The 72,089-nt window shown below is 46.0% G+C and overlaps 3 non-coding genes across 3 annotated transcripts; all 3 read right to left on the reverse strand.

The window, feature by feature from the left end:
- Positions 1-23,913: 23,913 nt before the first annotated feature.
- trnag-ccc (transfer RNA glycine (anticodon CCC)) lies at positions 23,914-23,984 on the reverse strand. Its single transcript has one exon. It is a non-coding gene; the product is annotated as a tRNA-Gly (tRNA).
- Positions 23,985-26,120: 2,136 nt separating this feature from the next.
- trnag-ccc (transfer RNA glycine (anticodon CCC)) lies at positions 26,121-26,191 on the reverse strand. The gene has a single exon. It is a non-coding gene; the product is annotated as a tRNA-Gly (tRNA).
- Positions 26,192-28,326: 2,135 nt separating this feature from the next.
- On the reverse strand, positions 28,327-28,397 carry trnag-ccc (transfer RNA glycine (anticodon CCC)). Its single transcript has one exon. It is a non-coding gene; the product is annotated as a tRNA-Gly (tRNA).
- Between the last annotated feature and the right edge of the window lie 43,692 nt (positions 28,398-72,089).

Here is a 72,089-nt window from a genome sequence, read left to right on the forward strand (position 1 = left end):
ATCCAGGCAAGTGGAGAGTATTCCATCACACTCCTTATTTGTGCCTTGTAGATGGCAGAAAGTCTTTGGAGAATCAGGAGATGAGACACCCGCCGCAGAATATCTAGCCTCTCACCTTCTCTTGTTGTCACAGTATTTATGGGGTTGGTCCCGTTATGTTTCTGGTCACTGGTAACCCCCAGGATGTTGATGGTCGGGGATCCGGCGATGGTAATGTCGTTGAATGTTAAGGGGAGGTGGTTAGACTCTCGTTTGTTCGAAATAGTCATTGCCGGGCACTTCTGTGGAACGAATGTTACCTGCCACTTATCAGCACAAGCCTGAATGTTGTCCAGGTTTTTTGTATACGGGCATGGATTGCTTCATTATCTGAGGAGTTCTTAATGGCACTGAACACTGCAATCATCAGCGAATATCCCCACGTTTGACCTTATGCTGGAGGGAAGGTCATTGATGAAGCAGCTGAAGATGGTTCGACCAGTGACACTGCCCTGAGTAAATCCTGCAGCGATGTCCTGGGGCTGTGATGACTGACCTTCAGTCACCACAACCATCTTCCTTTGTGCTAGGTAAGGCTCCAACCAATGGAGAGTTTCCACCCCACACCCCGATTCCCATTGACTTCAGATTTACTAGGGCTCCTTGATACCACACTCAGTCAAATGCTGCCTTGATGCCAAGGGCAGTCACTTGCACTTCTCCTCTGGAATTCAGCTCCTTATTTCATGTTTGGACCAAGGCTGTAATGAAGTCGGGAACCGAGAGGTTTTGGCAGAACCCAAGCTGGGCATCCATTAGCAGGTTATTGGTGAGTAAGTGCCACTTGATCGCACTATCGATGACAACTTCCATCACTTTGCTGATGATTGAGCGTAGATTGATGGGGCGGTATTTGGCTGGATTGGATTTGTCCTGCTTCTTGTGGACAGGAAATACCTGGGCACTCTTCCACATTGTTGGTTCGATGCCAGTGTTGTAGCCTCACTAGAACCGCTTGGCTAGATGCGCAACAAGTTCTGGATCACAAGTCTCCAGCATGATAGCCGGGATGTTGTCAGGGCCCATAGCCTTTGCTGTCGACAGTGTGCTCAGCCGTTTTTGATATCACGTGGCGTGAATCGAATTGGCTGAAGTCTGGCTTCTGTGGTGTTGGGGACCTTAGAAGGAGGCTGATATGGATCAGGACAGGTGATCCTCCCAGATTCATTTTTATTATTTTGTTTTATAGCGGTTTGTTACAACTGAGTGGCATGCTAGGCCAGTTCAGAGGGCAGTTCAGAGTCAACCACATTGCTGTGAGTCTGGAGTCACTCATCGGCCAGACCAGGTAAGGACGGCAGATTTCTTTCCCTGAAAGACATTAGTGAACCAGATGGGTTTTTACGACAATCCGATAGTTTCATGGTTACCATTACTGATCCTGGCGTTTTTTTGCTGAGTTGCAATACAGAAGGAGGAGCCTCGTGTGGAGACCAGTTTGTGCAAATGGACTGTTTCTGTGGTGCAGACTCTATGATAATATGTAACACCCGTTTTAAACAGACATAGAATGATCTGAGTCTGACAGAAGATCCCTTTTAAACAGACACAGAATGATCAGGGACTGCCAACACACCCTTTTAAAAAGTCAAAGAATGATCCGGGACTGACAGCACATCCCTTTTAAATAGACACAGAATGATCCGGGACTGAAAGCAGAACCATTTTACACAGGCATCTAAAGCTGCCTGACTTGCAGAGTGCTTCCAGCATTTTATCTGTTTATATTTCAGATTTCCAACATCAACAATATTTTGCTTTTGTAATACAAGTGCCTTTAGTTGGCTCTGTGGCGCAATGGAAGTGCATTGAACTTATAATTATCTATGTGACTAGATGAAGTCATTCAAAGGCTAGTGGGTTCGAATCCCACCAGAGTTGAATTTTGGATCAGGGTTCTGTGGTTCCTCCACTGACGGTGCATTTGGCAGTAAATCAGTAATTCAGTGAAGGGAAACTCCCCCCCCAACACTTCCTTTACACAAGTGGCTCCAGTCCCACCCCACTTTCCTTCTGAGTCCTCTCAACCCCTGAATCTGTTACACAGGAACAGGAGGATTCAATTGAACCCCTCGAGTCTGTTACACAGCAGCAGGAGGAGGCCATTCAGTCCAATGGCTCTTTTACATAGAAACAGGAGAAGGCCATTCAGTCCTATGGCCCTTTAACTTAGGAAAAGGAGGAGGCCTTTCAGTCCCATGGCCCTCTTACATAGGAGCAGGAGGAGGCCATTCTTTCGCATGATCCTTTGACATAGGATCAGGATGAGGCCATTCATGTCCATGACACATTAATAAAGGAGCAGAGGCATGCCATTCAGTCCCAAGGCCCTTTTACACAGGAACAGGCGGAGGCCATTTAATCCCATGACACTTTTACATAGGAACAGAATGCCATTCTGTCCCATGAGCCTTTCGCACAGGAACAGGAGGAGGCCATTCAGCCCCTGTAGCCTGTTATACAGGAACAGGAGGAGGCCATTCAGCCCCTCGAGCCTGTTACACAGGGACAAGAGGAGGCCTTTAACGCCTCGAGCCTGTTGCATTGGACTCGAGGAAGCCATTCAGCGATACAAGATCTGTATAAGAACAGTAGCAATCCATTCAGCCCCTTGAACCTGTTAGAGAGGATGACAAGGAGATAATTCAGAGCCACGATCCAGTTATACAGGAACAGGAGAAGGCAATTCATTCCAACAAGTCTGTTATACAGCAACAGGAGGAGACAATTCAGAACCACGAGCCTGTTTCACATGAACAGGAGGAGGCCATTCAGCCCCTCAATCCTGTTATACATGAATAGGAGGAGGCCATTCAGCCCCTCGACCCTGTTATGCATGCACAAGAGGAGGCCATACAGCCACTCGAGCCAGTTACATAAGAACAGGAGGAGGCCATTCAACCCCTCAAGCCTGTTACAATGGAACTGGAGGAGGCTATTCAGTTCTTCGAGTCTGTTATTCAGGAAGAGGAGGAGGACATTCATCCCCTTGAGCCTTTTACACAGGAACAGGAGGTGACCATTCAGCCGCTCGGGTCTGTTATACAGGAAAAGGAGAAGTCCATTCAACCACTCAAGCCTGTTACACAGTAACAGGATGAGGCGATTCAGCCACTAATGCCTGTTACACAGTGTCAGGAGGAGACCATTCACCCACTCGAGTCCGTTATCCAGGAACAGGAGGAGGCCATTCAGCCCCTCAAGCATGTTACACAGGAACAGGAGGAAGCAATTGAGCCACTCGAGTCTGTTATATAGGAAGAGGAGGAGGCGGTGAAAAATCCTCTCCGTCACGGAATTAAACCCCGGTCTCCAGCATGAGAGGCAATGATACTCACCACTATACTAAGAAAGAAGTGAGCGATGCAATGTCCGTCAGTGCTAGAATTGACCGAGGGACAAAGAGGCAGAAGGGAGAGAAAGAAGAATAAGAACAGAAGAAATAGGAGCAGGAGTGGGCCATTCGGCCCCTTGAGCCTGCCACGTCATTGAATAAGATCATGGCTGATCAGATCATCCACTCTACGCCAGATTCCCGCCAACTCCCCATAATCCTTGACTCCCCTGTAGCTCAAATATATGTCTATCTCTGCCAGACCTACAGAGCGAGAGCCTCAGTTTGACGTCTTACAGAGTGGCCCGAGGGATAAGGGACTTCAGTTATGTTGATAGTGTGGAGAACTGGGATTGCTTTCCTCAGAAGGTTAAGAGGAAATTTAATAGAGGCTTGCAAGATTACAAGGGGATTTGGTAGAGGAAATGAGGAGAAACGCTTTCCAGTGGCAGGAGGGTCGGTAACCAGAGAACACCGATTGGAGATAACCGGCAAAAGAACCAGCATGAGGAGAATTGTCTTACGCAGCAAGGGGTAAGGACTAATGAATGTCTTAATGCTCAGGATAAGTTATCACGGCGCAGGTACACTCTCATTCCAGTCTTGCACACGTTGCTAATGTGGCATTTTTCACACTGGCAATGAGGTGATTGATAGCCGTGCTGTGATCAGCTAAGTTTGTTCGGGAGATGCAGTCGGCAACAAAATACATGGATGACGGATAACAACCATGACGGTTCTGACACTGTGAGGTACAGTTAAATGTTTGCAAGTAAACATTTAAAGTATCTTGTTCCCAATGTCATTTCCTGCAAACATTGAAACAACAGGCTTTTCACAGAAGGCAATGAAGTGTATAACATAACATTACATAAGAACTCGGAGCAGGAGTAGACCATACGGCCCCTCGGGCCTGCTCCACCATTCAATAGGATAATGGCTGATCCGAACCTTGACTCACGTACAATTCCCTGCCCGCTCCCCATAACCCCTAATTCCCTTATCAGATAGGAAACTGTTTATCTCCTTTTTAAATGTATTTAATGTCGCAGCATCCACAGATCTCTGAGGTAGCAAACGCCATAGATTTACTACCCTCTGAGTGAAGAAGTGTCTCCTCAACTCAGTTTTGTAATGGCAGCCCCTTATTCTAAGACTAGCTGGAGTGCCCGGCGGTGCCGAGGCTTTTTCGAGGACATGTTGTTGGAAGAGAGAGAGAGAGAGCGACTGGGGGGGGGGAAAGAGAGCGAGTGACTGTGGGGGGGGGGAAGAGAGCGAGCGACTGTGGGGGGGGAAGAGAGCGAGCGATTGTGGGGGGGAAGAGAGCAAGGGAGAGAGGGGGGAAGAGAGCGAGGGAGAGAGGGGGGAGTGAGGGAGAGAGGGGGCGAGGGAGAGGGGGCGCGGGAGTGGGGGGCGAGGGAGAGGGGGGTGAGGGAGAGGGGGGGCGAGGGAGAGGGGGGGCGAGGGAGAGGGCGAGGGAGAGGGGCGGGTGAGGTGGGGGTGAGGGAGGGGGGGCGAGGGGCAGGGGGGCGAGGGGGGGAGGGAGAGGGGGGAGAGGGAGAGGGGGCGGGGCGAGGGAGAGGGGGCGAGGGAGAGGGCGAGGGAGAGGGGGGGCGAGGGAGAGGGGGGGCGCGAGGGAGAGGGGGGGCGCCGGGGGTGGAGAGAGAGAGAGAGAGAGAGAGAGAAGGGGGGGAGAGAGTGAGAAGGGGGGAGAGAGTGAGAAGGGGGAGGAGGTGGAGGAAGGAGAGTGGGAGGAGGGGAGGAGGGTTTTGAGGGAGTCAGCGAAAGAACAAAATTTTTTTTTTTTCAAAAACGGGTGTTAAGAAGATGGGAGGCCATCTTGAAAGGTTTTTAATGTTTTTAAAAAGCCGCCATGGAGAAGGAATGCGCAGTCTGAGAAACCAACAGAATTTTTTTTTTTTTTTTAACTGCTACGGAGAAGGAAACCAACAGAATTTTATTTTTTTTAAAGCTGCCACGGAGAAGGAACGCGCAGTCTGAAACGAACAGAATTTTTAAAGTTTTTTTTTAAAAAGCTGCCACGGAGAAGGAACGCGCAGTCTGTGAAACAAAAAGAATTTTTTTTTATTTTTTTATAAACGGGTGTTAAGAAGATGGGAGGCCATCTTGAAAGTTTTTCAGTGTTTTTAAAAAGCTGCCATGGAGAAGGAACGCGCAGTCTGTGAAACCAACAGAAATTGTTAAATTTTTTTTTTGAAAAGCTGCCACGGAGAAGGAACACGCATTCTTGCTGAAAACACCAAAAGTTATTTTTTTTAAAACGACTGTTAATAAGATGGGACACCATCTTCATTGTGTTTTAACGTTTTAGACATTGTGTTTTTACGTTTTACACATTTAAAAAAAAAAATCGCTCCTAACAAAACAACAGAAATTTCACTCACTTCTTAATCCTGCAAGTGACTCACGTGTACTCAGGCCAGTGTCCGTCTCTTTGTTGATGAAAGAAGGCTAAGCTAATGTATTTATAGTCTATGAAGGATTAGGCCCCACCCAGACAATAAACACACAGAAGGTGAGAATAAAGATGGCGGCCACTCACCTCAGTTCAGAACGATAAGGCCCGCCACAGTAGCACCGATTGGTCGATTTTCATGTCACCGAAGCATAGGATTGGTCAATTGCCCTGTCACTCGACTCTAGGAGGGCCCGGCTTCACATGCGACGAACCCGCCCCCGCCACGCATTGATTGGTCGACCATCGGGTTGGTCACTCTATGGTAATGAGTGGATAATGAGCGGAATGTTGAAGGTTTTTCGGATACCGCGGGCACAATTTTTGTCCGGCCGAAACGTAAATATGCTTACCATCATTTTGGAACGGTGAGCTTTCTTTTGATGCAACGCACGCATAGGTACGCTCTGTAACTTTCGAGCGCATAGCCGGACAGACGCACACCCGAGGACAGACAGATGGACAGACAGAATGACAGACAGAAGTACGGACAGAACGACAGACAGAAGGACAGACAGACAGAAAGAACGATCCGTTTATATATATAGATGATGTACCCTAGTTCTATTCTCACCCATCAGTGGAAACATCCTCCCCACATCCACCCGATCAAGCTACCTTTCAATCTTATATGTTTCGATAAGATCGCCACTCATTCTTCTGCATTCCAATGAGTAGAGGCCCAACCTACTCAACCTTTCCTCATAAGTCAACCCACTCATCTCCGGAATCAACCAAGTGAACCTTCTCTGAACTGCCTTGAGAGCAAGTATATCTTTTCTTAAATATGGAAACCAAAACTGTACGCAATATTCCAGGTGTGGCCTCACCAGTACCCTATATAACTGAAGCAAGACTTTGCTGCTTTTATACTCCATCCCCCTTGCAATAAAAGCCAAGATTCCATTGGCCTTCCTGATCACCTGCTGTACCTGCATACCAACATTCTCTGTTTCCTGTGCCAGGACCCCCAGATCCCTTTGTACTGTAGCACTTTACAGTTGCTCTCCATTTAGATAATAACCTCCTCTTTAATTTTTTTCTGCCAAAGTGCATAACCTCACAATTTCCAACATTATATTCCATCTGGCAAATGTCTGCCCACTTACTTAGCCTGTCTATGTCCTTTTTGCAGGATTTTTATGTCCTCCTCACTCACTGCTTGCCCTCGCATCTTTGTATCATCGGTAAACTTGGATATGTTGCAACTGGTCCCCTCCTCCAAATCGTTAATATAGATTGTAAAGAGTTGTGGTCCCAGGAATGATCCCCGCGAAACACCACTAGTTACTGATTGCCAACCTGAGAATGAAACATTTTCCCAACTCTCTGTTTTCTGTTAGATAGCCAATATTCGACCCATGCAGGATATAACCTCAAATCCCATGGTATTTTATCATGTGCAGTAACCTTTTGTGTGGCACCTTGTCAAATGCCTTTTGGAATTCCAAATACACCACAACGACTGGTTCCCCTTTATCCACACTGTTTGTTACACCTGAAAGAATTCAAGCAAATTTGACAAACATGACTTCCCCTTCATGAAACCATGCTGACTCTGTCCGATTAAATTATGCTTATCCAAATGTCCTGTTACTGCTTCCTTAATAATGGACTCCAACATTTTACCAACCACAGATGTTAGGCTAACTGCTCTATACTTTCCAGCCTTATGTCTACCTCCCTTTTAAATAAGGGCTTTACATTAGCAGTTTTCCAATCTGCTGGGACCTTTCCTGAATCCAGGGAGTTTTGGATATTACCTCCAATGCATCCGCAATCCCTACCGCTGCTTCTCTAAAGACCCGAGGATGTAAACCATCATGTCCAGGGGATTTGTCTGCCTTAAGTCCCATTATCTTACCGAGTACCATCTCCTTAGTGACTTTAATCGTGTTTAGCTCCTCCCCCCCTATAGCCCCCTGTTTGTCCAGTGTTGGGATAGTTTTAGTTTCCTCTACTGTAACGATTGATACAAAATATTTGATCAGCGTTTCTGCCATCTCCATGTTCCCCAGCAGTAATTTCCCGGTCTTGTCCTCTCAGGGGCCAACATTCACTTTAGCCACACTTTTTCTTTTTATATAACTGTAGAAACACTTGTAATCTATTATTTGCTAGTTTACTTTCATAATTTATCTTCCCTTTCTTAATTAATCTTTTAGTTATTCTTTGCTGGCTTTTAACTGCTTCCCAATCTTCTCTCCTCCCAGGAGATTTGGCTACTTTATATGCCCTTGTTTACAGTCGGATACTATCCTTTATTCCTTTCCTTAGCCATGGATGGCTGTCTTTTCTTTTATGCCCCTTTTTCCTCAATGGAATATATTTTTCTTGAAATTTGTGTAATATCTCCTTGAATGTACACCACTGCTCACGTACCGTCTTACACCTTAATCTATCTTCCCAGTCCACTTTAGTCAACTCTGCTTTCATACCTTCATAATCTCCTTTACTTAAGCATAGTACGTTGGTTTGAGCTCCAAATGTCTCACCCTCCAACTGAATTTGGAATTCAACCTTGTTATGGTCAGTCATTCCAAGGGGATCCTTTACTAGGACATTTTTTATTAATCCTGTCTCATTACACAAGACCAGATCTAAGATTGCCTGTCCCCTGGTTGGTTCAGTAACATACTGCTCAAGGAACCCGTCCCTAATACACTCTATGAAATTTTCCTCAGGGGTGCGCTGCCCAATTTCACTTGTCCAATCATTATGAAAGTTAAAATCTCCCATTATTATAGCTGTTCCCTTATTACAAGCCCAAACTATTTCCTGATTTATACTCCGACCAATAGAGTTCCCACTATTAGGAGGCCTATAGACTACGCCCACTAGTGACTTTTTCCCCTTATTATTCCTTATCTCCACCCAAACCGTTCCACTATCCTGAACATTTGACCGAATATAATTTCTCACTACTGCAGTGATTCCATCTTTATTAACACAGCCACCCAACCTCCCTTTCCTTCCTGTCTGTCCTTCCTAATACTCAAGTGCCCCTGGATGTTTAGTTCCCAGTCCTGGTCACCCTGCAGCCATGTCTCCGTAATGGCCAGCAGAACATACCCATGTGTAATATTTGTACCGTCAACTCGTCTATTTTATTACGAATGCTGCATGCATTCAGATAAAGAACGTTTAAATATGCTTTGTGACAATTAATTCCTGCTTTTACCCCCTTTACTACTTTACCTTTATTTTTATATATTCTGTCCCTTCCTGACACGATCTGGTTTTTAATTCCCCCACTGCTACCTTGGTTTTTAATTCCCCCACTGCTACCTTGCTCTATTGCCTTCTCCGTTGACATTTTTATTTTTCACTCTCTTGAAACCTCCCTCCCCCCACTAATTATTTTAAAGCCCTCTCTACAGCCCTAGTTTTTCGATTCGCCAGGATTCTAGTCCCAGCACTGGGCAAGTGAAGTCCTTCACAACGGAAAAGCTCTCTCCTGTCCCAGTACTGGTGCCAGTGTCCTAAGAAGCAAAACCCATTTCTCCCACACCAGTCTTGTAGCCACGCATTTAACTCTCTGATTTTATTTACCCAAGCCAAATTTGCTCGTGGCTCAGGTAGTAATCCAGAGATTATTACCCTTCTGGTTCTGCTTTTTAATCTGGCACCTAGCTGCTCATACTCCCTCAGAAGAACCTCTTTCCTTGTCCTATTTATGTCGTTTGTACCAACATGGACCACGACAACTGGATTCTCCCCCTCCCACTCCAGGTTTCTCTCCAGCCTAGAGGAGATGTCCTTAACCGTGGCACTGGGCAGGCAACACAGCCTTTGGGACTCTCACTCTCGGCTGCAAAGAACCCTATCTATCCTCCGAATGATGCTTCCCCCTACCACTACAACATTTCTATTTACTCCCCCAACTTGAATGGCCCCTCGTTCCACGGTGCTGTGGCCAGGTTGCTCATCATCCCTGCAGTCCCCGTTCCCGTCCTCACAGGGAGTAAGAACCTCGAGCCTGTTGGACAAGAGCAAGGACTGTGGCTCGTCCAGCACTACCTCCTGCTTCCCCGTCCCTGCCTCAATAATAGTCACACCATCCTGCCCTGATCACGGACTACATCTGAATTGGTGTGACTACTTCCAGAAACAGAGAGTCCAGGTAACTCTCCCCCTCCCTGATGTGTCACAGTGTTTGAAGCTCGGTCTCCAGCTCATCAACACGGAGCCAGAGTTCCTCGAGCAGCCAGCACTTACTGCAAATGTGATCACTGTGAACATCAATGCTGTCCACCAGCTCCCACATATTGCAGCAGTAACACATCACCTGCTCTCCCATTCTATGTAATTAATTACATTTATTAATAGTATTTTTAAATACCCTCTGCCCCGATTCTAGATGATGAATATCGCACCTCTATTTAATTGAACTTATCAACTTATAAAGGTTTCAAAGGGAAGGAAAAGTACTCACGAACCAGCCAATCACCTACCAGCTTTTCTGTGATGTCACTTTTAAATTCTGACGTCCCCTTGGTATGTTGACTTTGGAGCCTTTTTAGGCTGCTTCGCCTCGCTGCTCTGACTCGACTCAACACCCACTGTTGCTACCGGCAGCCTCGACTGGGCCTCGCCTCGCTGCTCCGCCTCCACGATGTCTGCTAATCCTGAGACTGGCAGGAAAACAAGGCCAGAAACAAAACAGAAACAGCACCTCACACCCCAATTACCCTAACTCTCTCACTTACCCAAACTCTCACAGCACGCTCTGCTACTCGCACTGATCTTTTTATACTGTTTGTTTGTAACCAATTGAATCACCCCTGCTGATTGGTTAGAGAACTGGTTTTTACTGCCTGCCAATTAACTCTGACTGCACTGTTACCTTGCATTACTCTTCTTAAATCAACAGAATCTCAAATATTTAACTTTTCCCCTTTACTTAAACTGTTTAAGTAATCTTATCAAGATACTACTGGCAAATGCCACTAACAATTTGCACCACTCCAAATGATTCAAAGAGAAATAACCATTAAAGAACTATGTCATTTACCCAAACTTTCACAGCACTCTCTGCTAATCGCACTCATTTTGTACCTCTGTACCGAATGATGCGCTGCTGATTGTTGAGGCAACAGCAGCGGTGTGGAAAGTTGAAAGGTTCAGAGGTGCACGCAATTTTTCTCGTGGCTGCTTTGAATGATGCTATTACAAACAGCCGAAAAATGCACTGTTCTCTGACTGCGAATGGAACCCATGCCGCGGCGGTTTAAGCGCCGAATCCTAACCACTAGACCAGGAAGCGTCCTACCAGCAAGCAGAACAATGCAGTCTTTCCTCCTTGCTGCTTTGAAATTTAGGTCACATTCATGCCAGGCAAACTTTTCGTACACGATGACATTTTTTAGGCGAGATCACAAAGGACATGTTCACGAAACCACAGCATCAAGTGCGGGGAGGCGTTCAACTGAAATCTATTTGCTTCTGTGCTTTTCTCAGAGACACACAGTCAGAGAAAACCCTTCGGGATATTGAATAATCAGGACTAAAATATCAAGGACAAAATAGAGGAAATAGTAATGCAGTGCTTGAGGCAAAGACTCAAACACATACACGAACACAGATGTGTGCCCACTTTGTGTGGGTATGTCTCAGATATCCTTATGATTCATGGAGGCTTGCAGCATAGTGTGAGGCCATTCGGCCAATCGTGCCAGTGCTGTCTCCTTATCTACATTTCCCTGTCCTCTCTCCTTCCGCAGTGCCCCGCACAAAAGACAAACAGAAAGAAAACACGAACGAGGAATTGATGCAGGAAGTTGTTATACAGTTCTCCACCGTTTAAAATTATTTTAGGTTCATTTTTTTTCTGTTATTCTTTTCGAAGGAGCACTTCAATGTGCTGCCCAAAGGTTTAAAATTGGGATCGAGCCAGTTACATAGCAACAGGATGCCATTCAGCCCCTCAAACCAGTTGCACAGGAACAGGAGCAGAACATTCATAACCTTGACCCAGTTGCACAGGTACAGCTAATATATTATTAATGCTTCATGTGATGTGTTTGCTATGATATAAATTGTTAAAAAATTACACTGCATTGACCAAGATTCGAACCCAGGTTCTGCTACGCTGGCAGGCGAGAATTCTACCCCTGCACCACCAATGCACACAGGATCAGCCGATTCCATTTTCTGGTAGCTACAATTTAATTTTGACTTTTGTTAATACAAGCGAGGACACTGCGTTAACATAAAAAGCAAAATGCAGCAGATGCTGGATCTGGAATTGTTGATTAAATGCTGGAAACACTCCGACGGTCCTGGAATATCTGTGGACAGAGAAACACAGTGTTAATCTTTCAGGACCATGAGCTCTCGGCAGAGATAACATGTTGCGGTTTTATAGTTACCGTGTGAGTTTCCATCCAAAGTTGTTAAGCTGCTCAAAAATTAGATAATTAAGAAACTAACCTTCCCCAAAATAATAAATAGGTGCAGGATTGGGCCATTCGGCCCCTCGAGCCTAACTCGCCATTTAATAATTTCATGGCTGATGAGATCTCCAACACAACGCCACTTTGCCACCCGCTCCCCATAAAGCTTGACTCCCCGGCAGCTGAAATATATATCTATCTCCGCCAGACATACAGAGCCCGTTTGACGTCTTACAGAGTGGCCCGAGGGATAAGCAACTTCAGTTATGTTGATAGTGTGGCGAAGCTGGGACTGCTTTCCTCTGAAGGCTAAGAGGAAATGTAATAGAGGCTTGCAAAATTACAAGGGGTTTTGATAGATGAAATAAAGGGAAACGCTTTCCAGTGGCAGGAGAGATGGTAAGCAGAGGGAGAATTGTCTTATGCAGCAAGTGTTAAGGCATAATAAATATCTGAATAAGTTATCACGGCCCAGGTATTCTCTCATTCCAGTCTTACACACGATGCTAATTTTTCACACTGGCAATGAGTTGACTGATAGCCGTGCTGTGATCAGCTAAGTTTGTTAGGGAGATGCAGTCGGTAAGATAAAACATGGAAGACGGATAATAACCGTGACTGTTCTGACACAGTTAAATGTGGACATTTAAAGTGTCTTGTTCCCAATGTCATTTCCTGCTAACTTTGAAACAACAGGCAAGGCAGGAAGTGAATGTTGCAGCTCTGCAGCGAATGATGCGCTGCTGTCGGTTGAGGCAACAGCAGCGGTGTGAAAGGTTGATGAGGTGCAAGCAGAACATTCATACCCTTAATCCAGTTGCACAGGTACAGCTAATATATTATTTAAGCTCATGTGATGTGTTTGCTATGAAATGAATTGTTAAAGGTATTAACCTGCATTAGCCGGGAATCAGAACCCAGGTATCTAGCGTGGCAGGCGAAAATTCTATCGCTGAACCACCAATGCACACCAAGTTAATAGTTCCCTTTTTCTGGTAGCTACAATTTATGTCTGACTTTTGTTAATACAAGCGGGGACACTGCGTTAGCAAATAAAGCAAAATGCAGCAGATATTGCATCTGGAATTGTTGATTAAATGCTGGAAACACTTCGAAGGTCCTGGAAGATCTGTGGACAGAGATACACAGGGTTAACCTCTCTGGTGCATGAGCTCTCGGCAGAGCTAAGATTTTGCACTTTTCTAGGTCCCGTGGGAGTTTCCTTCCAACGTTGCTTAGCTGCTCAAAAATTACATAATTAAGAAACAAATCTTCTCCAAAAGAATAAATAGGAGCAGGATTGTGCCATTCGGCCCCTCGAGCCCCGCCATTTATTAAGTTCGTGGCGGATGAGATCTTCGACACAACGGAACTTTGCCGCCCGTTCCCCATAACCCTTAACACCCCTGTAGCTGAAATATATGTCTATCATTCATACAGAACCCGTTTGACGTCTTACAGTGTGGCCCGAGGGACAAGCGACTTCAGTTATGTTGATAGTGTGGAGAAGCTGGGATTGCTTTCCTCTGGAGGCTAAGAGGAAATTTAATAGAGGCTTGCAAAATTACAATGGGTTTTGATGGAGGAAATAAAGACAAACGCTTTCCAATGGCAGGAGGGATGGTAACCAAAGGTAGAGTTGTCTTATGCAGCGAATGTTAAGGCCTCATGAATATCAGGATAAGTTATCACGGCTCAGGTACTGTGTCATTCGAGTCTTGCACACGTTGCTAATGTGGCATTTTCCACAATAGCAATGAGTTGACTGATAGCCGTGCTGTGATCAGCTAAGTTTGTTAGGGAGATGCAGTCGGCAAAATAAAACATGGAAGACGGATAATAACCGTGACTGTTCTGACACTGTGAGGTACACATAAATGTGGGCATTTAAACTGTCTTGCTCCCATTGTCATTTCCTGCTGACTTTGAAACATCAAGTATTTTACAGAGGGCAAGCAATTGAATGCTGCACCGCGGTACCGAATGATGCGTTGACTGACTGTTGAGGCAATAGCAGCGGTGTGGAAAGTTGATGAGGTGCAAGCATTATTTTGCGTGAGTGCTTTGATTACTGCCATTTCAAACAGCCGGAAAACGCACTGGCTTTACTGACCGGGCATCGAACCCGGGTCGCGGCAGTGAAAGCGCCGAATTCTAACCACCAGACCACCAGGGAAGCTGTGAAAAGCGCCCTGCCAGCAAGCAGAGCAAGGCAGTCTTTCCTCCTTGCTGCTTTGACATTCAGGTCAATTTCACGCCAGGCAAACTTCTCGTACAAGATGACATTTTTTAGGCGAGATCACAAAGGACATGTTCAGGAAACCACAGCATCAAGTGCGGGTAGGCGTCCACCTGAAATCTATATGCTTCTGTGCTTTTCTCAGAGATACACAGTCATAGAAAAGCCGTCGGGATATTGAATAATCAGCACCAAAATATCAAGGACAATACAGAGGAAATAGTAATGCACTGCTTGAGACATAGACTCAAACACATACACGAACACAGATGTGTGCTCACTTTGTGTGGGTATGTCTCAGATATCCATATGATTCATGGAGGATTGCAGTACAGTGTGAGGCCATTCGGCCAATCGTGCCAGTGCTGTCCCCTTGAAAGATCAGGCGTGCTTTCTCCCGCTGTTATCTGCATTTCCCTGTCCTCTCTCGTTCCGCAGTGCCCCGCACAAAAGACAAACAGAAGGAGAACACTATGCTAACGAGGAATTGATGCAGGAGGTTTTTCTACAGTCCCTCACCGTTTAAAATTATTTTAGGTTCAATTTTTCGCTTTTGATCTTTTCCAAGGAGCGCTTTATGGTGCTGCCCAAAGGTTTAAAATTGGGGATGTTAAAATTCCTCCCCGTCGGGGAATTTCACCCAGGTCTCCCGCGTGACAGGCGGGGATACTCACAACGAGACAGTAAGCAATGTAATGTCTGTCAGAGTAAGAATCGAGCCTGTTACACAGGAACAGGATGAGATTCAGCCCCATGACAGCTGTTGCACAGGAACAGGAGCAGAACATTCATACCCTTGATGCAGTTGCACAGATACAGCTAATATATTATATATGCTCAAGTGATGTGTTTGCTATGAAATGAATTGTTTAAAATGTTAACATGCATTGGCCGGGAATCGATCCCGGGTCCCCCGCGTGGCAGGCGAGAATTCTACCCCTGAACCACCAATGCACGCCGAGTTACCAAATTTCCTTTACTGGTAGCTACAATTTATTTTTGACTTTTGTTAATACAAGCGGGGACACTGCGTTAACTTAAAAAGCAAAATGCAGCAGATACTGCATCTGGAATTGTTGACTAAATGCTGGAAACACTTCGAAGGTCCTGGAAGATCTGTGGACAGAGAATCACAGGGTTAACCTCTCAGGTGCATGAGCTCACGGCAGAGCTAAGATTTTGCACTTGTCTAGGTGCCGTGGGAGTTTCCTTCCAACGTTGCTTAGCTGCTCAAAAATTACATAATTAAGAAACTAACCTTCCCCAAAAGAATAAATAGGAGCAGGATTGGGCCATTCGGCCCCTCGAGCCCCGCCATTTAATAAGTTCGTGGCTGATGAGATCTTCGACACAACGCAATGTTTCCACCCGCTCCCCATAACCCTTGACTCCCCGACATACAGAACTCGTTTGACGTCTTACAGTGTGGCCCGAGGGACAAGCGACTTCAGTTATGTTGATGGTGTGGAGAAGCTGGAATTGCTTTCCTCTGGACGCTAAGAGGAAATTTAATAAAGGCTTGCAAAATTACAATGGATTTGATAGAGGAAATAAAGACAAACGCTTTCCAATGGCAGAAGGGATGGTAACCAGAGGTAGAATTGTCTTATGCAGCGAATGTTAAGGCCTCATGAATATCAGGATAAGTTATCACGGCCCAGGTACTCTGTCATTCGATTCTTGCACACGTAGCTAATGTGGCATTTTTCACACTGGCAATGAGTTGACTGATAGCCGTGCAGTGATCAGCTAAGTTTGTTAGGGAGATGCAGTCGGCAAAATAATACATGGAAGGCGGATAATAACCGTGACTGTTCTGACACTGTGAGGTGCACATAAATGTGGGCATTTAAAGTGTCTTGTTCCAAACGTCATTTCCTGCTGACTTTGAAACAGCAGGCATTTTTTGAAGGCAAGGAAGCGAATGCTGCACCGCGGTACCGAATGATGCGCTGCTGACTGTTGAGGCAACAGCAGCGGTGTGGAAAATTGGAAGGTTGATGAGGTGCAAGCATTGTTTCGCGCGGGTGCTTTGATTGCTGGCATTTCAAACAGCCAGAACACACACTGCTTTCCTGACCGGGAATCGAACCCGGGCCGCGGTGGTGAAAGCGCCGAATCCTATCCACTAGACCACCAGGGAAGCTGCGAGAAGCGTCCTGCCAGCAAGCAGAACAAGGCAGTCTTTCCTCCTTGCTGCTTTGAAATTCAGGTCACTTTCACGCCAGGCAAACTTTTCGTACAAGATGACATTTTTTAGGCGAGATCACAAAGGACATGTTCAGGAAACCACAGCATCAAGTGCGTGTAGGTGTCCACCTGAAATCTATTTGCTTCTGTGCTTTTCTCAGAGATACACAGTCAGAGAAAAGTCGTCGGGATATTGAATAATCACCACCAAAATATCAAGGACAATACAGAGGAAACAGTAATGCACTGCTTGAGACAAAGACTCAAACATATGCACGAACACAGATGTGTGCTCACTTTGTGTGAGTATGTCTCAGATATCCATATGTTTCATGGAGGCGTGCAGTATAGTGTGAGGCCATTCCGCCAATCGTGCCAGTGCTGTCCACTTGAAAGATCAGACGTGCTTTCTCCCGCTGTTATCTGCATTTCCCTGTCCTCTCTCGTTCCGCAGTGCCCCGCATAAAAGACAAACAGAAGGAGAACACTATGCTAACGAGGAATTGATGCAGGAGGTTTTTATGCAGTTCCTCACCGTTTAAAATTGTTTTAGGTTCAATCTTTCGCTGTTGATCTTTTCCAAGGAGCGCTTTAAGGTGCTGCCAAAACGTTTACAAATGGGGATGTTAAAATTCCTTCCCGTCGGGGAATTTCACCCCGGTCTCCCGCGTGACAGGCGGGGATACTCACAACGAGACTAACGAGGAAGTGAGCAATGCAATGTCTGTCAGGGTAAGAATCGAGCCTGTTACACAGGAACAGGATGCCATTCAGCCCCTCAAAGCTGTTGCACAGGAACAGGAGCAGAACATTCATACCCTTGATCCACTTGCACAGGTACAGCTAATAAATTATTTATGCTCATGTGATGTGTTTGCTATGGAATGAATTGTTTAAAATGTTATCCTGCATTGGCCGGGAATCGAACCCGGGTCCCCCGCGTGGCAGGCGAGAATTCTACCCCTGAACCACCAATGCACGCCGACTTAATCGATTCTATTTTCTGGTAGCTACAATTTATTTTTGACTTTTGTTAATACAAGCGGGGACACTGCGTTAACATAAAAAGCAACATGCAGCAGATACTGCATCTGGAATTGTTGATTAAATGCTGGAAACACTTCGAAGGTCCTGGAAGATCTGTGGACAGAGAAACACAGGGTTAACCTCTCAGGTGCATGAGCTCTCGGTAGAGCTAAGATTTTGCACTTTTCTACGTCCCGTGGGAGTTTCCTTCCAACGTTGTTGAGCTGCTCAAAAATTACATAATTAAGAAACTAACCTTCCCCAAAAGAATAAATAGGAGCAGGATTGGGCCATTCGGCCCCTCGAGCCCGCCATTTAATAAGTTCGTGGCTGATGAGATCTTCGACACAACGCAACTTTGTCGCCCGTTCCCCATAAGAAAGGGAAGATAGATTATGAAAGTAAATTAGCAAAAAATATAAAAAAAACCAGTAAAAGTTTCTATCGTTATATAAAAAGAAAAAGGGTGGCTAAAGAAAATGTTGGTCCCTTAGAGGATGAGACCGGGAAATTAATGGTGGGAAACATGGAGATGGCAAAAACACTGAACAATTATTTTGTATCAGTCTTTACAGTAGAGGACACGAAGAATATCCCAACACTGGACAAACAGGGGGCTCTAGGGGGGGAGGAACTAAATACAATTAAAATCACTAAGGAAGTGGTACTTGGTAAAATAATGGGACTCAAGGCGGATAAATCCCCTGGACCTGATGGCTTGCATCCCAGGGTCTTGAGGGAAGTAGCGGTAGGGATTGTGGATGCATTGGTAATAATTTTCCAAAACTCACTGGACTCAGCAAAGGTCCCGGCAGATTGGAAAACTGCTAATGTAACACCCTTATTTAAAAAGGGTAGTAGGCAGAAGGCTGGAAACTATAGACCTGTTAGCCTAACATCTGTGGTTGGTAAAATGTTAGAGTCCATTATTAAGGAGACAGTAACGGGACATTTGGAAAAACATAATTTAATTGGGCAAACTCAGCATGGTTTCATGAAGGGGAAGTCATGTTTAACAAATTTGCTTGAGTTTTTTTAGGAAGTAACATACAGGGTGGATAAAGGGGAACCAGTGGACGTAGTGTATTTAGACTTCCAAAAGGCATTTGACAAGGTGCCACAAAAAAAATTATTGCTCAAGATAAAAAATCACGGGATTGGGGGTAATATTCTGGCGTGGGTGGAGGATTGGCTCTCTAACAGAAAGCAGAGAGTTGGGATAAATGGTTCGTTCTCAGATTGGCAACCAGTAACTAGTGGTGTTCCGCAGGGGTCAGTGCTGGGTCCCCAACTCTTTACAATCTATATTAACGATTTGGAGGAGGGGACCGAGTGTAACATATCAAAGTTTGCAGAAGATACAAAGATGGGATGGAAAGTAGTGAGTGAGGAGGACATAAAAAACCTGCAAAGGGACATAGACAGGCTAAGTAAGTGGGCAGAGATTTGGCAGATGGAATACAATACTGGAAAGTGTGAGGTTATGCACTTTGGCAGGAAAAATCACAGAGCAAGTTATTATCTTAATGGCAAGAAACTGGAAAGTACTGTAGTACAAAGGGATCTGGGGGTCCTGGTGCACGAAACTCAAAAAGTTAGTATGCAGGTGCAGCAAGTGATTAAGAAGGCCAATGGAATGTTGGCTTTTATTGCTAGGGGGTTGGAATATAAAAACAGGGAGGTATTGCTGCAGTTGTACAAGGTATTGGTGAGGCCGCACCTGGAATACTGCATGCAGTTTTGGTGTCTATACTTAAGATAAGACATACTTGCTCTCGAGTCAGTACAAAGAAGGTTCACTCGGTTAATCCCGGGGATGAGGGGGTGGTCATATGAGGAGAGGTTGAGTAGATTGGGACTCTACTCATTGGAGTTCAGAAGAATGAGAGGCGATCTTATTGAAACATATAAGCTTGTGAAGGGGCTTGATCGGGTGGATGCGGTGAGGATGTTCCCAATGATGGGTGAAACTAGAACTAGAGGGCATAATCTTAAAATAAGGGGCTGCTCATTCAAAACTGAGATGAGGAGAAACTTCTTCACTCAGAGGGTGGTAGGTTTGTGGAATTTGCTGCCCCAGAAAGCTGTGGAAGCTACATCATTAAATAAATTTAAAACAGAAATAGATAGTTTCCTAGAAGTAAAGGGAATTAAGGGTTACGGGGAGCGGGCAGGAAATTGGACATGAGTCTGGGTTCGGAATGGTCATGGCCCTGTGGGTAGTGGAGCGGGCCCAGGGGCCGTGTAGCCTTGTTCTGCTCCTACTGTGTTCTAATTCTGTTAGATTTCAGGAGATGGTTTTATTCCTGTTCCTGGCTGGGGTGGAGATCGCCTTTACAGAAGGTAAGTACTGTAGAAAATATAGGGACAGAGTGATCTGCTGGAAGAATTTCGTTCGCCTAGATGGGTCAGAGAGGAATTTCCCAGATTTTTTTCTCCCAAATTGGCCATTGGGTCTTTATCTGGTTTTTCGCCTCTCCCGGGAGATCACATGGGTTCGGGTCGATGCAGAGTGGTAGAAGATTTGAGGTTAGGATCAGATCAGCCATGATCTTATTGAATGGTGGAGCAGGCTCGAGGGGCCGATTGGCCTACTCCTGCTCCTATTTCTTATGTTCTTATGTTCTTAAAACCTTTGACTCCCCTGTAGCTGAAATATATGTCTATCAGACACACAGAACCCGTTTGACGTCTTACAGTGTGGCCCGAGGGATAGTGTGGAGAAGCTGGGATTGCTTTCCTCTGGAGGCTAAGAGGAAATTTAATAGAGGCTTGCAAAATTACAATGGGTTTTGATAGAGGAAATAAAGACAAACGCTTTCCAATGGCAGGAGCGATGGTAACCAGAGGTAGAATTGTCTTATGTAGCGAATGTTAAGGCCTCATGAATATCAGGATAAGTTATCACGGCCCAGTTACTCTGTCATTCGAGTCTTGCACACGTTGCTAATGTGGCATTTTTCACACTGGCAATGAGTTGACTGATAGCCGTGCTGTGATCAGCTAAGTTTGTTAGGGAGATGCAGTCGGCAAAATAATACATGGAAGACGGATAATAACCGTGACTGTTCTGACACTGTGAGGTACACATAAATGTGGGCATTTAAAGTGTCTTGTTCCCAACGTCATTTCCTGCTGACTTTGAAACAGCAGGCATTTTACAGAAGGAAAGGAAGCGAGATCACAAAGGACATGTTCAGGAAACCACAGCATCAAGTGCGTGTAGGCGTCCACCTGAAATCTATTTGCTTCTGTGCTTTTTTCAGAGATACACAGTCAGAGAAAAGCCGTCGGGATATTGAATAATCAGCACCAAAATATCAAGGACAACACAGAGGAAATAGTAATGCACTGCTTGAGACAAAGACTCAAACACATACACGAACACAGATGTGTGCGTATGTCTCAGATATCCATAGGATTCATGGAAGCTTGCAGTACAGTATGAGTCCATTCGGCCAATCGTGCCAGTGCTGTCCCCTTGAAAGATCAGACGTGCTTTCTCCAGCTGTTATCAGCATTTCCCTGTCCTCTCTCGTTCCGCAGTGCCCCGCACAAAAGACAAACAGAAGGAGAACACTATGCTAACGAGGAATTGATGCAAGAGGTTTTTATACAGTTCCTCACCGTTTAAAATTATTTTAGGTTCAATTTTTCGCTGTTGATCTTTTCCAAGGAGCACGTTAAAGTGCTGCCCAAAGGTTTAAAATTGGGGATGTTAAAATTCCTCCCCGTCGGGGAATTTCACCCCGGTCTCCCGCGTGACAGGTGGGGATACTCACAAGTATACAAACGAGGAAGTGAGCAATGTAATGGTCTGTCAGAGTAAGAATCGAGCCTGTTGCACAGGAACAGGATGCCATTCAGCCCCTGAAAGTTGTTGCACAAGAACAGGAGCAGAACATTCATACCCTTGATCCAGTTGCACAGATACAGCTAATATATTATTTATGCTCAAGTGATGTGTTTGCTATGAAATTAATTATTTAAAATGTTAACCTGCATTGGCCGGGAATCGAACACCGGGTCCTCTGCGTGACAGGCGAGAATTCTACCCCGGAACCACCAATGCACACCGAGTAAGCAAATTCCATTTTCTGGTAGCTACAATTTATTTTTGGCTTTTGTTAATACAAGCGGGGACACTGCGTAAACATAAATAGCAAAATGCAGCAGATACTGCATCTGGAATTGTTGACTAAATGCTGGAAACACTTCGAAGATCCTGGAAGATCTGTGGACAGAGAATCGTAGGGTTAACCTCTCAGTTGCATGAGCTCACGGCAGAACTAAGATTTTGCACTTTTCTAGGTGCCGTGGGAGTTTCCTTCCAAAGTTGTTTAGCTGCTCAAAAATTTCATAATTAATAAACTAACCTTCCCCAAAAGAATAAATAGGAGCAGGATTGGGCCATTCGGCCCCTCGAGCCCCGCCATTTAATAAGTTCGTGGCTGATGAGATCTTCGACACAACGCAACTTTTCCGCCCGCTCCCCATAACCCTTGACTTCCCGACATACAGAACTCGTTTGACATCTTACAGTGTGGCCCGAGGGACAAGCGACTTCAGTTATGTTGATGGTGTGGACAAGCTGGAATTGCTTTCCTCTGGAGGCTAAGAGGAAATTTAATAAAGGCTTGCGAAATTACAATGGGTTTTGATAGAGGAAATAAAGACAAACGCTTTCCAATGGCAGAAGGGATGGTAACCAGAGGTAGAATTGTCTTATGCAGCGAATGTTAAAGCCTCATGAATATCAGGATAAGTTATCACGGCCCAGGTACTCTGTCATTCGAGTCTTGCACACGAAGCTAATGTGGCATTCTTCACACTGGCAATGAGTTGACTGATAGCCGTGCTGTGATCAGCTAAGTTTGTTAGGGAGATGCAGTCGGCAAAATAATACAAGGAAGGCGGATAATAACCGTGGCTATTCTGACACTGTGAGGTACACATAAATGTGGGCATTTAAGGTGTCTTGTTCCCAATGTCATTTCCTGCTGACTTTGAAACAGCAGGCATTTTAAAGAAGGCAAGGAAGTGAATGTTGCTTCTCGGTACCGAATGTTGCGCTGCTGACTGTTGAGGCAACAGCAGCGTGGAAAGTTGAAAGGTTGATGAAGTGCAAGCATTGTTTCGCGCGGGAGCTTTGATTGCTGGCATTTCAAACAGCCAGAAAAAGTACTGGTTTTCTGACCGGGAATCGAACCCGGGCCGCAGCGGTGAAAGCGCCGAATCCTAACCACTAGGCCACCAGGGAAGTTGCGGAAAGCATCCTGCCAGCAAGCAGAACAATGCAGTCTTTCCTCCTTGCTGCTTTGAAATTCAGGTCACTTTCGCGCCAGGCAAACTTTTCGTACAAGATGTCATTATTTAAGCCAAATCACAAACGACATGTTCAAGAAACCACAGCATCAATTGCGGGTAGGCGTCCACCTGAAATCTATTTGCTTCTGTGCTTTTCTCAGTGATACATAGTCAGAGAAAAGCCGTCGGGATATTGAATAATCAGCACCAAAATATCAAGGACAACACAGAGGAAATAGTAATGCACTGCTTGAGACAAAGGCTCAAACACATACACGAACACAGATGTGTGCTCACTTTGTGTGGGTATGTCTCAGATATCCATATGATTCATGGAAGCTTGCAGTACAGTATGAGGCCATTCGGCCAATCGTGCCAGTGCTGTCCCCTTGAAAGATCAGACGTGCTTTCTCCCGCTGTTATCTGCATTTCCCTGTCCTCTATCGTTCCGCAGTGCCCCGCACAAAAGACAAACAGAAGGAGAACACTATGCTAACGAGGAATTGATGCAGGAGCCTTTTATACAGTTCCTCACCGTTTAAAATTATTTTAGGTTCAATTTTTCGCTGTTGATCTTTTCCAACGAGCACGTTAAGGTGCTGCCCAAAGGTTTAAAATTGGGGATGTTAAAATTCCTCCCCGTCGGGGAATTTCACCCCGGTCTCCCGCGTGACAGGTGGGGATACTCACAACTATACTAACGAGGAAGTGAGCAATGTAATGTCTGTCAGAGTGAGAATCGAGCCTGTTACACAGAAACAGGATGCCATTCAGCCCCTGAAAACTGTTGCACAGGAACAGGAGCAGAACATTCATTCCCTTGATCCAGTTGCACAGATACAGCTAATATATTATTTATGCTCAAGTGATGTGTTTGCTATGAAATGAATTGTTTAAAATGTTAACCTGCATTGGCCGGGAATCGAACCCGGGTCACTCGCGTGGGAGGCGAGAATTCTACCCCTGAACCACCAACGCACGCCGAGTTAGCAAATTCCATTTTCTGGTAGCTACAATTTATTTTTGGCTTTTGTTAATACAAGCGGGGACACTGCGTTAACATATAAAGCAAAATGCAGCAGATACTGCATCTGGAATTGTTGACTAAATGCTGGAAACACTTCGAAGGTCCTGGAAGATCTGTGGACAGAGAATTACAGTGTTAACCTCTCAGGTGCATGAGCTCACGGCAGAGCTAAGATTTTGCACTTTTCTAGGTGCCGTGGGAGTTTCCTTCCAACGTTGTTTAGCTGCTCAAAAATTACATAATTAAGAAACTAACCTTCCCCAAAAGAATAAATAGGAGCAGGATTGGGCCATTCGGCCCCTCGAGCCCCGCCATTTAATAATTTCGTGGCTGATGAGATCTTCGACACAACGCAACTTTTCCGCCCGCTCCCCATAACCCTTGACTCCCCGACATACAGAACTCGTTTGACGTCTTACAGTGTGGCCCGAGGGACAAGCGACTTCAGTTATGTTGATGGTGTGGACAAGCTGGAATTGCTTTCCTCTGGTGGCTAAGAGGAAATTTAATAAAGGCTTGCAAAATTTCAATGGCTTTTGATAGAGGAAATAAAGACAACCGCTTTCCAATGGCAGGAGGGATGGTAACCAGAGGTAGAATTGTCTTATGCAGCGAATGTTAAGGCCTCATGAATATCAGGATAAATTATCACGGCCCAGGTACTCTGTCATTCGAGTCTTGCACACGTAGCTAATGTGGCATTCTTCACACTGGCAATGAGTTGACTGACAGCCGTGCTGTGATCAGCTAAGTTTGTTAGGGAGATGCAGTCGGCAAAATAATACATGGAAGGCGGATAATAACCGTGGCTGTTCTGACACTGTGAGGTACACATAAATGTGGGCATTTAAGGTGTCTTGTTCCCAATGTCATTTCCTGCTGACTTTGAAACAGCAGGCATTTCACAGAAAGCAAGGAAGTGAATGTTGCACCTCGGTACCGAATGATGCGCTGCTGAGGCAACAGCAGCGTGGAAAGTTGAAAGATTGATGAGGTGCAAGCATTGTTTCGCGCGGGTGCTTTGATTGCTGGCATTTCAAACAGCCAGAAAAAGCACTGGTTCTCTGACCGGGAATCGAACCCGGGTCGCGGCGGTGAAAGCGCCGTAATCCTAACCACTAGACCACCAGGGAAGCTGCGGAAAGCATCTTGCCAGCAAGCAGAACAATGCAGTCTTTCCTCCTTGCTGCTTGGAAATTCAGGTCACTTTCGCGCCAGGCAAACTTTTCGTACCAGATGACATTTTTTAGGCGAGATCACAAACGACATGTTCAAGAAACCACAGCTTTAATTGCGGGTAGGCGTCCACCTGAAATCTATTTGCTTCTGTGCTTTTCTCAGTGATACACAGTCAGAGAAAAGCCGTCGGGATATTGAATAAGCAGCACCAAAATATCAAGGACAATACAGAGGAAATAGTAATGCACTGCTTGAGACAAAGGCTCAAACACATACACGAACACAGATGTGTGCTCACTTTGTGTGGGTATGTCTCAGATATCCATATGATTCATGGAAGCTTGCAGTACAGTATGAGGCCATTCGGCCAAACGTGCCAGTGCTGTCCCCTTGAAAGATCAGAAGTTCTTTCTCCCGCTGTTATCTGCATTTCCCTGTCCTCTCTCGTTACGCAGTGCCCCGCACAAAAGACAAACAGAAGGAGAACACTATGCTAACGAGGAATTGATGCAGGAGCTTTTTATACAGTTCCTCACCGTTTAAAATTATTTTAGGTTCAATTTTTCGCTGTTGATCTTTTCCAAGGAGCACGTTAAGGTGCTGCCCAAAGGTTTAAAATTGGGGATGTTAAAATTCCTCCCCGTCGGGGAATTTCGTCCCGGTCTCCCGCGTGACAGGTGGGGATACTCACAACTATACTAACGAGGAAGTGAGCAATGTAATGTCTGTCAGAGTAAGAATCGAGCCTGTTACACAGAAACAGGATGCCATTCAGCCCCTGAAAACTGTTGCACAGGAACAGGAGCAGAACATTCATTCCCTTGATCCAGTTGCACAGATACAGCTAATATATTATTTATGCTCAAGTGATGTGTTTGCTATGAAATGAATTGTTTAAAATGTAAACCTGCATTGGCCGGGAATCGAACCCGGGTCACCCGCGTGGGAGGCGAGAATTCTACCCCTGAACCACCAATGCACGCCGAGTTAACAAATTCCATTTTCTGGTAGCTACAATTTATTTTTGGCTTTTGTTAATACAAGCGGGGACACTGCGTTAACATAAAAAGCTAAATGCAGCAGATACTGCATCTGGAATTGTTGACTAAATGCTGGAAACACTTCGAAGGTCCTGGAAGATCTGTGGACAGAGAATTACAGGGTTAACCTCTCAGGTGCATGAGCTCACGGCAGAGCTAAGATTTTGCACTTTTCTAGGTGCCGTGGGAGTTTCCTTCCAACGTTGTTTAGCTGCTCAAAAATTACATAATTAAGAAACTAACCTTCCCCAAAAGAATAAATAGGAGCAGGATTGGACCATTCGGCCCCTCGAGCCCCGCCATTTAATAATTTCGTGGCTGATGAGATCTTCGACACAACGCAACTTTTCCGCCCGCTCCCCATAACCCTTGACTCCCCGACATACACAACTCGTTTGACGTCTTACAGTGTGGCCCGAGGGACAAGCGACTTCAGTTATGTTGATGGTGTGGACAAGCTGGAATTGCTTTCCTCTGGAGGCTAAGAGGAAATTTAATAAAGGCTTGCAAAATTTCAATGGCTTTTGATAGAGGAAATAAAGACAACCGCTTTCCAATGGCAGGAGGGATGGTAACCAGAGGTAGAATTGTCTTATGCAGCGAATGTTAAGGCCTCATGAATATCAGGATAAATTATCACGGCCCAGGTACTCTGTCATTCGAGTCTTGCACACGTAGCTAATGTGGCATTCTTCACACTGGCAATGAGTTGACTGATAGCCGTGCTGTGATCAGCTAAGTTTGTTAGGGAGATGCAGTCGGCAAAATAACACATGGAAGGCGGATAATAACCGTGACTGTCCTGACACTGTGAGGTACACATAAATGTGGGCATTTAAGGTGTCTTGTTCCCAATGTCATTTCCTGCTGACTTTGAATCAGCAGGCATTTTACAGAAGGCAAGGAAGTGAATGTTGCACCTCGGTACCGAATGTTGCGCTGCTGAGGCAACAGCAGCGTGGAAAGTTGAAAGGTTGATGAGGTGCAAGCATTGTTTCGCGCGGGTGCTTTGATTGCTGGCATTTCAAACAGCCAGAAAAAGCACTGGTTCTCTGACCGGGAACCGAACCCGGGCCGCGGCGGTGAAAGCGCCGAATCCTAACCACTAGACCACCAGGGAAGCTGCGGAAAGCATCCTGCCAGCAAGCAGAACAATGCAGTCTTTCCTCCTTGCTGCTTTGAAATTCAGGTCACCTTCGCGCCAGGCAAAATTTTCGTACCAGATGACATTTTTTAGGCGAGATCACAAACGACATGTTCAAGATACCACAGCCTCAATTGCGGGTAGGCGTCCACCTGAAATCTATTTGCTTCTGTGCTTTTCTCAGTGATACACAGTCAGAGAAAAGCCGTCGGGATATTGAATAACCAGCACCATAATATCAAGGACAACACAGAGGAAATAGTAATGCACTGCTTGAGACAAAGGCTCAAACACATACACGAACACAGATGTGTGCTCACTTTGTGTGGGTATGTCTCAGATATCCATATGATTCATGGAAGCTTGCAGTACAGTATGAGGCCATTCGGCCAATCGTGCCAGTGCTGTCCCCTTGAAAGATCAGACGTGCTTTCTCCCGCTGTTATCTGCATTTCCCTGTCCTCTCTCGTTCCGCAGTGCCCCGCACAAAAGACAAACAGAAGGAGAACACTATGCTAACGAGGAATTGATGCAGGAGCTTTTTATACAGTTCCTCACCGTTTAAAATTATTTTAGGTTCAATTTTTCGCTGTTGATCTTTTCCAAGGAGCACGTTAAGGTGCTGCCCAAAGGTTTAAAATTGGGGATGTTAAAATTCCTCCCCGTCGGGGAATTTCACCCCGGTCTCCCGCGTGACAGGTGGGGATACTCGCAACTATACTAACGAGGAAGTGAGCAATGTAATGTCTGTCAGAGTAAGAATCGAGCCTGTTACACAGAAACAGAATGCCATTCAGTCCCTGAAAACTGTTGCACAGGAACAGGAGCAGAACATTCATTCCCTTGATCCAGTTGCACAGATACAGCTAATATATTATTTATGCTCAAGTGATGTGTTTGCTATGAAATGAATTGTTTAAAATGTTAACCTGCATTGGCCGGGAATCGAACCCGGGTCACCCGCGTGGGAGGCGAGAATTCTACCCCTGAACCACCAATGCACGCCGAGTTAACAAATTCCATTTTCTGGTAGCTACAATTTATTTTTGGCTTTTGTTAATACAAGCGGGGACACTGCGTTAACATAAAAAGCTAAATGCAGCAGATACTGCATCTGGAATTGTTGACTAAATGCTGGAAACACTTCGAAGGTCCTGGAAGATCTGCGGACAGAGAATTACAGGGTTAACCTCTCAGGTGCATGAGCTCACGGCAGAGCTAAGATTTTGCACTTTTCTAGGTGCCGTGGGAGTTTCCTTCCAACGTTGTTTAGCTGCTCAAAAATTACATAATTAAGAAACTAACCTTCCCCAAAAGAATAAATAGGAGCAGGATTGGACCATTCGGCCCCTCGAGCCCCGCCATTTAATAATTTCGTGGCTGATGAGATCTTCGACACAACGCAACTTTTCCGCCCGCTCCCCATAACCCTTGACTCCCCGACATACAGAACTCGTTTGACGTCTTACAGTGTGGCCCGAGGGACAAGCGACTTCAGTTATGTTGATGGTGTGGACAAGCTGGAATTGCTTTCCTCTGGAGGCTAAGAGGAAATTTAATAAAGGCTTGCAAAATTTCAATGGCTTTTGATAGAGGAAATAAAGACAACCGCTTTCCAATGGCAGGAGGGATGGTAACCAGAGGTAGAATTGTCTTATGCAGCGAATGTTAAGGCCTCATGAATATCAGGATAAATTATCACGGCCCAGGTACTCTGTCATTCGAGTCTTGCACACGTAGCTAATGTGGCATTCTTCACACTGGCAATGAGTTGACTGATAGCCGTGCTGTGATCAGCTAAGTTTGTTAGGGAGATGCAGTCGGCAAAATAACACATGGAAGGCGGATAATAACCGTGACTGTCCTGACACTGTGAGGTACACATAAATGTGGGCATTTAAGGTGTCTTGTTCCCAATGTCATTTCCTGCTGACTTTGAAACAGCAGGCATTTTACAGAAGGCAAGGAAGTGAATGTTGCACCTCGGTACCGAATGTTGCGCTGCTGAGGCAACAGCAGCGTGGAAAGTTGAAAGGTTGATGAGGTGCAAGCATTGTTTCGCGCGGGTGCTTTGATTGCTGGCATTTCAAACAGCCAGAAAAAGCATTGGTTCTCTGACCGGGAATCGAACCCGGGCCGCGGCGGTGAAAGCGCCGAATCCTAACCACTAGACCACCAGGGAAGCTGCGGAAAGCATCCTGCCAGCAAGCAGAACAATGCAGTCTTTCCTCCTTGCTGCTTTGAAATTCAGGTCACTTTCGCGCCAGGCAAACTTTTCGTAACAGATGACATTTTTTAGGCGAGATCACAAACGACATGTTCAAGATACCACAGCATCAATTGCGGGTAGGCGTCCACCTGAAATCTATTTGCTTCTGTGCTTTTCTCAGTGATACACAGTCAGAGAAAAGCCGTCGGGATATTGAATAACCAGCACCATAATATCAAGGACAACACAGAGGAAATAGTAATGCACTGCTTGAGACAAAGGCTCAAACACATACACGAACACAGATGTGTGCTCACTTTGTGTGGGTATGTCTCAGATATCCATATGATTCATGGAAGCTTGCAGTACAGTATGAGGCCATTCGGCCAATCGTGCCAGTGCTGTCCCCTTGAAAGATCAGACGTGCTTTCTCCCGCTGTTATCTGCATTTCCCTGTCCTCTCTCGTTCCGCAGTGCCCCGCACAAAAGACAAACAGAAGGAGAACACTATGCTAACGAGGAATTGATGCAGGAGCTTTTTATACAGTTCCTCACCGTTTAAAATTATTTTAGGTTCAATTTTTCGCTGTTGATCTTTTCCAACGAGCACGTTAAGGTGCTGCCCAAAGGTTTAAAATTGGGGATGTTAAAATTCCTCCCCGTCGGGGAATTTCACCCCGGTCTCCCGCGTGACAGGTGGGGATACTCACAACTATACTAACGAGGAAGTGAGCAATGTAATGTCTGTCAGAGTAAGAATCGAGCCTGTTACACAGAAACAGAATGCCATTCAGTCCCTGAAAACTGTTGCACAGGAACAGGAGCAGAACATTCATTCCCTTGATCCAGTTGCACAGATACAGCTAATATATTATTTATGCTCAAGTGATGTGTTTGCTATGAAATGAATTGTTTAAAATGTTAACCTGCATTGGCCGGGAATCGAACCCGGGTCACAGGCGAGAATTCTACCCCTGAACCACCAATGCACGCCGAGTTAACAAATTCCATTTTCTGGTAGCTACAATTTATTTTTGGCTTTTGTTAATACAAGCGGGGACACTGCGTTAACATAAAAAGCTAAATGCAGCAGATACTGCATCTGGAATTGTTGACTAAATGCTGGAAACACTTCGAAGGTCCTGGAAGATCTGTGGACAGAGAATTACAGGGTTAACCTCTCAGGTGCATGAGCTCACGGCAGAGCTAAGATTTTGCACTTTTCTAGGTGCCGTGGGAGTTTCCTTCCAACGTTGTTTAGCTGCTCAAAAATTACATAATTAAGAAACTAAACTTCCCCAAAAGAATAAATAGGAGCAGGGTTGGACCATTCGGCCCCTCGAGCCCCGCCATTTAATAATTTCGTGGCTGATGAGATCTTCGACACAACGCAACTTTTCCGCCCGCTCCCCATAACCCTTGACTCCCCGACATACAGATCTCGTTTGACGTCTTACAGTGTGGCCCGAGGGACAAGCGACTTCAGTTATGTTGATGGTGTGGACAAGCTGGAATTGCTTTCCTCTGGAGGCTAAGAGGAAATTTAATAAAGGCTTGCAAAATTTCAATGGCTTTTGATAGAGGAAATAAAGACAACCGCTTTACAATGGCAGGAGGAATGGTAACCAGAGGTAGAATTGTCTTATGCAGCGAATGTTAAGGCCTCATGAATATCAGGATAAATTATCACGGCCCAGGTACTCTGTCATTCGAGTCTTGCACACGTAGCTAATGTGGCATTCTTCACACTGGCAATGAGTTGACTGATAGCCGTGCTGTGATCAGCTAAGTTTGTTAGGGAGATGCAGTCGGCAAAATAACACATGGAAGGCGGATAATAACCGTGACTGTCCTGACACTGTGAGGTACACATAAATGTGGGCATTTAAGGTGTCTTGTTCCCAATGTCATTTCCTGCTGACTTTGAAACAGCAGGCATTTTACAGAAGGCAAGGAAGTGAATGTTGCACCTCGGTGCCGAATGTTGCGCTGCTGAGGCAACAGCAGCGTGGAAAGTTGAAAGGTTGATGAGGTGCAAGCATTGTTTCGCGCGGGTGCTTTGATTGCTGGCATTTCAAACAGCCAGAAAAAGCACTGGTTCTCTGACCGGGAATCGAACCCGGGCCGCGGCGGTGAAAGCGCCGAATCCTAACCACTAGACCACCAAGGAAGCTGCGGAAAGCATCCTGCCAGCAAGCAGAACAATGCAGTCTTTCCTCCTTGCTGCTTTGAAATTCAGGTCACTTTCGCGCCAGGCAAACTTTTCGTAACAGATGACATTTTTTCGGCGAGATCACAAACGACATGTTCAAGATACCACAGCATCAATTGCGGGTCGGCGTCCACCAGAAATCTATTTGCTTCTGTGCTTTTCTCAGTGATACACAGTCAGAGAAAAGCCGTCGGGATATTGAATAACCAGCACCATAATATCAAGGACAACACAGAGGAAATAGTAATGCACTGCTTGAGACAAAGGCTCAAACACATACACGAACACAGATGTGTGCTCACTTTGTGTGGGTATGTCTCAGATATCCATATGATTCATGGAAGCTTGCAGTACAGTATGAGGCCATTCGGCCAATCGTGCCAGTGCTGTCCCCTTGAAAGTTCAGACGTGCTTTCTCCCGCTGTTATCTGCATTTCCCTGTCCTCTCTCGTTCCGCAGTGCCCCGCACAAAAGACAAACAGAAGGAGAACATTATGCTAACGAGGAATTGATGCAGGAGCTTTTTATACAGTTCCTCACCGTTTAAAATTATTTTAGGTTCAATTTTTCGCTGTTGATCTTTTCCAACGAGCACGTTAAGGTGCTGCCCAAGGGTTTAAAATTGGGGATGTTAAAATTCCTCCCCGTCGGGGAATTTCACCCCGGTCTCCCGCGTGACAGGCGGGGATACTCACAACTATACTAACGAGGAAGTGAGCAATGTAATGTCTGTCAGAGTAAGAATCGAGCCTGTTACACAGAAACAGAATGCCATTCAGTCCCTGAAAACTGTTGCACAGGAACAGGAGCAGAACATTCATTCCCTTGATCCAGTTGCACAGATACAGCTAATATATTATTTATGCTCAAGTGATGTGTTTGCTATGAAATGAATTGTTTAAAATGTTAACCTGCATTGGCCGGGAATCGAACCCGGGTCACCCGCGAGAATTCTACCCCTGAACCACCAATGCACGCCGAGTTAACAAATTCCATTTTCTGGTAGCTACAATTTATTTTTGGCTTTTGTTAATACAAGCGGGGACACTGCGTTAACATAAAAAGCTAAATGCAGCAGATACTGCATCTGGAATTGTTGACTAAATGCTGGAAACACTTCGAAGGTCCTGGAAGATCTGTGGACAGAGAATTACAGGGTTAACCTCTCAGGTGCATGAGCTCACGGCAGAGCTAAGATTTTGCACTTTTCTAGGTGCCGTGGGAGTTTCCTTCCAACGTTGTTTAGCTGCTCAAAAATTACATAATTAAGAAACTAAACTTCCCCAAAAGAATAAATAGGAGCAGGGTTGGACCATTCGGCCCCTCGAGCCCCGCCATTTAATAATTTCGTGGCTGATGAGATCTTCGACACAACGCAACTTTTCCGCCCGCTCCCCATAACCCTTGACTCCCCGACATACAGAACTCGTTTGACGTCTTACAGTGTGGCCCGAGGGACAAGCGACTTCAGTTATGTTGATGGTGTGGACAAGCTGGAATTGCTTTCCTCTGGAGGCTAAGAGGAAATTTAATAAAGGCTTGCAAAATTTCAATGGCTTTTGATAGAGGAAATAAAGACAACCGCTTTCCAATGGCAGGAGGGATGGTAACCAGAGGTAGAATTGTCTTATGCAGCGAATGTTAAGGCCTCATGAATATCAGGATAAATTATCACGGCCCAGGTACTCTGTCATTCGAGTCTTGCACACGTAGCTAATGTGGCATTCTTCACACTGGCAATGAGTTGACTGATAGCCGTGCTAAGTTTGTTAGGGAGATGCAGTCGGCAAAATAACACATGGAAGGCGGATAATAACCGTGACTGTCCTGACACTGTGAGGTACACATAAATGTGGGCATTTAAGGTGTCTTGTTCCCAATGTCATTTCCTGCTGACTTTGAAACAGCAGGCATTTTACAGAAGGCAAGGAAGTGAATGTTGCAGCTCGGTACCGAATGTTGCGCTGCTGAGGCAACAGCAGCGTGGAAAGTTGAAAGGTTGATGAGGTGCAAGCATTGTTTCGCGCGGGTGCTTTGATTGCTGGCATTTCAAACAATCAGAAAAAGCATTGGTTCTCTGACCGGGAATCGAACCCGGGCCGCGGCGGTGAAAGCGTCGAATCCTAACCACTAGACCACCAGGGAAGCTGCGGAAAGCATCCTGCCAGCAAGCAGAACAATGCAGTCTTTCCTCCTTGCTGCTTTGAAATTCAGGTCACTTTCGCGCCAGGCAAACTTTTCGTACAAGATGTCATTTTTTAGGCGAGATCACAAACGACATGTTCAAGATACCACAGCATCAATTGCGGGTAGGCGTCCACCTGAAATCTATTTGCTTCTGTGCTTTTCTCAGTGATACACAGTCAGAGAAAAGCCGTCGGGATATTGAATAACCAGCACCATAATATCAAGGACAACACAGAGGAAATAATAATGCACTGCTTGAGACAAAGACTCAAACACATACACGAACACAGATGTGTGCTCACTTTGTGTGGGTATGTCTCAGATATCCATATGATTCATGGAAGCTTGCAGTACAGTGTGAGGCCATTCGGCCAATCGTGCCAGTGCTGTCCCCTTGCAAGATCAGACTTGCTTTCCCCCGCTGTTATCTGCATTTCCCTGTCCTCTCTCGTTCCACAGTGCCCCGCACAAAAGACAACCAGAAGGAGAACACTATGCTAACGAGGAATTGATGCAGGAGGCTTTTTTCAGTTCCTCACCGTTTAAAATTAGTTTAGGTTCAATTTTTCGCTGTTGATCTTTTCCAAGGAGCACGTTAAAGTGCTGCCCAAAGGTTTAAAATTGGGGATGTTAAAATTCCTCCCCGTCGGGGAATTTCACTCCGGTCTCCCGCGTGACAGGTGGGGATACTCACAACTACACTAATGAGGAAGTGAGCAATGTAATGTCTGTCAGAGTAAGAATCGAGCCTGTTACACAGGAACAGGATGCCATTCAGCCCCTGAAAGCTGTTGCACAGGAACAGGAGCAGAACATTCATACACTTGATCCAGTTGCACAGATACAGCTAATATACAGCTAACATACACAACGCAACTTTGCCGCCCACTCCCCATAACCCTTCACTCCCCTGTAGCTGAAATATATGTCTTTCAGACATACAGAACCCGTTTGACGGCTTAGAGTGTGGCCCGATGGACAAGCGACTTCATTTGTGTTGATTGTGTGGAGAAGCTGGGATTGCTTTCCCCTGGAGGCTAAGAGGAAATTTAATAGAGGCTTGCAATATTACAGTGGGTTTTGATAGAGGAAATAAAGACAAACGCTTTCCAATGGCAGAAGGGATGGTAACCAGAGGTAGAATTGTCTTATGCAGCGAATGTTAAGGCCTCATGAATATCAGGATAAGTTATCACGGCCCAGGTACTCTGTCATTCGAGTCTTGCACACTTTGCTTATGTGGCATTTTTCACACTGGCAATGAGTTGACTGATAGCCGTGCTGTGATCAGCTAAGTTTGTTAGGGCGATGAATTCGGCAAAATAATACATGTGAGGCGGATAATCACCGTGACTGTTCTGACACTGTGAGGTACACATAAATGTGGGCATTTCAAGTGTCTTGTTCCCAATGTCATTTCCTGCTGACTTTGAAACAGCAGGCATTTTACAGAAGGCAAGGCAAGTGAATGTTGCACCTCGATACCGAATGATGCGCTGCTGATTGTTGAGGCAACAGCAGCGGTGTGGAAAGTTGAAAAGTTGATGCATTGTTTCGCGCGGGGGCTTTGATTGCTGGCATTTTAAACTGCCAGAAAACGCACTATTTTCCTGACCGGGTAATCGAATTCGGGTCGCGGTGGTGAAAGCGCCGAATCCGAACCACTATACCACCAGGGAAACTGCGAAAAGCGTCCTGCCAGCAAGCAGAACAATGCAGTCTTTCCTCCTTGCTTCTTTGAAATTCAGGTCACTTCCACGCCAGGCATCTTTTCGTACAAGATGACATTTTTTAGGCGGGATCACAAAGGACATGTTCAGGAACCCACAGCATCAAGTGCGGGTAGGCATCCACCTGAAATCTATTTGCTTCTGACCCACTGACCACAAGCTGACCGATCACAAAGAAAGTGACCAAATGATCACAATCTGAAAGAACACACAGAAACTGACCCATTGACTAAAACCTGATGGAACAAACACTGAAACTCTCACACTGACCACAAACTGACCTAAGACACCGAAAGTGACCCATTGACCACAACCTGAACAAACACACAGAAAGTGACCAACTGAACAAATCATGACTGAAGAAACAGAAACTGACCCACTGACAACAACTTAACCGAACACAGAGAAACTGTACCACTGATCAAACACTGATGGCACTGACAGAAAATGATCCACTGACCACAAACTGACCGAAAACAAAGAAACAAACCCACTGACCACAAACTGACCGAGCACACAAAGACTGGCACAATGAGCTCAACCTGAACAAACTCACAGAAACTGACCCATCGGACACAACATGACCGAACTCACAGAATCTGACAAAATGACAACAACCTTACTGAGCACACAGAACTGACCCACTGACCAAAACTTGAACAAACACAAAGAAACTGAATCACTGAAGACAACCAGACGTAACACACATAAATTGGCTCACTTACCACAACCTGACCGAACACAAAGTAACTGACACACTGTCCACAACCTGATCGAACATACTGATTCTGATACACTAACCACAACGTGACTGAACACACATAAACTGACATACTGACCAAAAAGTGACCGAACACACAGAAACGAACCCACTGACCACAACCAGACCGAAAGCACAGAAACTGACCCACTGACCACAACCTGGCTGATCAAACATAAACTGACACAGTGACCAAGTCCTGACTGAACACACAGAAACTGACCCACTGACCACAACCTGACAAAACACACAGAAACTGGCCCACTAACCACAACATGACCAAACACACAGAAACAAAACCACTGACCACAACATGTCCGATCACACATAAACTGACCCACTGACCACAAATTGACCGAACACACAGAAACTGACCCACTGACCACAACCTGACAGACCACACAGCAACTGACACACTGACGGCAACCTGTACGATCACACAGAAACTGACCCACTAACCACCACCTTTCCAAACAAACAGAAACTGATCCACTGACCACATACTGACCAAAGTCAACCAAACTGAACCACTGATCACAGCCTGCCCAAAACTCAGAAACTGACCTTCTGATGATAACCTGGCCGGACATGCAGAAACTGGCCAACTGAACACAACCTGACCGAACACACAGAAACTGACCAACGGACCAGAACCTGATAAAAAACACAGAAACTGACACTCTGACCACAGCCTTACCAAACACAAAGAAACTAACCCACTGACCACAACCTGACTGAACACACAAAAACTGTCCCACTGACCACAACCTGACCAAAGACACTGAAACTGACACACTGACCACAAATTGAACGAGCACACAGAAATTGAGCAACTGACCACATTCTGACCAATCACATAGAAACTGACCCACGGACCACAATCTGACTGAACACACAGAAACTGACCCACTGAGCAGAACCTGACTGAACACACAGAAACTGACCCACTGACAACACATGACAGAACAAATAGAAACTGGCCCATTGACCACAACCTGACCGAACTGAACCAGACTGAGCCACTGACCACAACCTGACAAAACATGCAGAAACTGACCTTCTGGCCATGACCTGAGCGAAGACATAGAAACTGACCGACTGACCACAACATGACCAAACACAAAGTACCTGACCCACTGTCAACAACCTGGCTGAACACACAGAAACTGACCCACTGACCACAACCTGACAGAAAACACGGAACCTGACACAATGACCACAACCTGAACGAGCACACAGAAACTGACACACTGAACAAATACTGAACGTACACAGTGAAACTGACCCACTGAGCACAACCTGAGAGAGCACGCAGTAACTGAGCAACTGGCCACAAACTGACCAATCACATACAAACTGACCCACTGACCACAACCTGATCGAACAAACAGAAACTGGCCCACTGACCACATACTGACCGAACTCAACCAGACTGAGCAACTGACCACAACCTGACCGAGCATGCAGAGTATCACACACTGACATATCCAGACCGAAAACACAGGATATGATCCACTGACCACAACCTGACCGAACAGACAGAAACTGACCCATTGACCACAACCTGACCGAACAATCACTGAAACTGACCCACTGACCAAAACATGAGAGAGCACACAGAAACTGATCTTCCAACCACAACCTGAGTGAACACAAAGCAACCGACCCATTGACCACAACCTGACCAACTGAACAAATCCTGACAACTTGGCTGAACACACAGAAATTGATCCACGGACCACACACTGAAAGAACTGACAGAAAATTATCCACTGACCACAACCTGACCGAACACCCATAAACAAACCCACTGGGCACAACCTGACCGAGCACACAGAAACTGACCCACTGACCACAACCTGACCAAACACACAGAATCTGACAAACTGATGACAACCTGACCGAACAAACAGAAACTGACACATTGACCACAACCTGACCGAAAAAACACTGAAACTGACCCACTGACCATAACATGACCAAGCACACAGAAACTGATCTACCTACCACAAGCTGACCGAACACACAGAAACCGACCCATTCACCGAAACCTGGCCAAACACACAGCAACTGACCAAATGAACAAATCCTGACAGAACACACAGAAAATGAACATTGGACAACAACTTGACGGAACAGACAGAAACTGACCCACTGACCACAAAATGATGGAACCCACAGAAACTGATCCGCTGACCACAAACTGACTGAACACACAGAAACTGACTAACTGACCATATTGGACCAAACACACAGAAATTGACACACTGACCACAATTTGTCCGAACAGAGAAACACTGACCCATTGACCACAATCTGACCCAATACACTCACAGTGACCAAATGACCACAACCTGACCGAGTACACCAAAACTGAACCACTGATACAACCTGACGGTGCACAGAGAAACTGACTCACTGACCAGAACATGACCGAACACACAGAAACTGACCCATTGACCACAACCTGACCGAACAAACACTGAAACTGACCCACTGATCAAAACATGATAGAGCACACAAAAACTGACCTTCAAACCACAACCTGAGCGAACACAGAGTAACCGACCCATTGACCACAACCTCTACAATCACACAGAAACTGACCAACTGATAAAATCCTGACAACTTGACTGAACACACAGAAACTGATCCACGGACCACACACTGACGAAACTGACAGAAATATATCCACTGACCACAACCTGACCGAACACACATAAACAAACCCACTGGGCACAACCTGACCGAGAACACAGAAACAGACCCACTGACCACAACCTGACCAAACACACAGAATGTGACAAACTGACGACAACCTGACCGAACAAACAGAAACTGACACATTGACCACAACCTGACCGAAAAAGCACTGAAACTGAACCAATGACCATAACATGACGAAGCACACAAAAACTGACCTTCCAAGCACAACCTGACCGAACACAAAAACCGACCCATTGACCGCAACCTGGCCAAACACACAGCAACTGACCAAATGAACAAATCCTGACAGAACACACAGAAACTGAACATCTGACAACAACTTGACGGAACAGACAGAAACTGACCTACTGACCACACAATGACGGAACCCACAGAAACTGATCCGCTGACCACAAATTGACTGAACACACAGAAACTGACCAACTGACCATATTCGGACCGAACACATGGAAATTGACACACTAAAAACAACTTCTCCGAACAGACAAACACTTGCCCATTGACCACAATCTGACCCAATACACTCAAAGTGACCAAGTGACCACAACCTCACCGAGTACGCCAAAACTGAACCACTGACAACAACCTGACGGTGCACAGAGAAACTGACGCACTGACCAGACCCTGACTGAACACACAGAAAGTGACCAAATGACCACAACCTGAGCAAACACACAGATAATGATTCACTGACCACAACCTGACAGAACACACAGAAACTGACTTACTGATCACCGCCTCTCCGAACACACAGAACCTGACCCACTGACCACCACCTGTCCAGCACACAGTAAGTGACCCACTGATAACAGTTTGACCACACACACAGAAACTTACGCATGGAACACATCCTGACCGATCAGACAGAAACTGAAACACTGACCAAATCCTGACTCACAATACAGAAACTGACCCATTGACAACAGCCTGTCCCAACACAGAGAAACTAAACCACTGACAACAACCTGACTGAACACACCGAAACTGACAAAATAACCACAACCTGAGTGAACAAACAGAAACTGACCCATTGATCACAACCTGACCGAACACACAGAAACTGATACAATGACCAACTCCTGACTGAGCACACAGAAACTGTCACGCTGACCACAACTTGAATGAACACACAGGAATTGACCCACTGGCGACAACCTGACCAAACACGCAGAAAGTGACCCATAGACCAGCACCTGTCAAAACACACAGATACTGACCCACTGACAACAACCTGGCTGAAGACACAGAAATTCACTCATGAACACAACCTGGCCGAACACACACAAACTGACCAATGACCACAAACTGACCGAACAAACAGAAACTGACCCACTAACCACAACCTGATGGAACACAGATAAACTGGCCCACATACCACAGCCAGACTGAGCACACAGAAACTGTCCCACTGACCAGAACCTGACAGAACACATAGAATCTGACCCACTGTACAAATCCTGGCCGAACACACAGAAACTGACCCACTGACAACGTTTTGACGATACACACAGAAACTGACCCACTGACCAGATCCTCTCCGAACAGACAGAAATTGACCCATTGAACACAACCTGACCGAGTACATAGGAACTGACACACTGAGCAAATCCTGACCGAACACACAGAAACTGGGACACTAACAAAAACTTGACTGAACACACAGAAACTGACCCACTGACCACAAACTGAAGGAATCGACAGAAATTGTTCCACTGACCACAACCTGACTGAACACACAGAAACTGACCCACTTAACACATTCTGAACGGACTCACAGAATATGACCCACTGACAAAAATCTGACCGAGCACACAGTAACTGACCCAGTGACCACAACCTGACCAAACACACACAAACTCACCCACTGACCACAACCTTACCGAACACACAGATCCTGACTCACTGACCACAACCTGACCAAACACACAGAAACGGACCCACTGACCACAACCTGATCGACCACACAGAAACTGAGCAACTGACCACGAACTGACCGAACACACAGAAACTGACACACTGAACACAACTTGAATGAACACACAGGAATTGACCCACTGATGACAACCTGACCAAACATGCAAAAAGTGACCCGTAGACCAGCACCTGTCAATACACACAGAAACTGACCCACTGACAAAAACCTGGCTGAAGACACAGAAACAGACTCATGAACACAACCTGGCCGAACACACACAAACTGACCAATGACCACAAACTGACCGAACACACAGAAACTTATCCACTAACCCCAACCTGATGGAACACAGAGAAACTGGGCCACATACCACAGCCAGACTGAGCACACAGAAACTGTCCCACTGACCAGAACCTGGCAGAACACATAGAATCTGACCCACTGAACAAATCCTGGCCGAACACACAGAAACTGACCCACTGACAACATTCTGAAGATACACACAGAAACGGACCCACTGACCACAACCTGACCGAACACACAGAAACTGACACACTGCCCACAACCTGACTGAAAACACAGAAACTGTCAACCTGATCTCACACTGACTGAACACGCAAAAACTGACACAGTGACCAAGTCCTGACTGAACATACAGAAAATGACCCACTGACCACATCCTGACAAAAGACACATAAACTGACACAATGACCACAACCTGAACAAACACACAGAAAGGGACCCACTGACGACAATCTTATCTAGCACGCCAAAACTGACCCACTGAACACATCCTGACCTCACACATAGAAACTGACCCACTGACCACAACTGACCGATCACACAGAAACTGCCACGCTGACCACTACCTTAACGAACACACAGAAACTGACGCAGTGAACAAATCCTGACTGAACACACATAAACTGACCCACTGACTACATCTTGGCCAAACACACAGAAACAGACCCACTGACCAAATCCTGATCGAACACACAGAATCTGACCCACTGACCACAACCAGACCGAGCATACATAACCGGACCCACAGACCACAAACTGACCGAACACACAGAAGCTGACCCACTGAACACAACCTGATCGATCACGCAGGAAATGACCCACTGGCCACAACCTGACCGAATGCACTGATAATGTCACACTGAGCACAAACTGACCGAACACACAGAAACTGACCCATGGAACACAACGTGACTGAACAAACACTGAAACTGACCCACTGACCACAAACTGAATGAACAAAAACTGTAAATAACCCACTGACCACAACCTGACCGAGCTCACAGAAAAGGTCCTTCCTACCAAAACCTGACCCAACACAACGAAACTTACCCATTGACGACAACCTGGCCGAAAACACAGAAACTGACCAACTGAACACATCCTGACCGAACACACAGAAACTGAACCACATAAACAACTTCACCAAACAAACAGAAACTGACCCACTGACCACACACTGATGGAACCCACAGAAACGTATCCACTGACCATAAACTGACTGAACACACTGAAACTGACTAACTGACCACAACCTGACCGAGCAAACAAAAATTGACCCACTGGCGACAACCTGACCGAACACACAGAAACTTCCCCATTGACCACAACATGAACGAACACACAGAAACTAACCCACTGAAATTAACATGAATGCACACACAGGAACTGACCCACTGAGCACAACCTGACTGTACACAACAAAACTGAACCATTGACCACAACCTGGCGAAACACTCAGAAAGTGGCCAGCTGAACAAATACGGACCGAACACACAGAAACTGACCCAATGACAATAACTTGAACGAGCATACAGAAACTGTCCGACTGACCACACACTGACGGAACCCACAGAAACTGATCCACTGACAACAACATGACTGAACAGACAGAAACTGACCCACTGTTCACCTACTGCCCGAAAACACAGAAACTGTCCCACTGATCACCACCTTTCCGAGCACACATAAACTGACCCACGGTCCACATACTTACTGAGAACCAAAAATTGACCCACGGACCAAATCCTGACCAAACACACAGAAACTGACCCACATAACTCAAAATGCCCAAGCACACAGACACTGACCCGTTGACCACAACCTGACTGAACAAACACTGAATCTCACACACTGACCACTATCTCACCGAGCACACTGAAACTGACCCATTGGCCACAACCTGGCCAAACACACAGAAAGTGATCAACTGAACAAATCCTGACCGAACACACATGACCTGGAACACTGACAATTACATGACTGAACACACAGAATCTGTCCCACTGACCACAAACGGAAGGAATCGACAGAAATTGATCCACTGACCACAACCTGACTGAACACACAGAAACTGACCCACTGAACACCTCCTGAACGAACTCATAGAATCTGACACATGACCAAAACCTGACCGAGCACACAGTAACTGACCCACTGACCACAACCTGACCAAACACACACAAACTCACCCACTGACCACAACCTGATGGAACACACAGAAAATGACACACTGCCAACAACCTGACCGAACATGCAGAAACTGTCACACTGATCTTAACCTGACTGAACACACAAAAATTGACTCAGTGACCTAGACCTGAGTGAACACATAGAAAATGACGACTGACCACAACCTGACAAAACACACAGACACTGACACAATGACCACAACCTGAACAAACACACAGAAAGAAACCCACTGACCACAACCTGATCTAGCACACAGAAACGGACCCACTGAACAGATCCTGACCAACCACAAAATAACTGATCCACTGACCACAACTGACCGATCACACAGAAACTGGCACACTGACCACAACCTGAACGAACACACAGAAACTGACCCACTGACCACAACCTGACCGAAGACTCAGAAATTGACCCACTGACCAAATCCTTACCGAACACACATAAACTTAACCACTGACCACAACCAGTCCGAGCAAACAGAATCGGACCCACTGAACACAAGCTGACCGATCACACAGAAGCTGACCCACTGACATAACCTGACCGAAAGCACTGATAATCTCCCACTGAGCACAATCTGACCGAACACAAATAAACTGACCCATGGACCACAACCTGACTGAACAAACACTGAAACTGACCCACTGACCACAACCTGAATGAAAAAAACTGAAACTGACTCACTGACCAGAACCTGTCCGAGCTCACAGAAAAGGGACTTCATACCAAAACCTGACCCAACACACCGAAACTGACCCATTGACCACAACCTGGCCAAACACAGATAAACTGACGAACTGAACAAATCCTGACCGAACACACAGACACTGAACCACTGAAGCAACTTGACCGAACGAACAAAAACTGATCCACTGACTACACACTGATGGAACCCACAGAAACTTGAACACTGACCATAAAGTTACTGAAAACACTGAATCTGACTTACTGATCACCACCTGACAGAGCAACCAAAAATTGACCCTCTGGCGAAAACCTGACCGAACACACAGAAACTGACACAGAGACCAACACCTGTCCTAACACACAGAAACTGACCCATTGACCACAACCTGGCTGTTTTTTGTATTCTACTGTTTAGTATTTAGCATTCTAGTTTTATTATTAATAGTTTAGTTGTTTTTAAAAAAATATTCTACTGTTTTAACGACCTGTATGGTTCATGAGGGTAGTCGCTGTTTTACGAACTCATCCACAATTTTCCACTTTATTAATTATTTTATTGTTATTATTAAACAATTCTGTCAGTACTGTTTCTTCACTTATCTGCTACGACAGTCAATCACTTCTGGATATAAGATCGTCCGGAGATATAGGACTTACCCCCGATTTTTCGAACTGTGATTCTGCTGCTACTACCATCAACCCTCCCACCTGCTTACCTGACTTCATTCCTGTGATCAGGACGCGACGACGGTGCAAGCGGGGCAGACGAGCAGGTGCATTAGTGAAGCTGATGCGACGTGAACACCACCCCCCCTCCGATTATTCTCCTGGCGGATGTGCAGTCACTGGACAATAAGCTGGACGATGGAGGGAGGCTCACCTTACAGCGAGACATTAAGAACTGCAATGTCTTGATTTTTACTGAGACTTGGCTTGATCCACCGACACCAGCTTCGGCCATTCAACCAGAGGGATTCAACATTCACCGGCTAGACCAAACAAAAGACTCGGGGAGGAATAGAGGGGGTGGAGTATGCTTTATGATCAATAATTCTTGGTGTTCCAACGTGGAACTACTTACATCTTCTTGTTCACCCGATCTTGAACACCTGATGATCAAATGCCGACCATTCTACCTCCCGAGAGAGTTCTCATCCGTGATAATTACAGTGGTGTATATTCCACCACTAGGCCAACGCAAATAGGGTACTAAACGAGCTGTATGGGATCATTAGCAGGCTTGAAAGTTCCCATCCAGAGGCTGCATTCATCGTGGCTGGCGATTTCAACAAAGCCAAGCTGAGGAAAGTACTGGCGAAATACCATCAGCATATCACCTGCCCAACTCGAGTCAAGAACACACTAGATCACATTTACACTCCATTCCGGGATAGATACAAGGCCCTCCCCCGCCCTCCCTTCGGCAAATCAAATCACAACTCCATCCTGCTGCTACCCACCTATAGGCAGAAACTGAAACAGGAAAAGCCTGTGATGAGATCTCTACAACGCTGGTCGTATCAATCAGTTGACCCAGGAACACTCCTCGCCACGATGGACGTCTCGGCACTCTACACCAGTATCCCCCACGATGACGGCATCGCTGCGACAGCCTCAGTACTCAACACCAACAACAGCCAATCTCCAGACGCCATCCTACAACTCATCCGCTTCATCCTTGACCACAATGTCTTCACCTTCGACAACCAGTTCTTTACCCAAACACACGGAACAGCCATGGGGACCAAATTCGCACCCCAATACGCAAACATCTTCATGCACAAGTTCGAGCAAGACTTCTTCGCTGCACAGGATCTCCAACCAACGCTATACACCAGATACATCGACGACATTTTCTTCCTATGGACCCACGGTGAAGAATCACTGAAAAGACTACACGATAACATCAACAAGTTCCATCCCACCATCAAACTCACTATGGACTACACCTCAGAATTAGTCTCATTCCTGGACACACGAATCTCCATCAAAGACGGACACCTCAGCACTTCACTCTACCGCAAGCCCACGGACAACCTCACGATGCTTCACTTCTCCAGCTTCCACCCTAACCACGTTAAAGAAGCCATCCCCTATGGACAAGCCCTGCGAATACACAGGATCTGCTCAGACGAGGAGGAACGCGATGGACACCTACAGACACTGAAAGACGCCCTTGTAAGAACGGGATATGACGCTCGACTCGTCGATCGACAGTTCCGACGGGCCACAGCGAAAAATCGCATAGACCTCCTCAGAAGACAAACACGGGACACAACCAACAGAGTACCCTTCGTCGTCCAGTACTTTCCCGGAGCGGAGAAACTACGCCATGTTCTTTGCAGCCTTCAACATGTCATCGATGACGACGAACACCTCGCTAAGGCCATCCCCACGCCTCCACTACTCGCTTTCAAACAGCCGCCTAACCTCAAACAGACCATCGTTCGCAGCAAATTACCCAGCTTTCAGGAGAACAGCGACCACGATACCACACAACCCTGCCACAGCAACGTCTGCAAGACGTGCCAGATCATCAGCACAGATACCATCATCACACGTGAGGACACCACCCACCAGGTACATGGTACATACTCATGTGACTCGGCCAACGTTGTCTACCTCATACGTTGCAGGAAAGGATGCCCCGGAGCATGGTACATCGGCGAGACGATGCAGACACTGCGACAACGGATGAACGGACACCGCGCAACAATCACCAGGCAGGAGTGTTCCCTCCCAGTCGGGGAACACTTCAGCAGTCAAGGACATTCAGCCTCCGATCTTCGGGTAAGCATTCTCCAAGGTAGCCTTCGAGACACACAACAACGCAAAATCGTCGAGCAGAAACTGATTGCCAAGTTCCGCACTCATGAGGACGGCCTCAACCGAGATCTTGGGTTCATGTCACGCTACATGTAACCCCACCTGATGCAGGGTCATCCAGACTCGAGTCGACATTGGCTTGTTCTCTCGACACAGATGCGGCCGAACCTGCTGTGATTTCCAGCCAAAAAAAAAAAATGTTTTTTGTCTGTTTTATTGTTTTTCATACAGACCCCAGCATCTGCAATATTTGACCCCTTGTGACCCCACCTCATTGTTCTTTGATGTAATGTTTCCCTGACTGACCTGTTTGGACACCATTCACACCTTTGACTGCTGTGATTATCTCTCTGCCGAGGTGCGATAAATGGCAGTTGGAAAGGTTACCTGTAAACATCTGCCATAATTCTCTGACTATATAAGCTGTGTCTTTATGCATTTCTCCACTTCACCTGAAGAAGGAGCAGCGCTCCGAAAGCTTGTGATTTCAAATAAAGTTGTTGGACTATAACCTGGTGTTGTGTGACTTCTTACATTTGTCCACCCCAGTCCAACTCCGGCATCTCCACACCTTTGTAGACCTGATCACAGATGGAGACGAGACAGGCTACAGCGAGGAGGTAAGAGCCCTAGGGGAATGGTGCATGTACAGCAAACTCTCCCTCAACATCAGCAAAACAAAGGAGATTATCGTGGATTATAACAAGCGGCAGGGGGAGGGACACACCCCAATCTACATCGAAGGGGCTGAGGTGGAGAGGGTCAGCAGCTTCAAATTCCTGGGTGTATTCATTATGGAGGACTTAAGGTGGTCCCATCACATCGACGTTGTAACCAAGAAGGCATGCCAACGCCTGTTCTTCCTCAGGAGACGGAAGAAATTTGGAATGGCCCCCCAGATTCTCACCAACTTCTACCGGTGCACCATCGAGAGTATCCTGTCCGGTTTGCATCACTACCTGGTATGGCAACTGCACCGCCACAGACCGCGAGGCTCTACAGATGGTAGTGAAAGCTGCACAACACACTATAGGAATTAAACTACCCGCTGTGCAGGATATCGACCTGAGAGGTGCCGGGGGAAGGCCCTGAGAATCATTAAAAACGTGAGTCACCCCAGCCACAACCTCTTCATCCTGCTCCCGTCTGGTAAGAGATACTGAAGCATACGGTCTCGTACCAACAGGTTTCGAAACAGCTTCTACCCACAGGCCATAAGATACATGAACGATTAATTTATTATTATTTATTACTGTTGTTTTATTTATTATTACTGTCTTTCTATTAGTATTTCTATTAGTATTTTTATCATTGTATGCCACATTTATTCCAATGTTGAGAGAACTCGTAAAAATCAACATTTCATTGTGCAGTACACAAGTCTGCTGCATATATGAGAAATAAAATTGAATTGAATTGAATTGAATTGAGCACACGGAAACTGACACAATGAAAACACACCTGACCGAATACACACACACTGACCCGCTGACCTCAAACTGACCAAACACACAGGAACTGACCCAGTGACAACAACCTCATGGAACACACAGAAACTGGCCCACCGAACACAACCTGACCGAGCACACAGAAACTGACCCACTGACCAAAACCTGACCGAGCACACAGATACTGAACCACTGACCAAATCCTGACCAAACACACAGAAACTGACCCACTGACAACAGTATGACGAAACAAACAGAAACTGACCCACTGACCAGATCCTTTCCGAACAGACAAAAACTGATCCACTGATCACAACCTGAACGAACACAAAAAAAATGACTCAATGACCTCAACCTGACCGAACACACATAAACTGACCCACTGATCATAACCTTACCAAACACAAAGAAACTGACCCACTGACAACAGTATGACGAAACAAACAGAAACTGACCCACTGACCAGAACCTGTCAGAACAGACAGAAACTGACACACTGATCACAACCTGACCAAGCACACAGAAACTGACAAACTGAACACAAACTGACCAAACAAACAGAAACTGACCGATTGACCACAACCTGTCCGAACACACAGAAACTGACCGACTGACCATAAAATGCCTGAACACACAGAAACTGAGCAATTGGCCACATGCTGACCGAACACACAGTAACTGACAAAGTGACCATAAAATTATTCAACACACAGAAACTGACGCAGTGAACAAAACCTGACTGAACACAACAAAACTGACCCATTGACCCCAACCTGAAGAAACACACAGAAACTGACCCACTGACCACAACCTGATGGAACACACAGAAACTGGCCCCCTGGCCACAACCTGACCGAGAACAACAAAACTGACCCATTGACCACAACCTGGCCAAACGCACAGAGAAAGTGGCCAACTGAACAAATACGGACCAAAAACACAGAAACTCACCCAATGACAATAACTTGACCGAACACACAGAAACTGAAACACTGACCACACACTGACGGAACCCACAGAAACTGATCCACTGACTTCAACCTGACTGAACAGACAGAAACTAACCCAATGATGACCTCCTGCCCGAACACACATAAACTGTCCCAATGACAACCACCTGTCCGAGCACACAGAAAATGACCCACGGTCCACATTCTTACTGAGCACACAGAAACTGACCCACGGACTAAATCCTGACCAAACACGCAGAAACTAACCCACAGAACACAAAATACCCGAGCACACAGAAACTGATCCATTGACCACAACCTGACCGAACAAACACTGAAAGTGACACACTAACCAATATCTGACCGAGAACACCGAAACTGAACCATTGACCACAACCTGGCAAAAACACAGAAAGTGACCAACTGAAGAAATCCTGACCAAACACACAGAAACTGGAACACTGACAAAAATATGACTGAATACACAGAAACAATCCCACTGACCACAAACTGAAGGAATCGACAGAAATTGATCCAGTGAACACAACCTGAATGAACACACATAAACTGACCCACTGAACACATCCTGAATGAACTCACAGAATCTGATCCAATGAACAAAACCTGACCGAGCACACAGTAACTGACCCACTGAACACAACCTGATCAAACACACACAAACTTACCCACTGACCACAACCTGACCAAACATACAGAAACTGACCTACTGACCACAAACTGACCAAACACACAGAAACTGACACACTGCCCACAACCTGACCGAACACACAGAAACTGTCACACTGACTCAACCTGAATGAACACAAAAACTGACACAGTGACCTAGTCCTGACTGAAAACACAGAAAATGACCCACTGACCACATCCTGACAAAACACACAGACACTGACACAGTGTCCTCAACCTTAGCAATCACACAGAAAGGGACCCAGTGACAACAACCTGACCTAGCACACAGAAACTGACCCACTGACCACATCATGTACGAAAACACAGAAACTGACACACTGACCAAATCCTGATCGAACACATATAAGCTGACCCACTGACTACAGCTTGACCAAACACACAGAAACTGACCCACAGACCACCAGCTGTCTGAGCACACAGAAACTGACTCACTGTCCACAAACTTTGTGAGCACACAGAAACTGACCCAGGGAACAAATCATGACCAAACACACAGAAACGGACCTACAGAACACAACCTGCCCGAGCACAAAGAAAGTGACCCATTGTCAACAACCTCACAGAACATACACTGAAACTGACACACTGACACCAATCTGACCGAGCACACCGAAACTGACACAATAACCATAACCTGAATGAACACACAGAAACTAACCCACTGACCACCAACTGACCGAGCACACAGAAACTGAGCCAGTGACCAGAACCTGACAGGACACATAGAATCTGACCCACTGACCAAATCCTGAACGAACACACAGAAACTGACCCAATGCCAACACTCTGATGAAACACACAGTAAGTGACACACTGAACAAGTCCTGACCGAACGCACAGAAACTGAACCACTGGCAACAACATGATCGAACACACAGATTCCGTCCCACTGACCAAACACTGATCGAACCGACAGTAACTGATCCACTAAACAAAACCTTACTGATCAAACAGGAACTGACACACTGAACATATCCTGAATGAACACACAGAAACTGACACACTGACCACAACCAGACCGTGCACATAACGACCGCCACAATGACCACAAAATGAAGGAACTCACAGAAACTGAGCGATTGACCACAACCTGACCGAACACACAGAAACAGACACAATGACAACAAATGGAACTAATTCACAGAAACTGACCCACTGACCACAACCTGCCTGAACACACAGAAACTGAGCCATCGACCACAACCTGACTCACCACACAGAATCTGACACACTGATCAAATCCTGACCGATCACACAGAAACTGTTCAACTGACCACAACCTGACCAAAAACACCAAAACTGACACAATAACCATAACATGTATGAACACACAGAAAATGACCCACTGACTCAAAACTGACCAAAAACACAGAAACTGACACAATGATCACAACCCGAATGAACGCACAAAAAATGACCCTCAGACCATCACCTGTCCAAACACACAGAAAATGACCCACTGACCACAAACTGGCTGAACACACAGCAACTGATACACTGAACACAACCTGACTGAACACATGCAAACTGACCCACTGACCATAATCTGACAGAACACACAGAAACTGACCCACTGACAACAACCTGAAGGAACACACAGAAACTGACCCAATGACCACAACCTGACCGAACACACAGAAACTGAACCACTGAACAAAACCTGAGTGAACACATAGAAACTGACCCACTGACAACAGTATGACGAATGAAACAGAAACTGACCCACTGACACAATCCTGTCAGAACAGACAGAAACTGAACCACTGATCACAACCTGACCGAGCACACAGAAACTGACAAAATGAAAACAACCTGAACGAACGCACAGAAACTCACCCATTGCACACAACCCGAACGAACACACAGAAACTGACCCATTGACCACATCCTGGCCGAACACACAGAAACTGACAAACTGAACAAAACCTGACCGAACATGGCAAATCTAACCCATTGACCACAACCTGAAGAAACACACAGAAACTGACCCACTGACCTCAATCTGATGGAACACACAGAAGCTGACCGCCTGACCACAACCAGACCGAACACAACAAAACTGACCCATTGACCACAACCTGACCAAACACACAGAAAGTGGCCAACTGTACAATTAAGGACCGCAAACACAGAAACTGACCCAATGACAATATCTTGACCAAACACACAGCAACTGACACACTGACCACACACTGACGGAACCCACAGAAACTGATCCACTGAATACAATTTGACTGAACAGACAGAAACTAACCCAATGATGATCTCCTGCCCGATCACACAGAAACTTTCCCAATGACCACCACCTGTCCGAGCACACAGAAATTGACCCACGGTCCACATCCTTACTGAGCACACAGAAACTGACCTACGGGCCAAATCCTGACCAAACACACAGAAACTGACACAATGACCACAACCTGACCGAAAACACCAAAACTGACACAATAACCATAACCTGAAAGAACACACAGAAAATGACCCACTGACTCAAAACTGACCAAAAGCACAGAAACTGACACAATGACCACAACCTGAACGAACACACAAACATTGACACTCTGACCATCACCTGTCCAATCACACAGAAAATGACCCACTGACCACAACATGGCTGAACACACAGAAACTGACCCACTGACCACAACCAGATGGAACACACAGAAACTGACCCACTGACCACAAGCTGACCGAACACACAGAATCTGAACCACTGAACATCCCTGACTGAACACACAGAAACTGACCCACTGACAACATTATGACGAAACAAACAGAAACTGACCCACTGAACAGATCCTTTCAGAACAGACAGAAACTGACCCACTGATCACAACCTAACCGAGCACACAGAAACTGACAAGCTGAACACAACCTGACCGAACACACAGAAATTGAACCATTGACCACAACCTGACCGAACACACAGAAACTGACCCACTGACCATATAATGACAGAATACACAGAAACTGACCCATTGAACATAACCTGACCGAACACACAGAAACTGACAAACTGACCATAAAATGACTGAACACACAGAAACTGAACCACTGAACACAACCTGACCGAATATAACAAAACTGACACATTGACCACAAACTGATGGAACACACAGAGACTGACCCACTGACCTCAACCTGATGGAACACACAGAAACTGACCCCCTGACCACAACATGACCAAACACTCAGTAACTGAACCACTGACCACAACCTGACCGAACACACAGAATCTGACCAACTGACCACAAACTGACTGAACACACAGAAACTGAAACACTGCCCACAACCTGACCGAACACAAAGAAACTGTCACACTGACCTCAATCTGACTGAACACACAAAAACTGACACAGTGAGGAAGTCCTGACTGAACGCACAGAAAATGACCAACGGACCACAAACTGACCGAACCCACAGTAACTGTCACACTGACCTCAATCTGACTGAACACACAAAAATTGGCAAACTGAACAAATCCTGACTGAACACACAGAAACTGACACACTGACCACAAACTGACCGAGCACATAACGACTGACACAATGACCACTACATGAACGAACTCACAGAAACTGAGCCATTGACCACAAACTGACCGACCACAGAGAAACAGACACAATGACCACAAATGGAACGAATTCACAAAAAACTGGCCCACTGACCACAACCTGCCTGAACACACAGAAACTGAACCACTGACCGCAACCTGAATCACCACACAGAAACTGATACACTGATCAAATCCTGACCGATCGCACAGAAACTGTCCCACTGACAACAATCTGACTGAAAACTCCGAAACTGATACAATAACCACAACATAAATGAACACACAGAACATGACCCACTGACTCAAAACTGACCAAACACACAGAAACTGACACAATGACCACAACCTGAACGAACACACACAAAATTGACCCTCAGAGTAGCACCTGTCCAAACACACAGAAACAGAGCTACTGACCACAAACTGGCTGAACACATAGCAACTGATGCACTGAATACAACCTGACCGAACACATGCAAACTGAACCACTGACCACAATCTGACAGAACACACAGAAACTGACCCACTGACAACAAACCTCATGGAACACACAGAAACTGACCCAATGACCACAACCTGACCGAATACACAGAAACTGAACCACTGAACAAACACTGACTGAACACACAGAAACTGACCCAGTGAACAAAACCTGACCGAACACAACAAAACTGACCCATTGACCACAACCTGAAGAAACACACAGAAACTGACCCACTGGCCACAACCTGACCGAACACAACAAAACTGACCAATTGACCACAACCTGGCCAAACACACAGAAAGTGGCCAACTGAACGAATAAAGACCGCAAACACAGAAACTGACCCAATGACAATGACTTGACCGAACACACAGAAACTGACACACTGACCATAAACTGACGGAACAACACAGGAACTGATCCACTGACCACTACCTGTCTGAACAGACAGTAACTAACCCAATGATGACCACCTGCCCGAACACACAGACACTTTCCCAATGACCACCACCTGTCCGAGCACACAGAAATTGACCCACGGTCCACATCCTTACTGAGCACACAGAAACTGACCCACGGACCAAATCCTCACCAAACACACAGAAACTGACACAATGACCACAAACTGACCGAAAACAGCAAAACTGACACAATAACCATAACCTGAATGAACACACAGAAAATGATCCACTAACTCAAAACTGACCAAAAACACAGAAACTGACACAATGACCACAACCTGAACGAACACACAAAAATTCACCCTCTGACCATCATCTGTCCAAACACACAGAAAATGACCCACTGACCACAACCTGGCTGAACACACAGCAACTGATACACTGAACACAACCTGACCGAACAAATGAAAACTGACCTACTGACCACAAACTGACAGAGCACACAGAAACTGATCCACTGACCACAAGTTAACCGAACACACAGAGACTGAACCACTGAACAAACCCTGACTGAACACACAGAAACTGACCCACTGACAACATTATGATGAAACAAACAGAAACAACCCTCTGACCAGATCCTTTCAGAACAGACAGAAACTGACCCACTGATCACAACCTGACCGAGCACACAGAAACTGACAAACTGAACACAACCTGACTGAAAACACAGAAACTGACCCATTGACCACAACCTGACCGAACACACAGAAACTGACCCACTGCCCATAAAATGATTGAATACACAGAAACTGACCCATTGACCATAACCTGACCGAACACACATAGATACATAGATACATAGAAGATAGGAGCAGGAGTAGGCCATTCGGCCCTTCGTGCCTGCTCCGCCATTTAATGAGATCATGGCTGATCCTTTAATTCAGTATCCCGTCCCCGCCTTCTCTCCGTAACCCTTAACCCCTTTTGCCCGTAGAAATATATCTAATTCCCTCTTAAATATATTTAATGAGCTGGCGTACACTGCCCTCTGTGGCAATGAGTTCCACAGGTTCACCACTCTCTGAGTGAAGAAATTCCCCCTCATCTCTGTCCTAAATGGTTTAGCCCTTATCCTTAAATTATGTCCTCTAGTTCTGTTCTCACCCGCCAAGGGAAACATTCCTTCTGCATCCAGTCTGTCTAGACCTTTCAGAATTTTATACACTTCTATGAGGTCCCCTCTCAATCTTCTAAACTCCAGTGTGTACATCCCTAAACTACATAGTCTCTCCTCATAGGTCATTCCCGCCATTCCTGGTATCAGCCTGGTGAATCGCCGCTGCACCCCCTCCATGGCAAGAACATCCTTCCTCAGATGAGGCGACCAAAACTGTACACAGTACTCGAGGTGTGGTCTCACCAGTGCCCTGTACAGCTGCAGCAAGGTATCCCTGTTCCTGTATTCTAACCCTTTTGCTATGAAGGCCAGCATACCGTTTGCCTTCTTGACCGCCTGTTGCACCTGCATGCTCGCCTTCAGTGACTGGTGTACAAGAACACCCAGGTCTCTCTGTACTTCCCCCTCTCCCAATCTATTGCCATTTAAATAATAATTTGCCCTCCCGTTCCTGCACCCAAGGTGGATAACTTCGCACTTGTCCACATTATAGTGCATCTGCCATTTATCCGCCCAATCGCCCAGTCTGTCCAAATCGCTCTGGAGCTTCCTGGTCTCTTCCTCTGAGCCCACCCCACCTCCTAGTTTAGTGTCGTCTGCAAATTTGGAAATGCTGCATCCGACTCCCTGATCCAGGTCATTAATGTAAATTGTGAACAGCTGGGGGCCCAGGACAGATCCCTGTGGTACCCCACTTGTTACTGCCTGCCATTCAGAAAATGAGCCGTTTATTCCAACTCTCTGTTTTCTATCTGACAGCCAGTTCCCTATCCACGCCAAAACTTTCCCCTTTATCCCATGAGCCTCAATTTTCCATGCTAATCTTTTATGTGGGACCTTATCGAAGGCCTTTTGGAAGTCCAGGTACACCACATCTACTGGCTCTCCCCCATCTATTCTACCAGTTACTCCCTCAAAAAATTCCAATAGATTAGTCAAGCACGATTTACCCTTTGTAAATCCATGTTGACTCTGTCCTATCCTGTCCCCATTTGCTAAGTGCTCCGCTATTTCATCCTTAATGATGGACTCCAGCATTTTGCCCACAACTGATGTAAGGCTTACAGGTCTGTAATTACCTGCTTTTTCCCTACCCCCCTTTTTGAATAGTGGGGTAACGTTAGCTACCCTCCAATCCATCGGCACTGTTCCCGAGTCTAATGACATAAACTGACAAACTGACCATAAAATGACTGAACACACAGAAACTGACCCACTGAACACAACCTGACCGAACACAACAAAACTGACACATTGACCACAACCTGATGGAACACACAGAAACTGACCCACTGACCTCAACCTGATGGAACACACAGAAACTGACCCCCAGACCACAACCTGACCAAACACACAGTAACTGATCCATTGACCACAACCTGACCGAACACACAGAAACTGACCAACTGACCACAAACTGACCGAACACACAGAAACTGACACACGGCCCACAACCTGACCGAACACACTGAAACTATCACACTGACCTCAATCTGACTGAACACACAAAAACTGACACAGCGACCAAGTCCTGACTGAACGCACAGAAAATGACCAACTGACCACAAACTGACCGATCACACAGAAACTGATACACTGCCCACAACCTGACCGAAGACACAGAAACTGTCACACTGACCTCAATCTGACTGAACACACAAAAACTGACACAGTGACCAAGTCCTGACTGAATGCACAGAAAATGACCAACTGACCACAAACTGACGGATCACACAGAAACTGACACACTGCCCACAACCTGACCGAACACACAGAAACTGTCACACTGACCTCAATCTGACTGAACACACAAAAACTGACACACTGAAGAAATCCTGACTGAACACACAGAAACTGACACACTGACCACAACCTGACCGAGCACATAACGACTGACACAATGACCACAACATGGATGAACTCACAGAAACTGAGCCATTGACCACAACCTGACCGAACTCACAGAAAAAGAGACAATGACCTCAAATGGAACGAATTCACAAAAAACTGGCCCATTGACCACAACCTGCCTGAGCACACAGAAACTGAACCACTGACCACAACCTGAATCACCACACAGAAACTTATACACTGACCAAAACCTGACCGAGCACACTGTAACTGACCCACTGAAATCAACCTGTTCAAACACACACCAGCTTACCCACTGACGACACCCTGACCAGAGCACACAGAACCTGACCCACTGACCATAACCTGACCAAACACACAGTAGCTGACCAAATGACCACAACCTGACCGAACACACAGAGACTGGCCAACTGACCACAAACTGACCGAACACAGAGAAACTGACACACTGCCCAAACTCCTGACTGAACACACAGAAACTGACACAATGACCACAACCTGACTGAGCATACAAAGACTGACACAATGACCACAACATGAACGAACTCACAGAAACTGAGCCATTGTCCATAACCAGACCGTATACACATAAACTGACACATTGACAACAAATGGAACGAATTCACAGAAATTGTCCCACTGACCACAACCTGCCTGAACACACATAAACTGAAGCACTGACCAAATCCTGGCCGAACTCATAGAAGCTGTCACACTGACCAAAACTGACTGAAAACACTGGAACTTACACAATAACCACAACCTGAATGAGCACACAGAAAATGACCCACTGACACAAATCTGACCATACACACAGGAACTGACACAATGACCACGACCTGAACGAACACACAAAAATTGACCCTCAGGCCAGCACCTGTCCAACCACATAGAAAATGACCGACTGAACACAACTTGGCTGAACACACTGTTGCCTCACAGCGCCAGGGACCCGGGTTCAAATCTGGACTCGGGCGACTGTCTGTGTGGAGTTTGCACATTCTCCCTGTGTCTGCGTGGGTTTCCTCCGGGTGCTCCGGTTTCCTCCTACAGGCCAAAGATGTGCGGGTTAGGTTGATTTGGCTATGATAAATTGACCCTTCGTGTTGGGGGATTAAATACGTGGGGTTACGGGGATAGGGTGGGATATGTGTCGGTGCAGGCTCGATGGGCCGAAATTGCCTCTATCTGCACTGTGGGGATTCTGTGATTTTGTGTGATTCTGTGAACACAACCTGATGGAACACACAGAAACTGACCCACTGACTACAACATGGCTGAACACACAGAAACTGACCACATGACCACAAACTGACCGAACACACGGAAACTGACCCACTGACCACACCCTGACTGAACACACAGAAACTGACCCACTGACAACAGTATGACGAAACAAACAGAATCTGACCCACTGACCAGATCCTGTCAGAACAGACAGAAACTGAAGCACTGATCACAACCTGACTGAGCACACAGAAACTGACAAAATGAACACAACCTGACCGGACACATGCAAACTGACCTACTGATCACAAACTGACAGAACACCCAGAAACTGACCTCTGACTACAACCTGATGGAATACACAGAAACTGACACAATGACCACAACCTGACCGAACACACAGAAACTGAACCACTGAACAAACCCTGACTGAACACACAGAAACTGACCCACTGACAACAGTATGACGAAACAAACAGAAACTGACCCAATGACCAGATCCTGTCAGAACTGACAGAAACTGGACGACTGATCACAACCTGACCGACACACAGAAACTGACAAACTCACCATAACATGACTGAACACACAGAAACTGACCCAGTGAACAAAACCTGACCGAACACAACAAAACTGCCCCATTGACCACAACATGAAGAAACACACAGAAACTGACCCACTGACCTCAACCTGATGGAACACACAGAAACTGACCCCCTGACCACAACCTGACCGAACACAACAAAACTGACCCATTGACCACAACCTGGCCAAACGCACAGAAAGTGGCCAACTGAACAAATACAGACCGCAAACACAGAAACTGACCCAATGACAATAACTTGACCGAACACACAGAAATTGGCAGACTGACCACACACTGACGGAACCCACAGAAACTGAACCACTGAATACAACCTGACTGAACAGACAGAAACTAAACCAATGAGGACCTCCTGCCCGAACACACAGAAACTTTCCCAATGACCACCACCTGTCCGAGCACACAGAAATTGACCCATGGTCCACATCCTTACTGCGCACACAGAAACTGATCCACGGACCAAATCCTGACCAAGCACACAGAAACTGACACAATGACCACAACCTGACCATAAACACCAAAACTGACACAGTAACCATAACCTGAATGAACACACAGAAAATGACCCACTGACTCAAAACTGACCAAAAACACAGAAACTGACACAATGACCACAACCTGAACGAACACACAAAAATTGACCCTCAGACCATCACCTGTCCAAACACACAGAAAAAGACCCACTAACCACAACCTGGCTGAACACACAGCAACTGATACACTGAACACAACCTGACCGAACACATGCAAACTGACCCACTGACCACAAGCTGACCGAACACACGGAAACTGAACCACTGAACAAATCCTGACTGAACACACAGAATCTGACCCACTGACAACATTATGACGAATCAAACAGAAACTGACCCATTGACCAGATCCTTTCAGAACAGACAGAAACTGACCCACTGATCACAACATGACAGAGCACACAGAAACTGAAAAGCTGAACACAACCTGACCGAACACACAGAAACTGGCCCATTGAGCACAACCTGAACGAACACACAGAAACTGACCCACTGACAATAAAATGACTGAATACACAGAAACTGACCCATTGACCATAACCTGATCGAACACACAGAAACTGACAAACTGACCAGAAAATGACTGAACACACAGAAACGGACCCACTGAGCACAACGTGACCGAACAGAACAAAACTGACACATTGACCACAACCTGATGGAACACACAGAAACTGACACACTGACCTCAACCTGATGGAACACACAGAAACTGACACCCTGACCACAACCTGACCAAACACACAGTAACTGACCCACTGACCACGACCTGACCGAAGTCACAGAAACTGACCAACTGACCACAAACTGACCGAACACACAGAAACTGTCACACTGACCTCAATCTGACTGAACACACAGAAACTGACACAGTGAACAAATCCTGACTGAACACGCAGAAACTGACACACTGACCACAACCTGACCGAGCACATAACGACTGACACAATAACCACAACATGAACGAACTCGCAGAAACTGAGCCATTGACCACAACCTGACCGAAAACACAAAAACAGACACAAGGACAACAAATGGAACGAATTCACAAAAAACTGGCCAACTGACCACAACCTGCCTGAACACACAGAAACGGAACCACTGACCGCAACCTGAATCACCACACAGAAACTGATACACTGATCAAATCCTGACCGATCGCACAGAAAGTGTCCCACTGACCACAACCTGACTGAAAACTCCAAAACTGATACAATATCCACAACATAAATGAACACACAGAACATGACCCACTGACTCAAAACTGACCAAACATACAGAAACTGACACAATGACCACAACCTGAACGAACACACAAAAATTGACCCTCAGACCAGCACCTGCCCAAACACACAGAAACTGTCCCACTGACCACAATCTGACAGAACACACAGAAACTGACCCACTGACAACAACCGATGGAACACACAGAAACTGACCCACTGACCAGATCCTGTCAGTACAGACAGAAACTGACACACTGATCACAACCTGAATGAGCACACAGAAACTGACAAAATGAACACATCCTGACCGAACACACAGAAACTGACCCATTGACAACAACGTGAACGAACACACAGAAACTGACCAAATGACCATAAAATGACTGAACACACAGAAACTGACCCATTGACCACAACCTGACCAAACACACAGAAACTGACAAACTGACCATAACATGAAGAAACACACAGAAACTGACCCACTGACCTCAATCTGATGGAACACACAGAAACTGTCCCCCTGACCACAACCTGACCGAACACAACAAAGCTGACCCATTGACCATAACCTGGCCAAACACACAGAACGTGGCCAAATGAACAAATACGGACCACAAACACAGAAACTGACCCAATGACAATAACTTGACCGAACACACAGAAACTTACACACTGACCACAAACTGACGGAACCCACAGCAACTGATCCACTGACCACAACCTGACTGAACAGACAGTAACTAACCCAATGATGACCACTTGCCCGAACACACAGAAACTGACCCAATGACAATAACTTGACCGAACACACAGAAACTTACACACTGACCACAAACTGACGGAACACACAGATACTGATCCACTGACCACAACCTGACTGAACAGACAGAAACTAACCCAATGATGACCTCCTGCATGAACACACATAACTGGTACAATGACCACCACCTGTCCGAGCACACAGAAATTGATCCACGGTCCACATCCTTATTGAGCACACAGAAACTGACCCACGGACCAAATCCTGACCAAACAGACAGAAACTAACCCACAGAACACAAAGTGCCCGAGCACACAGAAACTGACCCATTGACCACAACCTGACTTAACAAACACTGAAACTGACACACTGACCACTATCTGACCGAGAAAACCGAAACTGAACCATTGACCACAACCTGGCCAAAACACAGAAAGTGACCAACTGAACAAATCCTGACCGAACACACGGTAAATGGAACACTGACAAAAACTTGACTGAATACACCGAAACTGTCCCACTGACCACAAACTTAAGGAATCGACATAAATTGATCCAGTGACCACAACCTGAATGATCACACATAAACTGACCCACTGAACACATCCTGAATGAACTCACAGAATTTGACCCACTGATCAAAACATGTCTGAGCACACTGTAACTGACCCACTGACCACAACCTGTTCAAACACACACAAAATTACCCACTGACGACAACCTGACCAGAACACACAGAACCTGACACATTGACCATAACCTGACCAAACACACAGTAACTGACCCACTGACCACAACCTGACCGAACACACAGAGACTGATCAACTGACCACAAACTGACCGAACACACCAAAACTGACATACTGCCCAACTCCTAACTGAACACACAGGAACTGACACAATGACCACAACCAGACCGTAGACACATAAACTGACACCTTGACAAAAAATGGAACGAATTCACAGAAATTGTCCCACTGACCACAACCTGCCTGAACACACATAAACTGACACACTGACCAAATCCTGACGGAACACACAGAAGCTGTCACACTGACCAAAACTGACTGAAAACACCGGAACTGACACAATAACCACAACCTGAATGAACACAAAGAAAATGACCCACTGACACAAATGTGACCATAGACACAGAAACTGACACAATGACCAAAACCTGAACGAACACACAAAAAGTGACCCTCAGACCAGCACCTGTCCAACCACACAGAAAATGACCCACTGACCACAACTTGGCTGAACACACAGGAACTGGCCCACTGATCGCAACCTGATGGAACACAAAGGAACTGACCCACTGACTACAACATGGCTGAACACACATAAACTGACCAACTGCCCACAAACTGACCGAACACACAGAAACTGACACACTGCCCACAACCTGACCGAACACACAGAAAATGTCACACTGACCTCAACCTGACTGAACACACAAAAACTGACAAAGTGACCAAGTCCTGACTGAATGCACAGAAACTGAACCACTGACCACATCCTGACCAAACACACAGAAACGGAACCACTGACCACAAACTGACCCACCACACAGAAACTGACACACTGATCAAATACGGACCAATCACACATAAACTGTCCCACTGACCACAACCTGACCGAAAACACCAAAACGGACACAATAACCATAACCTGAATGAACACACAGAAAATGAACCACTGACTCAAAACTGACAAAAAACACATAAACTGACACAATGACCACAACCTGAACGAACACACAAAAATTGACTCTCAGACCATCACCTGTCCAAACACAGAAAATGACCAACTGACTTAATAAGATAAGACAGGATCTGGCAAAAGTGGACTGGGAGCAGCTACTTGTAGGAAAATCCACATCAAAACAGTGGGAGGCTTTCAGAAGGGAAATAGAGAGAGTACAACACCAAGAGGATAACCAGGGAAAGGGTAGGGCCCATTAGGGACCAAAGTGGCAATCTGTGTGTAGAGCCAGATGATGTAGGCGGGGTTTTTAATGAATTTTTTGCATCTGTGTTCACTATGGAGAGAGACGATGCAGACATAGAAATCGGGCAAGGGGACTGTGACATACAAAGGGTGGCTAAAGTAAATGTTGGTTCCTTAGAGGATGACACCGGGAAATTAATGGTGGGAAATATGGAGAAGGCAAAAACACTGAATGAATATTTCGTATCAGCCTTTGCAGTAGAAGAAACTAAGAATATCCCAACACTGGACAAATAGGGGGCTATAGGGGAGGAGGAGCTAAACACGATCAAAATCACTAAGGAAATGGTACTCGGTAAAATAATGGGACTCAAGGTGGATAAATCACCTGGGCCTGATGGCTTACATCCTAGGGTCTTGAGGGAAGTGGCGGTAGGGATTGTGGATGCATTGGTAATAATTTTCCAAAACTCCCTGGACACAGCAAAGGTCCGGGCAGACTGGAAAACTGCTAATGCAACGCCCTTATTTAATAAGGGCAGCAGACAGAAGGCTGGAATCTATAGACCGGTTTGCCTAACATCTGTGGTAGGTAAAATATCGGAGTCCATTATTAAGGAGACAGTAACAGGACATTTGGATAATCATAATTAATAGGACAAAGGCAGCATAGTTTTATGAAGGGGAAGTCATGTTTGACAAATTTGCTGGAGTTCTTTGAGGAAGTAACGTATAGGGTGATACTGGACCTAATTCTGGGGAATGTAGCCGGGCAAGTGGTGGAAGTGTCAGTAGGAGTGCATTTTGCCGCCACTGACCATAATTCGGTGAGATTTAAGGTGGTCATGGAAAAAGACAAAGACGGCCCGGAAATAAGGGTTCTAAATTGGGGGAAGGCCGATTTTAATATGATAAGGCAGGATCTGGCCAAATTGGACTGGGAGCAGCTACTTATAGGAAAATCCACATCAAGACAGTGGGAGACTTTCAGAAGGGAAATAGAGAGAGTACAATGCCAACATGTTCCTGTAAAGGTCTAGGGAGGGACCAACAAGCAAAGGGAACCTTGGATGACAAGGGATATACAAAAATGCATTAGAAATAAAAGGGGGGCTTTTGGCAGTTACAAAAGACTAAAGACGGAAGAAGCCCTAGAGGAGTATAAAAAGTGCAGGGGCATAATTAAAAAAGAAATTAGGAGGACGAGGAGGGGCCATGAAATAACACTGGCGAGCACAATAAAGGAAAATCCTAAGATGTTTTATAAGTATATTAAGGGCAAGAGGATAACCAGGGAAAGGGTAGGGCCCATTAGGGACCAAAGTGGCAAGCTGTGTGTAGAGCCAGATGAAGTAGGTGGTGTTTTAAATGCATTTTTTGCCTCAGTGTTCACTATGGAGAAAGACGATGTAGACATAGAAGTCGGGCAAGGGGACTGTGACATACTTGAACATATTAGCATCGAGAGGGAGGAGGTATCAGCGGTTTTAGCAGGCCAAAAAGTGGATAAATCCCCAGGCCCGGACGAGATGTATCCCAGGCTGTTGTGTGAGGCAAAGGAGGAGATTGCAGGGGCTCTGACACAAATTTTCAGAACCTCTCTGGCCACAGGGGATGTACCAGAGGACTGGAGAACAGCTAACGTAGTACCATTATTCAAGAAGGGTAGCAGGGATAAACCAGGGAATTACAGGCCAGTGAGCCTAACACCTGTGGTAGGGAAATTATTGGAAAACATTCTGAGGGACAAAATTAGTCTCCACTTGGAGAGGCAAGGATTAATCGGGGATAGTCAGCATGGCTTTGTCAAGGGTAAATCATGTCTGACCAATCTGATTGAATTTTTCGATGGGGTGACTAGGTGTGTGGATGAGGGAAATGCTGTGGATGTGGTTTACATGGACTTCAGTAAAGCTTTTGACAAAGTCCCGCATAGGAGACTGGTCAAGAAGGTAAGAGCCCATGTGATCCAGGGGGCCATGGCGGGTTGGATCCTAAACTGGCTGAGTGGCAGGAGGCAGAGGCTGATGGTCGAAGGTTGCTTTTGTGACTGGAAGCCTGTGTCCAGTGGGGTACCTCAGGGATCGGTGCTGGGTCCCTTGCTGTTTGTGATCTACATTAATGATTTGGATGAGAATGTAAAGGGTATGATCAGTAAGTTCGCGGATGACACGAAAATTGGTGGGGTGGTAAATTGCGATGAGGAAAGCCTCAGGCTACAGGACGATATAAACGGGTTGGTCAGATGGGCGGAAAAGTGGCAAATGGAATTTAACCCGGAAAAGTGCGAGGTGATGCATTTTGGACGGACAAATAAGGCAAGGGAATACACAATGAGTGGTAGCACCCTTGGAAGTACCGAGGGTCAGAGGGACCTTGATGTACATGTACATAGATCCCTGAAGGCAGCGGAACAGGTAGATAAGGTGGTTAAAAAGGCTTATGAGATACTTGCCTTCATTAGCAGAGCCATAGAATATAAGAGCAGGGAGGTTATGATGGAGATGTAAAAAACGCTGGTGAGGCCACAGCTGGAGTACTGTGTGCAGTTCTGGTCGCCTCACTATAGGAAGGATGTGATTGCTTTGGAGAGGGTGCAGAGAAAATTCACCAGGATTTTACCTGAGATGGAGCGCCTCAGCTATGAAGAAAGACTCAACAGGCTGGGGTTGTTTTCCTTGGAGCAAAGGAGGCTGAGGGGGGACCTGATTGAGGTGTACAAAATGATGAGGGGCATAGATAGGTTGGATGAAGAGGAACTTTTCCCCTTCGTAGGGGGGTCAATAACAAGGGGGCACAGATTCAGGGTAAGGGGCAGGAGATTTAGGGGGGATTTGAGGAGGAACTTTTTCACCCAGAGGGTGGTTGGAAGCTGGAACGCACTGCCTGAAAGGGTGGTAGAGGCAGGAACCCTCACAACATTCAAGAAGCATTTGGATGAGCACTTGAAATGCCATTGCATACAAGGCTATGGACCAAATGCTGGAAAATGGGATTAGACTGGACAGGGAGGGATGGGCGGCGCAGACACGATGAGCCGAAGGGCCTCTTTCTGTGCTGTAAAACTCTATGACTCTATGACTCTATGACTCTGACCAGAACCTGGCTGAACACACAGCAACTGATACACTGAACACAACCTGACCGAACACATGCAAACTGACCTACTGACCAGAAACTGACAGAACACACAGAAACTGATCCACTGACCACAACCTGATGGAACACACAGAAACTGACCCAATGACCACAAGCTGACAGAACACACCGAAACGGAACCACTGAACAAACCCTGACTGAACACACAGAAACTGACCCACTGACAACGGTATGACGAAACAAACAGAAACTGACCCACAGACCAGATCATTTCAGAACAGATAGAAACTGCCCCACTGATCACAAACTGATCGAGCACACAGAAACTGACAAACTGAACACAACCTGACCGAACACACAGGAAATGAAACATTGACCACAACCTGAGCGAACACACAGAAACTGACACACTGACAATAAAATGACTGAATACACAGAAACTGACCCATTGAACATAACCTGACCGAAACGCAGAAACTGACAAACTGACCATAAAATGACTGAACACACAGAAACTGACCCACTGAACACAACCTGACCGAACACAACAAAACTGATACATTGACCACAACCTGATGGAATACAAAGAAACTGACCCACTGACGTCAACCTGATGGAACACACAGAAACTGACCCCCTGACCACAACCTGACCAAACACACAGTAACTGACCCACTGACCAGAACCTGACCGAACACACAAAAAATGACCAACTGATCACTAACTGACCGAACACACAGAAACTGACACACTGCCAGCAACCTGACCAAACTCACAGCAAGTTTCAAACTGACCTCAATCTGACTGAACACACAAAAACTGACACAGTGACCAAGTCCTGACTGAATGCACAGAAAATCACCAACTGACCACAAACTGACCGAACACACAGAAACTGACACACTGCCCACAACCTGACCTAACACACAGAAACTGTCACACTGACCGCAATCTGACTGAGCACACAGAAACTGACACACTGACCACAACCTGACCGAGCACAAAGCAACTGACAGAATGACCACATCATGAACAAACTCACAGAAACTGAGCCACTGACCACAACCTGACCAAAAAAAAGAAACAGACACAATGACCCAAATGGAAAGAATTCACAAAAAACTGGCCCACTGACCACAACCTGCCTGAACACACAGAAACTGACTCAATGACTACAACCTGACCGAACACACAGAAACTGAACCACTGAACAAACCCTGACTGAACACACAGAAACTGACCCACTGACAACAGTATGACAAAACATACAGAAACTGACTCACTGACCAGATCCTGTCAAAACAGACAGAAACTAACCATTGAACACAACCTGACCGAACACACAGAAACTGACCCATTGACCACAACCTGAATGAACACACAGAAACTGACCCACTGACCATGAAGTTACTGAACACACAGAAACTGACCCATTGACCATAACCTGACCGAACACACAGAAACTGACAAACTGACCATAAAATGACTGAACACACAGATAATGACCCCCTGAACACAACCTGACCGAATACAACAAAACTGACCCATTGACCACAACCTGGCCAAACACACAGAAAGTGGCCAACTGAACAAATACGTACCGCAAACACAGAAACTGACCCAATGACAATAACTTGACCGAACACACAGAAACTGACACACTGAACACGCACTGACGGAACCCACAGAAACTGATCCACTGACCACAACCTGATTGAACAGACAGAAACTAACCCAATGATGACCTCCTGCATGAACACAGAGAAAATTTCCCAATGACCACCACCTGTCCGAGCACACATAAATTGACCCACGGTCCACATCCTTACTGAGCACACAGAAAGTGACCCACGGACCAAATCCTGACCAAACACACAGAAACTACCCCACAGAACACAAAATCCCCGAGCACACAGAAACTGACCCATTGACCACAACCTGACAGAACAAACACTGAAACTGACACACTGACCACTATCTGACCGAGAACACCGAAACTGACCCATTGACCACAACCTGTTCAAACACACACAAACTTACTCACTGACCAGAACCTGACCAGAACACACAGAAACTAACCCACTGGCCACAACCTGACCAAACACACAGTAACTGAACCACTGACCAGAACCTGACCGAACGCACAGAGACTGACCAACAGACCACAAACTGACCACAAACTGACCGAACACGCAGAAATTGAAACACTGCCAAACTCCTGGCTGAACACACAGAAACTGACACAATGACCACAACCTGACTGAGCACACAAAGACTGACACAATGACCACAACATGAAGGAACTCACAGAAACTGAGACATTGACCACAACCTGAACGTACACACATAAACGGACGCATTGACAACAAATGGAACGAATTCACAGAAACTGACCCACAGACCACAACCTGCCTGAACATACATAAATTGACACACTGACCAAATCCTGACCGAACACACAGAAGCTGTCCCACTGACCACAACCTGACTGAAAATACCGGAACTGACACAATAACCACAACCTGAATGAACACACAGAAAATGACCCACTGACACAAATCTAACCATACACGCAGAAACTGACACAATGACCACAACCTGAACGAACACACAAAAATTGACCCTCAGACCAGCATCTGTCCAACCACACAGAAAATGACCCACTGACCACAACTTGGCTGAACACACAGGAACTGGCCCACTGAACACAACCTGAGGGAACACACAGAAATTGACCCACTGACTACAACCTGGCTGAACAATCAGAAACTGACCAACTGACCATAAACTGACCGAACACACAGAAACTGACACACTGCCCACAACCTGACCGAACACACAGAAACTGTCACACTGACCTCAACCTGACTGAATACGCAAAAACTGACACAGTGACCAAGTCCTGACTGAACACACTGAAAATGACCCACTGACCACAACCTGGAATAACACACAGAAACTGACAAACTGATCACAACCTGAACAATCTCACAGAAAGGGAGCCACTGACTACAGCTTGACCAAACACAAAGAAACTGAACCACTGACCACATCCTGACCGAACACACAGAAACTGACCCACTGAACACAACCTGACGGAACACTCAGAAACTGGCTCACGTACCACAGACAGATGGAGCAGACAGAAACTGACCCACTGACCACAACCTGACAGAACACACAGATCTGACCCACTGACCAAATCCTGACCGAACACACAAAATCTGAACCACTGACCACAACCTGACTCATTACACATTAACTGACACACTGACCAAATCCTGACCGATCACACAGAAACTGTCCCACTGAACACAACCTTACCGAAAGCACTGAAACTGACACAATAACCACAACCTGAATGAACACACAGAAAATGACCCACTGACTCAAAGCTGACCATACACACAAAAACTGAAACAATGACCACAACCTGAATGAACACAGAAAAATTGACCCTCAGACCAGTATCTGTCCAAACACACGGAAACTTACCCACTGACCACAATCTGGCTGAACACACAGAAACTGAAACACTGAACACAACATGAACGAGCACACACAAACTGCCCCACTGACAACAAGCTGACCGAACACAAAGCAACTGGCCCACTGAACACAACTTGATGGAACGCACAGAAACTGACACACTGACTACAACCTGGATGCACACACAGAATCTGACACACTGACTACAACCTGACCGATCACATGCAAATGGACCCACTGAGCACAACCTGATGGAACACACAGAAACTGACTCACTGACCACAACCTGATGGAACACACACAAACTGAACCACTGAACAAATACTGACCGAGCACACAGAAACTGGCAAACTGACGACAATTTGACCAAACACACAGAAACTGACCCACTTAACATAACCTGACCGAACACAAAAAACTGACCCATTGACCACAACCTGATGGAAGACACAGAAACTGACCCAGTGACCTCAACCTCATGCAACAAACAGAAGCTGACCCACAGACCACATATTGACCGAACACACAGAGACTGACCCACTGACCACAGTATAACGAAACAAAGAAACTGATCCACTGACCATAACATGACTGAACACACAGAAACTGACCCACTGACCACAACCTGAACAAACACAACAAAACTGACCCATTGACCACAACCTGGCCAAAAAAACAGCAAGTGGCCAACTGAACAACTACGGATCGAACACACAGAAACTGACCCAATGGCCATAACTTAAGCGAACAGACAGAAACTGACCCAATGATGACCTCCTGCCCGAACACACAGAAACTGTCCCAATGACCACCACCTGTCCAAGCACACAGAAATTAACCCACGGTCCACATCCTTACTGAGCGCACACAAACTGACCCACGGACCAAATCCTGACCAAACACACAGAAACTGACCCACAGAACACAATATGCCCGAGCACACAGAAACTGACTCATTGACGACAACCTGACTGAACAAACACTGAAACTGACACACAGACCACTATCTGACCGAGAACACCGAAACTGACTCATTGACTACAACCTGGCCAAAAACACAGAAAATGACAAACTGAATAAATCCTGACAGAACACAGAGAAACTGGAACACTGACAAAAATTTGACTGAACACACAGAAACTGTCCCACTGACCACAACCTGAAGGAATCAAAAGAAATTGATCCACTGACCACAACCTGAATGAACAGAAAGAATCAGACCCACTGAACACATCCTGAATGAACTCACAGAATGTGACCCACTGACCAAAATCTGGCCGAGCACACTGTAACTGACCCACTGACCACAGCCTGACCAAACACGCACATGCTTACACACTGACCACAACCTGACCGAACACACAGAACCTGGCCCACTGACCACAACCTGACCAAACACACAATAACTGACCCACTGACCACAACCTGACCAAACACACAGAAACTGACCAACT

The sequence above is a fragment of the Somniosus microcephalus genome, unplaced genomic scaffold (genome assembly GCF_052327205.1).
Source record: "Somniosus microcephalus isolate GS21.2 unplaced genomic scaffold, FLI_Smic_1.0 unresolved_chr8, whole genome shotgun sequence".
NCBI lineage: Eukaryota > Metazoa > Chordata > Chondrichthyes > Squaliformes > Somniosidae > Somniosus > Somniosus microcephalus.